General features: G+C 47.6%; 2 protein-coding genes across 2 annotated transcripts; both read right to left on the reverse strand.

Moving 5' to 3' along the window:
* Positions 1-25,469: 25,469 nt before the first annotated feature.
* HCF106 (Bacterial sec-independent translocation protein mttA/Hcf106) lies at positions 25,470-28,002 on the reverse strand. Its single transcript, XM_087536487.1, has 6 exons — positions 27,752-28,002; positions 27,406-27,527; positions 27,005-27,064; positions 26,809-26,932; positions 26,173-26,298; positions 25,470-25,922 (listed from the first exon to the last, which is right to left on the reverse strand). Exons 1-6 carry the CDS (start codon positions 27,939-27,941, stop codon positions 25,789-25,791), a joined length of 756 nt encoding a protein of 251 aa, XP_087392613.1. The 5' UTR covers positions 27,942-28,002; the 3' UTR covers positions 25,470-25,788.
* A 1,642-nt stretch (positions 28,003-29,644) lies between these two features.
* On the reverse strand, positions 29,645-33,075 carry CAK1AT (CDK-activating kinase 1AT). Its single transcript, XM_048683864.2, has 2 exons — positions 32,467-33,075; positions 29,645-30,646 (listed from the first exon to the last, which is right to left on the reverse strand). The coding sequence occupies exons 1-2, from the start codon at positions 32,965-32,967 to the stop codon at positions 29,807-29,809; spliced, it is 1,341 nt and encodes a 446-aa protein (XP_048539821.2). The 5' UTR covers positions 32,968-33,075; the 3' UTR covers positions 29,645-29,806.
* Between the last annotated feature and the right edge of the window lie 39,014 nt (positions 33,076-72,089).

A 72,089-nucleotide genomic window follows, 5' to 3' on the forward strand; every position in this document is an offset into this window, starting at 1 on the left:
AGAAAATGCATAGTGCTAAGTCGACACTCAGGCTTGATCTTCAGGTGGTGGTGGAGTCCGAAGCACTCCAAGGACGAAGCCTTCTGTAGACATGGTCGGAGTCGAAGCTGAAGTGGATGCTAGAGCTGGTGGAACTGAGGCTGTAGCTGGTGCAGACGTGGTGGCTCTGGGGTCAGCAACTGGCACTGCAGACGACCTCGGACCTTGTGGCACTCTGGCAAAGGCATCAGTTGTAGTCTTGCCTCTCCTCTCCTGCATGTCATCCTGGAGCTGCTCCACTGCAGTCTGAATCTCTGTCACTTTGACATCCAAGTCATAGAACTTTTGTTCCATGATCCTCTCTAAGCTTGCCTGGTTCTGGGTTAGGGTGGCTAGTCCTTGCTCAATCCGCAGGGTGGATGCAATCAAGTAACCAAGCTGCTCTTGTTTGGTTTTCAGGAAATATTCAGATGCCTCCTCTTGAGTAGGCATCTTGGCAGCTTTCTCCTTCCTCGCCTTCTCCTTCTTGGCTTGTGCTTGGGCAGATGATGGTTCATTCTCATTCATGACAACTTGATTGTCCTCAAAGTCTGGATGGATGGGCAGGTGTTCCTTGTCCAATAAGTATATGCATGTGCCCATCTTTGAGTTTATCAACTCCTGAATCTGAGGGGCATAACCACAGCTCCTCTTCTGATCTGCTGCAGTCCTCTTGATAGTCTCTACTATGAGGCTCATGACCTTGAATTTCTGAGGTACATCAAATACATGAAGCAAATTGATTGCATGGCCTCTGATCATCTTGTGATCACCTGACTTGGGCAAGAGAGTGTGCCTCAAAATCCAATTAATAGTTGGCAGCCCTGACAGAAGATAATGCACTGAGCCAAATTTGAAAGTTTCAAGAGCTTCATTTGGAATTTCCTTGTACATATTGGACATAGAGTTGTGGTCCATCTTCTTCTTGGCATAGATATCCAAGTCATCCTCATGCTCCTCTGGGGCATTGATGAGCTGTGCCCACTCAGCAACAGTAGATTGGTACCTCGTACCTTCAGACATCCATGTGATCCTTCCATCTGGGTAGAAGTGTGTTATGGAGTAGAATTGCATAATGAGTTCCTCATTCCACTTTGTGAGCTTCTGCCCAAGAAAGTCTGCAACTCCACAAGCACCAAAACTGTCAATCACACCAGGATAGTGTTCCTCATTGTCCTTGATGTACTCCCAATCAACCCATCTCATGTCACAAACTATGGGCTTCTTATCAAGCAGCACTGTCTCATAGAAATCTTGTTGTTCCTTGGTGTGAAACCTGTAATCAACAGCAGTTCTTCTCCTTGAAGCATACGGGTCTGCTTCTCTCCACTTCCGGAGCCCTGAATCTCTCCTGAGTTTCATATCCTCAGCCACAGGATGAGCATCGTTGTGGTCTGGGATCTTGGGCTTGAGCTTTCTAAGAACATTCTCTTCTTCTTCTGCAGCTTCAGGCACTGGGGCCTTGTTCTTCTCAGTAGCTGGGATGCTTCTTGTGTTCCTCTTTGGCTTTGGCTTTGGAACTGGCTTGGCCTTGGAAGCAGCTGCCCCTGTTCTTATGGCATCACCCATCAGCTTGGGTGCCTTAGGTGCTGGTGCAGCTACCTCTTCTTCTTCCTCCTCATCTTCCATGATGGAAGCCTTGCCAAGCACTCTGGCTACAGTTTTCTTCACCCTTTCCTTCCTTTTCTTTCCTTCAGCAGCAACTGGCTCTATGGTTGCAGGCTTTTCAGGAATCTGAGTTGAGGCTCTGGCCTTTGGCATAGGCTGCCTACCTGCTGGCCTTTTGATTTTCAATCCTGGCTTTGTGCCTTGAGCTGAGCCATGTTCCTTCTCGAGCACTACTCTCTTTGAAGTTGCTTCCTCTTCTGCCACATAGTCCTCATCCTCTGATTCTAAGGTTCTCTTCTTCCTTTGTCCTGTGGCAGCTTTTGGCAGATTGCTAGGGGTGCTCCTGTTGCCTTCATCTGAAGAACTTGAGGGACTAGTGCCCTCACTCATCTGCACTTGCTGCTTTGACAAGTTCTGGCTATCACTTTGGTCTGACATGATGCAAACTCTGACTACTGACCCTGTGAATAGGTTATAGATGAGATAGAGTGGATAAGCATCACAAAATGCAGAGATTTTTGCAAAAGAATAATTCAAAAACTTAGTTTTAGTTTCCCACTGAAAGCATCTCGGATCTACTGATTTTTAAACTCGGTGATACCGAAGCAGTTTTGGAACCTAAACTAGTGAACTCGGTCAGACCGAGTCACAGTTCGGTGGCACCGAGACTGCTAGGGTTTCACAAAGTTCCAAAATCGGTCACACCGATAAGTAATTCTCGGTCAGACCGAGTCTCACTTGTGCAATGGCATGTGCCAAATCGGTGGGACCGATTTTTTCAACTCGGTGGGTCCGAGATGGTTTCGGCGGAAACCTACCCTAAAATTTTCGAATTAAACCTAATCTACAAGTTCATTGACTGGATAGAAGTTTAACAAACGTGGCAAGAATCATGATGATCACAATGTGCTAAGAATCGGATTGGGGAATAGCACAAAGATCGAGTCCATACCCTAGTTCGGCGGAGACTCGCTACGGCGGCAACAGTGGGGTTGAATTTCCGTTGACGGCGACGGAGACCAGCGACTGGAGGCGGCTGGCGGCGAGGAGACGATCCGGAGACCAAGTTGGCAGAGCAGGCTATCACGCGGGCGAAGGGGTTCGGAGAAATTTCCAAAATTTTGCCCGTGACTATATATAGCCCGACCCTGTCGGTGTGACCGAGTGGAACAACTCGGTGGCACCGAGATGCAAAACTGTATACAATTGTTGCAACTCGGTGTGGCCGAATGGTTCAAATCGGTTGCACCGAGATCGAAAACCTAGATCAACTTAATAATCTCGGTAGGACCGAAAGTAGGATATCGGTCAGACCGAGAATCATAAAGAGGTTTTGGAAGTTTAAGTCTATGACGAATCGGGGACTCCGAGCGCTCCTCACACAGAGTGGTTCGAATCTGACTTGATCAAATTTTGTGATGTAGCATGAATAGAGTTTGAGACGAGAAAAGCATAGATAGCTAGAGGAGGTTCTTAGGCATTCTTGTCCATCCACTTGGCAAAAGGAAATGAAACCAAACAATCAAAACAACAAGTGGATGTCCTCGAATGAGTAAAATATGCAACCAGCATGCTCACACAATAAGATGGCAAGTGAAATATGTGACAAGGCATGCACAACCAATTCTAGCATCTATCAAGCAATTTGCGATGACAAGGTCATCTATATATGAGTATATTGACTTAGGAGTCAAGTGAGAACACTTGATCATAGGTCATACTCATCGTTTAAGCTCAAGTGGGGTTACCACTTTTACATAAAGCATTGTTGTGTTCACATCTTTAGAGTTGCTTTAGCTCAAGTCTTAGAGTAAAGCTCCCCCTAGATGTGATATCCCCCCTTAGAGGGATGAACTAACCTCGGGTTTTGTCGATGATGACTTCATGTAGATGTTGAAGATGTGGATGCTCAATGTTGATGTAGATCACTTGGAGCTATCCATTTGAGTGAATTGCACTTTCAATACCTACATGGGTTAGTCCCACAAGGAACAAACAAGGATATCCATAGACATAGAGTGATGCACACACAAGATGATGTCCATGAAAACTTTTAGGTTACCTTGTCCCTTGTCTTACCAACAAGAGGGTTTGTGACTCCTTGAACTAGTGCAAGATGTGGAAGTTGATTGCACTTGTTCTTGCCAAAATGATAAGAGTGAAGTATGTTGGCGGAGTCACCCTCAAGAACTCTCTAGTTCTTCTTCTTTTGGATCCACACCATCTTGATGGGAATCCTTGGAGTTGTAGTCGTACTTGATGAAGTGGAACTTGAAGTAGTCTTGGGAATCCACTTGACTAAGGTCTTAGGGGCTTCTTCAAATGCATCAATTTCCTCTTGAAGCTTGTCCTTGCCCTTTTGCTTGTAGTCTTGTGGTGGAAGATCATCTTGAACTTGTGTCCCCTTGAAAGAAGTATCATACTTCTCTTGTTGAGGAACAAACTTTGTCTTGGGGTATTGATCTTCTTCCCACTCAACTCCATTAGCATTGAACTTTCGTTCAAAACCAACACCTTGATTCTTCCGGTGCATTCCTTGCTTGCGCACAATTTCCTCGAATTGCTTACTCCCGGCAAGGCTTTTGTACACTCCTTTCTCTATAATTCCCTTCAATAAGCTATTTTCTTGCTCAAGTGTAACTTGGCCAAGAGAATCATTAGTGGAATCAAGAGAACTACTAGAAGCAACAATATTGGATTTAGCATTATCATTGTTACTGCTAGAGGAAGAATCTTTCTTGTTCTTGTTACTAGACTTGACTTAAGGCATGTAAGTGGATAAGAGTAAACGCTTGGCAATGTAAGAAGAACTTTTCTTGCGGAGATCATCATTGATTGCTTTTAAGAACTCATGCTCTTGCTCAAGATTGAGCTTTTCAAAGCGTAATTTCTCATGAGCTCTTAAAAGTTCTCGATGATCTTCGAAGATAGTTTCATGAGCTAACTTAAGAGTGTTTAGTTCTTTAGTTAGAGCCTCAATCTTCTCCTTATCATTGTCATTCGTTTTATCTTGATTAGCATGATTAATTGACGTTTCATCATAGTATTCATCACTAGAGTTGTCAACAAGCAAATCATCACCTAACAAGTCATCTTCATCACTATTGAAATCAACATACTCGGGGTGTGTTACCTTAGGACCTTTGGCCATGAAGCATCTTCCAATTCCTTCATTTGGTGAGTCAAATATGTCGTAGGAGTTGGTTGACACAAGTGCTAGACCGGCAACACCTTCATCTTGAGTATCTTCGGAGTCGGAGTGATAACTTCTCTCGGAGTGGCTGTCGGAGTCGGAGCCGGATACCCATTCACAAACATGAGCTTGATGTCTTTGTTTTGTGTAGCTCCTTGATGATTTTTCCTTCCTTTCCGAATCCTTGCTTCTCCATGAGTATCTTCGTTCATAACGATCATCTCTACTCCTTCTCTCTCTTGGTGGTGATTCTTTGCTTCTTCTTTTTGGAGAGTCTTCTCTTCTCTTGTAGGGAGCCGTACACTCATTGGAATAGTGTCCGGGTCTTCCACAACTGTAGCAGTTTCGCTCTCGACTAGAAGATCTTTTGTCATTGTAGGACCTTGACTTGAAGCTTCTATCTTTGCTTCTACTCTTGTAGAACTTGTTGAAGTTCTTCACCATTAAGCTCAATTCTTCATTGAAGTTTTTTTTCTCACTTGATGATGTAGGGGCTTCACATGAGGCTTTGTAGGCACCACTTGATTTGTTGTGAAGTTCCTCTTTATCCTTAAGTGACATCTCATGAGCAACAATTCTTCCAATCACCTTCGTTGGCTTGAGATCTTTGTAATTGGGCATCATTTGGATCAATGTGCACACGGTATCATATTTTCCATCCAAGGCTCTTAGAATCTTCTTGATGATGAATCTATCGGTCATCTCTTCACTTCCTAAGACGGCAATCTCATTTGTGATGAGAGCAAGCCTAGAGTACATTTCAGCGACACCTTCACCATCCTTCATTTTGAACTTGTCAAGTTGACTTTGAAGCACATCCAACTTGGATTCCTTGACGGAGTCGGTACCTTCGTGCATATCAATCAAAGTGTCCCAAATTTCCTTTGCATTCTCAAGACGGCTGATTTTGTTGAATTCTTCGGGGCACAATCCGTTGAAGAGAATATCACAAGCTTGAGCATTGTATTGCAACATCTTCAACTCATCCGCGGTAGCTTCACGGTTTGGTTCTTTCCCATCAAAGAAGTCACCTTGCAAACCAATACACACAATAGCCCAAACGGCAGGGTTATGTCCAAGAATATGCATTTTCATTTTATGCTTCCAACTAGCAAAATTAGTACCATCAAAGTAAGGACCTCTACGGTGATAATTTCCCTCGCTAGACGCCATACTCTCCTAGGTTGTGAAACCAAGGCTATGACCACCAAAAGCTATGGAGATCAAAGCAAATGGAGACCAAAGCTCTGATACCACTTGTAGGATCGAAAGTATGTCTAGAGGGGGGGTGATTAGACTACTTGACCAAATAAAAACTTAACCTTTTCCCAATTTTAGTTCTTGGCAGATTTTAGCTATTGTAGGACAAGTCAAGCAATCATCACACAATTCAAGCAAGCATGCAAAGAGTATATTGGCAGCGGAAAGTAAAGCATGCAACTTGCAAGAATGTAAAGGGAAGGGTTTGGAGAATTCAAACGCAATTGGAGACACGGATGTTTTTCCCGTGGTTCGGATAGGTGGTGCTATCCTACATCCACGTTGATGGAGACTTCAACCCACGAAGGGTAACGGTTGCGCGAGTCCACGGAGGGCTCCACCCACGAAGGGTAATGGTTGCGCGAGTCCACGGAGGGCTCCACCCACAAAGGGTCCACGAAGAAGCAACCACACATGAAGGGTCCACGAAGAAGCAACCTTGTCTATCCCACCATGGCCATCGCCCACGAAGGACTTGCCTCACTAGCGGTAGATCTTCACGAAGTAGGCGATCTCCTTGCCCTTACAAACTCCTTGGTTCAACTCCACAATCTTGTCGGAGGCTCCCAAGTAACACCTAGCCAATCTAGGAGACACCACTCTCCAAGAAGTAACAAATGGTGTGTTGATGATGAACTCCTTGCTCTTGTGCTTCAAATGATAGTCTCCCCAACACTCAACTCTCTCTCATAGGATTTGGATTTTGTGGAAACAAGATTTGAGTGGAAAGCAACTTGGGGAAGGCTAGAGATCAAGATTCATATGGTAGGAATGGAATATCTTGGTCTCAACACATGAGTAGGTGGTTCTCTCTCAGAACATATGAGTTGGAATTGTGTATGTGTTCTGATGGCTCTCTCCACGAATGAAGAGGAGGTGGAGGGGTATATATAGACTCCACACAAAATCCAACCGTTACACACAGTTTTCCAATCTCGGTGGGACCGAATCAACAAACTCGGTCGGACCGAAAAGGTAAACCTAGTGACTGTTAGAGATTTTCGGTGGGACTGACATGCAACTCGGTAGGACCGATATGGTTAGGGTTTGGGCATAACGTAATCTCGGTGAGACCGATTACACAAACTCGGTGAGACCGAGTTTGGTAATAAGCTAACCAGAGAGTTGGTCAGGCAAACTCGGTGGGACCGATTTGCTCTTTCGGTGAGACCGAAAAGTTACAAAAGGGAAACAAAGAGTTTACATTGCAATCTCGGTGGGACCGATTCGCTCTTTCGGTGAGACCAAAAAGTTACGAAAGGGAAACAGAGAGTTTGCAATCCCATCTCGGTGAGACCGAGATCCTGATCGGTAGAACCGAATTGCTAGGGTTTGGCAGTGGCTTATGACAAGTGAAACTCGGTGGCACCGGATAGAAAGAATCGGTAGGACCGAGTTTGGCTTAGGGTTTAGGTCATATGTGGATATGGGAAAGTAGTTGAGGGTTTTGGAGCATATCACTAAGCACATGAAGCAAGAGGCTCATTAAGCAACACCTCATCCCTCCTTGATAGTATTGGCTTTTCCTAAAGACTCAATGTGATCTTGGATCACTAAAATATAAAATGAAGAGTCTTGAGCTTTTGAGCTTGAGCCAATCCTTTGTCCTTAGCATTTTGAGGGTTCCACTTTCACATCCATGCCATGCCAATCATTGAGCTTTCCTGAAATAGTCATCTTGGAATAGCATTAGCTCAATGAGCTATATGTTGTTATGAATTACCAAAACCACCTAGGGATAGTTGCACTTTCAAATGGCTTTTTCCGCTGACCGTGTTTAGAGCCTTTGAATCTAGCATTGACTGTCGTATCCTCGGTATTGTCGCTGTTAATGCGGCGCTTATGTTTGTTGCGACCTGACCTGCCATTGCCATCCTTGGTATCTGAAGTACCATGGTTCTTTGATATGTTATTGCTGCGAGCCAGCCAGCTGTCTTCTCCCGCACAAAAGCGGGTCATGAGTGTCGTGAGGGCTGCCATAGATTTAGGCTTTTCCTAGCCAAGGTGCCGGGCGAGCCATTCGTCGTGGATGTTGTGCTTGAAAGCTGCTAGGGCCTCTGCATCCGGACAGTCGACGATTTTATTTTTCTTTGTTAGGAACCGTGTCCAGAATTGCCTGGCCGATTCCTCTGGCTGCTGAATTATGTGGCTCAAGTCATCGGCATCTGGTGGTCGCACATAAGTGCCCTGAAAGTTGTCAAGGAATGCAGCTTCCGGATCTTCCCAACAGCGAATGGACTCTACTGGCAAGCTAATGAGCCAATGCCCGAGCTGATCCTTTGAGTTTGAGTGGTAGGTATTTGATGGCGTGTAGGTCATCACCGCGGGCCATGTGGATGTGCAGGAGGAAATCCTCGATCCATACCGCATGATCTGTTGTGCCGTCGTATGATTCTATATTTATGGGTTTGAAACCCTCTGGGATTTGATGATCCATTACTTCGTCTATGAAGCATAAGGGGTGTGCGGTGCCTCTGTACTGGGCTATATCGCGACACAGCTCAAATGAGTCTTGCCCGCTGTGTTCGGCCCGGCCGGACTTACTTTTACTGTATCCGGCGTGACGATTATCGTCTCGCATAGTGGCGCGCCCTCGTGATCCGTAGATCGATCTTGCGTGTTTTGCTTTGTCCTCCAATACATCTCGCAGGCCTGGCGTATTTCCCCATGCCTTTTTATTTGAATGGCGTCGGGGTGCGGGCTGAGCTTTTGGCTGGAATGTCTCTCTGTCGCAGCCACGAGGTGGCCAATCAGCCGCGTCATACACCGGGGATGTAGGTTTCGGTGCTTCCTCCTCCAGTCGGGGTAGCAACCTGCACTTTGGGTAACTCTTGGAGGGACGTTCGAGTTTATATTCCTCGGTCGCCAGGACTTCGGTCCATCTATCAGCTAGCAAATCTTGATCAGCTTGAAGTTGCTGCTGCTTTTTCCTAAGGCTATTTGCCGTGGCTATAAGCCGGCGCTTGAAGCGCTCTTGTTCGACGGGATCCTCAGGCATGAGGAATTCGTCATCGTCGAGACTTGCCTCGTCTTCAGAGGGAGGCATGTAATTATCATCCTCCGCCTCTCCATCTGCCGCTCTCTCTGGAGGGCTGGCTTCTACATCCTCCTGCCCTAAATCTTGCTGGAGGGGATTGTTGTCATCTTCGGCGCTATCCGGAGTGCTATTATCTCCTGTGCCGGTATCACCACTTTTGCCTTGGCGGGACTTAGAGCGGCGCCGCTGACGCCGACGCTTGGGTTGCTTCTTGGAGGGGTCATCCTCCGTTGTCTCGTCGCCATTGCCTTCTTTGGGTGTGTCCACCATGTATATATCGTATGAGGAGGTGGCTGTCCAGTGCCCTGTGGGCAGTGGTTCCTCTTCGTCTCCCGCATCGTCGTCCATACCGTCGATGTCTTCAGAGTCGAAGTCGAGCATGTCAGTTAAGTCATCGATAGTGGCTACTAAGTGGGTGGTGGGTGGGCGGCGAATTTCTTCGTCATCCGCATCCCAATCCTGCCGGACATAGTTCGACGAGGATCCTCCTGACAAGGAGAGAGACCTTAATCAGTATGTTGCCGAAGGGCGAGTGCTGAAAAATATCCGCGGAGGTAAACTCCATGATCGGCGCCCAATCGGATTCGATAGGAACGGGCGCAGGCGGTTCGGAGTCCGTGGCCGGAGAAGGATCCGGCAATTTGGCCATACGGCTCTCGTGAAGGGTAAGGTCGATATTCGGCTCGATCGCCGCTGAGGATATGGCCTCCGTGACGGGGTCTATCCACCCGTCCATGGATGGCGCAACTGGCTCTGGATTGAGGCTCGGAGCGGCTGCCGGTGCGATCTCCTGAATACGGTCCGATGGTAGAGCTAAATCGTACTCATCGTGACCGCGTGGCGCACAAGGCAGGGGCTTGAATCCGTCGAAGATCAAGTCTCCGTGGATATCGACCGTGTAATTTAAGCTTCCAAACCTGACCTGGTGGCTAGGGGCATAACTTTCGATCTTCTCCAGATGGCCAAGCGAGTTGGCCCGCAGTGCGAAGCCACCGAACACAAAGATCTGTCTGGGGAGAAAAGTCTCACCCTGGACTGCATCGCTATTGATGATAGTAGGAGCCATCAAGCCTAACGTCAAGGACACATAGGAACTCTCAATGAAAGCACCAATATCGGTGTCAAAACCGGCAGATCTCGGGTAGGGGGTCCCGAACTGTGCTTCTAAGGCGGATGGTAACAGGAGGCAGGGGACACGATGTTTTACCCAGGTTTGGGCCCTCTTGATGGAGGTAAAACCCTACATCATGCTTGATTTATTCTTGATGATATGAGTAGTACAAGAGTTGATCTACCATGAGATCGGAGAGGCTAAACCCTAGAAGCTAGCCTATGGTATGATTGTATGTTGTCCTATGGACTAAAACCCTCCGGTTTATATAGATACCAGAGGGGGCTAGGGTTACACAAGGTCGGTTACAAAGGAGTAGATATACATATCCGTATTGCCTAGCTTGCCTTCCACGCCAAGTAGAGTCCCATTCGGACACGAGATGAAGTCTTCAATCTTGTATCTTCATAGTCCAACAGTCCGGCCAAAGGATATAGTCCGGCTGTCCGGAGACCCCCTAATCCAGGACTCCCTCAGTGGCCTCAGGAGGGCGCTCGTCCTGACTGTTGGGGTCATCGATTGCTGCAGCTTGGAAGGCACGCTCGAGGGAGCACACCGCGTCTCTTTGCTCGCACGGGACTGTGATGATTCCGCCGCTTCCCGGCATCTTGAGGACATTGTAGCCGTGATGGGTCACCGCCATGAACTTGGCCAGGGCTAGATACCCGAGGATGGCATTGTATGGCAGGTGGATGTAGGCGACGTCGAAGTCGATGAGTTCGGTGCGGTAGTTGTTGCGTTCTCCGAAGGTAACGGTGAGGCGGACCTACCCGATCGGGGTAGTAGAGCCGTCGGTCACTCCTAAGAAATGCTTGGTAGGCTGAAGCTGGTCATATGGCACTTGGAGGTTGTCGAACGTGTCGACGGACAGGACATTGAGCCCTGCGCCACCGTCGATGAGGGTCTTGGTAACTTGCACGTTGCTGATGACTGGTGAACAAAGCATTGGGAGGACGCCTGCAGTAGCCACGCACTTGAGCTGATCTGCCAAACTGGACGTGATGGGGCACCTGGACCATCTGAGCGGGCGTGTGGCCTCGAGCTTGGGAAGGACTGCATTCACTTCACGGGCAAACTGTTTGAAGATACACTACGAGGCTGGGGCTTGAGCTCCGCCCAAGATGTAGGCGATAGTGTGTGGCTCCTGGAAGCCCCCATCCCCTTCATCTTGATGGTGGTCGTCATTCCCTCTGGGTGGTGGCGGTAGTGGAGGAAGGCCGGCGTTGCCTTGAGGACGAGCCTCACGAGGCTGGTCCCTCTAGGCGCCCTCGCGAGAGTGATCCTGCCAGTGGTCCTCACAAGGCCGGTCGTGCCACTCCTGGCGCGAGCCACGGTTGTCCCAGCATCCGTCGCCATGTCCTCCTCCTCGGCCGTAGCCCCGATCGCTGCGCTCGGGGCATCGACCGAAGCATCCTTTTCGAATGGCTCTGAGCTCTTGACAGCCGCCGGTGTTGTGGGTATGCAGGTTGTGGAAGGTGCAGAACAGTCGGCTGCCCTTCGATGACTCGGGCTAGTCTCTGCCGCGCTTGGTGTCTGGTTCTGCCGCGAGCACGGTAGCTCCCTTGCGCTTCACGTCCTTGGCCTTGGCTTTCTTTTCCTCTGGGTCCGCAGCAGGGAGCTCAAGGAGGGAGAGGCGCCCCTCCTCAGCTCTTGCACACTTGGTCGCGATGTTGAACAGCTCCAAGGTCGTGCACAGCGCCTCATGGATGGCGAGCTCCTCCTTCATCTTGACGTCGCGGACGCCGTCGGAGAAAGCTGAGATGATGGCCTCATCGATCACCTTGGGGATTTTGATTCGCGCGTTGTTGAAGCGCTGGATGTACTTCTGCAGGGTCTCTCCTGGTTGTTGCTTGATGCGGTGTAGGTCACCCGCGACCGGGGGGCGGTCGCGAGTGCCCTGAAAGTTGGCGATGAGGCGGTTGCGCATCTCGTCCCAGGAGGAAATCGAGCCTGGAGGCAGGTTCAGGAGCCAGGAGCGGGGGCCATCCTTGAGAACCATGGGAAACCAGTTCGCCATGACTTTCTCGTCGCCGTTGGCTGCCTCGATGCTCAGCTCATAGAGCTGCACGAACTCTGCTGGTTCGGGGGTGCTGTCGTAGCGAGGAGGCAGATCTGGCTTGAACTCGCCCGGCCAGGCGACGCTACGCAGCTCAGAGGTGAAGGCGCGGCAGCCGGCCGTGGTCACCGGGGCCCGCCTTGGAGGTGGAGCTTGGTCTTGGCGCCCGCGCGCCGCTACGGCAAGCGGCGCGGGGCCTTGCCACAGCAAATGATCCTGGCGCGGTGGTGCGAGGAGTGGCGGAGCGTTCGCTTGCGGTCGAGGGACTTCTTGACAGCTTCTTTCTTCACACGCGGGCGCCGGACGTGGTGGGTTGCGCCATGGAGCTGCGTGCCTTGGCGCTAGGGTGCCGTCTTGGTGCAGAGGTGGTGGAGGCGCTTCATGAGCTACGTCGCCCGTGGCTGGCGGAGGGCGAGGCAGAGAGTGGGACGGCGCAGGGGAGCCCCCTGCGGCCTGGACAAGCTCGGCGATGCGTTCAAGCCAGTTCTCGTAGAGGTCGTCGATTGGGCGGTAGCGCAGGAGCTCGTGCGCCATGAGGAGCACGTCCCGTGCATCCGCAGGAATGCGACGAGCGTGAGACGACGAACCAGCAGGAGTCAGCGATGGAGTGGCGGTGCAGCCGTCCTGTCGCACTGAGGGGAGCAGCGAGGATGCTTGTTGCTTGTTCCACGCCGGGCCGGTGGCAGCATTGACGGCAGGAGACGGAGAGCGACGGGGTGGCCTGCCGGAAGGGTTCATCTCAGCAACGCGGGTGGCGAGGGCAGCCCGGCGCTCCGCGCGGGTGCGGTGTGCGTCCGCCATGGAGACGATGAAGCGAAGTGACGCGGAGCGACTGAAGGGAAGCTTCGGCGCACCCCTACCTGGCGCGCCAAATGTCGGATCACGGGTTCCGGCAAAACCCTTAAGGTTTGAACACTGGGGTGCACGCGAAGATTTCCCCCTACCGATCCACGTCCTAGCTCGGCTAAGATCTTACGAACTAACTCGACGAACTCGCAACACAAAGGACACAAGATTTATACTAGTTCGGGCCACCGTTGTGGTGTAATACCCTACTCCAGTGTGGTGGTGGTGGATTGCCTCTTGGGCTAATGATGAACAGTACAAGGGGAAGAAATGCCTCCTGAGGTTGAGGTGTTCTTGTGCTCGGTGGATGTGTGGCCAAGGATGTGGTGGCTCCGATCTCAAATTCGGTCCCCTAGCTATGGTGGTGGCTAGTCCTATTTATAGTGTCCTTGGTCCTCTTCCCAAATATTGAGCGGGAAGGGAGCCAACAACGACCAATTCGAAGGGGGACAGCTAGTACAAGCTATCCTGACAAAAGCAATCTTCGCCTGCCAAAGGCTCTAGTGGTGACGTCGTCTTGGGCTCCACGGTGACCTCCGTCTTGCCGTCCTTCTGGTCTTGGTCTCGTTGCACCAATATGGAAACCTTTGCTCGATGCCTCGGTACTCCGCGCCTACACTTTCCCTCTTAGCACCAAAGAGGAAACAAGGACGCTGCGCGCGCTGGCGCCCGCCTGGTCTCGATCGTCATGGCTCGCGTCACGAGAACCTCGCGGGTTTGCCTGGCCTTGAACTCTCCGTCCCTCACGAGCCAGCCTAGTGAGGCTGCTCCTGAGGAGATCTTGTGTCGTCCGCCTCGCGAGGGTCTTGATTCCTTGTTGGTGAAGATGGACCGTACAGGCCTGCTAGCAAAGCCACGCCATGGGCCGCAGGCAGGAAAGTCTGGGGACCCTGTTCCTAGAACGGCGACAATTAGCCTTCCAAACTTTTCACTAAAATGAGGGTTAGTCGAACCAAATATGATATCATCCACATAAATTTGGCACACAAATAATTCACCATTAACCCTTTGAAAAGTGCAGAATCGATTTTTTTTCAATTTTAAAGCCTTTTTCAATAAGGAACTTGGTCAAGCATTTATACCACGCTCTAGGAGCTTATTTAAGACCATAAAGAGCTTTGTGAGGTTTGTAAACATGATCGGGTTTCTTGAGATTAACAAAGCCGGGGGTTGTTTAACATAAACTTCCTCCTCAATTTCACCATTTAGAAAAAGCACTTTTGATGTCCATTTGGTACAAAGTAATATCATGGTGATTGGCATAAGCAAGTAAGATGCGTATGGACTTAAGTCTAGCAATGGGGGCATATATGTCTCAGCATAGTCCATACCTTCGACTTGAGTGTAGCCTTGGGTGACGAGACGGGCCTTGTTGCGTACAACTTGTCCATCTTCATCTTTCATATTCTGAAACACCCATTTGGTTCCAATGCCATTTTTGTTGTTGTCCGGCTTTTCTACCCATGTCCACACTTGGTTCCTCTCGGAGTTGCGTAGCTCTTCGTGCATGGCGTTCACCCAATCTGGATCATCAAGAGCTTCTTCAACCTTCATAGGTTCAATGCTAGAGATGAATGAGTAATGTTCACAAAAATTAGCCAAACGAGTTTTAGAGCGAGTAATTCTCCCGGTTTGAATATCATCGAAGATTTGTTCAATGGGATGATCTCTTGAAACTCTTGCTCTAACTCATGAGAGCTTTTGTTTGGGTCGGGGTGGAACATCCTCTTCATCATATTTTTCTTCCTCTTGGCCTTCTTCATTGTTGGTGTTGTTGTTCTCTTGTGGAGGTGGAGAGGGAGGTTGATGAGGTTCATCTTGGTGTACTTCCTCGTTTTCTTCATCTTGGCATGTCCCACTCGTAGATGCCTCCGAGTCAACTCGTGGTTCACCTTGTCATGAAGTAGAGGCTTCCACTTGAACGGATGAGGTACTCTCCTTAACCTCCGTTGGACGAATCTTGACAATAGACAAGTCTTGAATTGATTCCGAAGGGTCTTTGTCTCCTACATCAATTGGCAACTGCTCTACTTATGAGCTATTAGATTCATGAAACTTCACATCTACTGTCTCTTCAACCTTTAGGGTGAAATTGTTGTAGACACGGTAAGTGTGAGAGTTTGAGACATAACCGAGTAAGAAACCTTCATGAGATTTAATAGCAAATTTCAAATGACGATACTTATCAAGAATATATCACTTTGAGCCGAATACTCGAAAGTATCCAACTTGGGGTTTGTTACCGGTTAGAAGCTCATATGTCGTCTTGCCGAGTAGCTTGTGAAGATATAGACGATTTGTTGCATGACAAGCTGTCTCAACTACTTCCACCCAAAAAAATTGGTGTCTTGTATTCATCAAGCATCGTTCTCGCCATCTCAATAAGTGTCCGATTCTTCCTCTCAACAACTCCATTTTGTTGAGGTGTGTACGTAGCCGAGAACTCATGTGAAATCCCTTCTTCATCAAGAAAGGTGTCCACATTGGCGTTCTTGAACTGCGTTCCGTTGTCGCTGCGAACCTTCTTGATCTTCACTTCAAATTGATTTTGGGCCTTCCTAGCGAAGTTCTTGAAGATCTTTTGGACCTGCGATTTATCATCAAGAAAGAACACCCACATAAATCTTCAAAAGTCATCGACAATGACTACACCAAACAAGTTACCACCGAGACTCTTGTAGGTGTTCGGACCAAAAAGATCCATATGAAGTAGCTCGAGCAGTCTTCTCCTAGTTATAATGTTCTTCATGGGGTGGCTTCCTCCAACTTGTTTTCCTGCTTGACAAGCACTGGAAAGTCTATCCTTGTCAAATATAACGTCTTTAACTCCAAGGATATGATCACCTTTAATAAGCTTATCAAGATTTTGCATGCCCACGTGACCTAACCTTCTATGCCACAACCAACCTTTAGACGATTTAGCAATCAAGCAAGTTCTAGGTTGAGCCTTTTTAGTGAAATCAACAATGTATAGATCACCTCTACGTATACTAGTAAAAACCATATTATGATTATCTCTTCGAAACACTTGGCAATCTACTTTAGTAAATAGGACATTGAAACCAAAGTCATCTAGTGTAGATATGGAAAGCAAATTATAGCCAAGAGATTCAACGAGCATAACATTTTGGATGGAGCTGTCATGTGAGTTGGCCACCTTACCAAGGCCAACCACCTTACCCTTAGAGTTATCACCAAAAGTGACATACTTTCGAGGGGCGTCATTTTCAGCAAGCTCACTAAAGATATCCTTGTCTCCGGTCATGTGATCGGTACATCCATTATCAAAAACCCATTCCTTTCCTCCAACCATATAGCCGCGAAGGATAGCCATAAGACCAAAGTGTCTCATAGACTCATCGAGATCAAAGTCACTATCATCATCCTCATCATAGTATCCATGTTCAACATCGTCTTGTGATTGATCATCACCTAGGGAGAGTGATTCATTAGATGTATGACCATGGAAATGTGCATCTTTATGAATTCTAATGACTTGAGAGATAATGCCTCTAATGACTCCAACATCTCCTTTGGCACGCGTAAGGTCACGAAACTCAAATAGACAATCATCAAATTTAGGATCACTAGGTTTCATTTTATGAAAAGCTATGGACTTTTGAAGAATCACATCTAGATTTTTCAAGGAATAGTTTGGAAACCGTTCCTCGAGAAATCTCCATATGGTGTAAGCACATTCAAGAGTAGGCAAGCATACAATCAAATTTCTAGGCAATCCTCTAATGATAAGATTGGTAGTTCTAAGATTGCGGATCATGTCAAGAGAATCGTCAGGGGTAGGATGCAAGGGATCAATAAGGGTCGCACAAGGGCTAGTAATGTACTTGTTCAAGTGATATTCATTCAAATTCTCAAGCATCTCATTTTTCCAAGCATTAAAGAACTCTCCATAAAGCATAGGCACTCTAAGTCTAAAACTCCCCATCGTAGACTAATCCATCTTCCTCTAATGGTGATTAAACCAAAGCAATGGAGACAAATTCTCTGATACCAATTGAAAGGATTGAGAAGAGGTGTCTAGAGGGGGGTGATTAGACCCTCAACAAGCAAAAGTAGCAGTTTTTAAGTTTTTCAAGTTGAGGTGGAGTTTTAGCACAAGTTTGAGCATTCACAATACATTTCAAGCAAGCATGGCAAGATTATGAGCAGTGAAAAGTAAATTATGCAAGTTGCAAGAAAGTAAAGGGATGGGTTGGAGTGTGCAAATGCAATTGAGGACACGGAGATTTTTGGCGTGGTTTTGATAGGTGGTGCTATCGTACATCCACGTTGGTGGAGACTTCAACCCACGAAGGGTAACGGTTGTGCGAGTCCACGAAGGGCTCCACCCATGAAGGGTCCACGAAGAAGCAACCTTGTCTAACCCACCATGGCCATCGCCCACGGAGGACTTGCCTCACTTGGGTAGATCTTCACGAAGTAGGCGATCTCCTTGCCCTTACAAACTCCTTGGTTTAACTCCACAATCTTGACGGAGGCTCCCAAGTGACACCTAACCAATCTAGGAGGCAACACTCTACAAAAGGTAATAGATGGTGTGTCGATGATGAACTCCTTGCTCTTGTACTTCAAATGATAGTCTCCCCAACACTCAACTCTCTCTCACAGATTTGGCTATGGTGGAAAGATGATTTAAGTGGAAAGCAACTTGGGGAAGGCCAGAGATCAAGATTCTTGTTGTTGGATTAGAACGTATTGGTCTCAACACATGACTAGGTGGTTCTCTCTCAGAAAATTAGTAGTGGAAGTGTAGGCATGTTCTGATGGCTCTCTCTTTAATAGAAAAGGGGGTGAAGGGGTATATATAGCCTCCACACAAAATCTAATCGTTACACACATTTGACCCAACTCGGTCAGACCGAATAAGTGAACTCAGTGAGACCGATTCAGTTCAAAATGTGAATGTTAGGATTCTTGGTGGGACCGACATGATCAACTCGGTGGGACCAATGTGCTAGGGTTAGGGCAAAACCTTATCTCGATTTGACCGATTACATAAACCCGGTGAGACCGATTTCAGTAATAGGCAAACAGAGAGTTGGTCAGGGAAACTCGGTGGGACCAATTGCATATTTCAATGAGACCGAAATAATTGCAATGGGCAACAGAGAGTTTGCGAGGCCATCTCGGTGAGACCGAGATCCCATCAGTGAGACCGAACTGATTAGGTTTCTGGCAGTGGCTATGCCAAGTGAACTAGATGGCGCCGAATGAATCAAATCGGTGGGGCCGAGTTTGACTTCAGGTTTAGGACATATTTGGATTTGACAAAGTGGTTGAGGTCTTTGGAGCATATCACTAAGCAGTTTGAGCAAGTAGATCATTAAGCAGCACCTCATCCCCCTTTAATAGTACTGGCTTTCCTATGGACTCAATGTGATCTTGGATCACAATAATAGAAATGAAGAGTCTTGAGTTTTTGCCAATCTTTGTCCTTAGCATCTTCAAGGGGTTCCACGTCCTCTTGTCCATGCCATGCCGTTGTTGAACTCTCTGAAATATACTAGATGAAAATATTATTCCAACAAGAGATATGTTGGCATTAATTACCAAAATCACCCAGGGAGCACTTGTGCTGTCACCTGCTACTGACTGGTGTTGCACAGTGGCTCTAGCATAGGTGTCATGTTTAGCGTGTTGCTGCTGGATCAAAGGTGGTGCGACAGTACCGGGAGGCAGGCGGTATGGGACGTCTTTGTCTTCCCGTGTCTTCTCCAGAGGTATCTGGCTATCGATGCATCGGTAGCCGGATAAGGGATGATGGTGCAGACGACTTCAATGACAAGTTTATGCACTCGGGTGGGAACACAAGATCTCTGACCAAAGCTATGTCGACGCGCGCCTGCGTCGTGACCTGGCTGATGGTGGTGGATTGAAGCCTGGCTTCGGGGATGAGAATCTGGAATTCAACCTGGTGTTGGACTCGCCATTACCGGTGCACGTGCGGCGATTTATTCTTGAAGGCATAGCCTGGGATTGTGTATTTTTAATTTCTCATGGCGTCTTGTAACATAGGGTTAGTGGCTATCTGTTGAAGTTACTCCCACGAGGCATGCGGCCTCAGGTTTTCTTTTCGCTTTCATGTTGATGTTGTTTGGGTGCTGGATTTTTTATTATTAATAATATATGGTTGTATGCATCGTCCTGATGCAGAGGCCAGGGATAATTCCTTTTTTGAAAAAAATGAATTTCAGGGTTGTAACATGAATTTATCGCAAGATTTTTAGATACAACCACTGCAACACGTTGTCTCTTAGGTGTTTTATCTAAATAATGTTTCATTTTTTCAGGGAACATATTTGCATCTCAACTTTGTGGTCTAACTGTGGAGGGAGGGAAAGGAGAGAAAAATAGGTAAATAAGTCACACCAAATTATAGGATTGATTTTACTGCATACTGATAAACACCAGGCCTATCCCGAGATCAATACATATTTGGAAAATCAAAGTGTTGTTAAAAATTAAGGTTTTTATGTGGTTTGTCCATAAAGGGGTAATATTGACAAAAGATAATTTGGCAAAGCGCGGTTGGGAGGGTAGTAAGCGATGTTGTTTTTGTGATGAGGATGAAACAATTCAACATATGTTTATCCAATGCCCACTTGCTAAGTTATTGTGGCGGACCATTCATGCGTCATTTAACGTAGCTCTGTCTGCCACAATTTCACACTTATTTGGGACCTGGTTAACTGGGGTACAACCTAAGATCGTGGTACATATTCGAGTGAGAGCATGTGCATTACTGTGGGCTATGTGGAATTGTGGGAATGATGTTGCCTTTAATAGAGAAACCATGACAAATTTCTTGCAGGTTATCTTCAGGGCGTCAGCTTGGGTTCGTACGTGGTCGTTACTCAGCCATACGGATCACAGGGAGCTTATGAATATTGGGTGCACCACCGGGAGACGGTCACACGGGATACGTACAACCGGTTTGGATAGCGGTCCAATAATAGAATAGGTGTCTAGTCATCTTTACCTATTTTCGCCGGTTGTGGCAACTTTTTTATGATCTTTGCCAGTTTATTTGAGACTTTGTTCTGGACATGAACCTATTTTAATAATATGACTATGTGCATTAAGAGATGCAGAGGCCGGGGGCTTTCCTCCTTTTCGTAAAAAATAAATAAATTTCATTGTGGTCGGCAATGCCGATGAATTAACAAAAATGGAAAGAGAGGGATTTGAACCCCGACAAAGAAAAGCCTACATGGCAATTCCAAGGGAAACATGGTAAGATTCGTCTCTCCACTAATATAGAACCCCCCCTCCTGATGCGGAGCATCCGACAGTCATCCCCATGGACAGAACCTCAACTATCCAAGCTCCAAGTGGACCCATGACAAGAGCAAGAGCTCGTGCTATTCAATCCGAGGTGACATCACTCCTACTTGAGCTTCCTTTGCATTCGAGTGAGACATGGCTACTGCCTAAGTCAGAAACACTATGTGTGATCAGGTACAACATACAAGCTACGGAGCCGAGAGCTGAAGAAGAAGAATCGGGCGTCAACTCTCTGGATAGCCCAGAACCTCTGGCCGCCATGGAACTTCCGGCCTCCAACGACCCAGACGAGCCCGGGCGTGCCAACTGTCTGGTTAGCCCGAAACCAGCCCGGACCTTCCGGCCCCCGGACGCCAGCCCAGCTCCTCCCGTGCCAACTCTCTGGTTAGGCTGGACCCTTCCCGGAACCTGGCCTGGAACCTCCGGCGCCCGGAACTTCCAGCCTCTCCCGAAACTTCCAGCCCTGCCTGCGCGCAGTGACTTGGGCCGAGACCCGTGTACCCTTTCACCCCCGAGACTATATATACTTTTCTCCTACGTACGTTTTAGGGTTAGCAAAGTAGTAGCTCATTGAGAAGCTTTGCTTTCCACTTGATCCCCTTCTCCTTAGAAGTTCACGGCCTCTACGAAGAAGATCCCCCAAGTGGATTCAAGACCCTTCACAGGAAGACCCCTCAAGACCTCCTCACGGAAAAGAACGTGCTACTTGTATCGTCCCTTGTTGTTTGTGGATCTTTTATCTCTTTGTGTTTCGAGGATCTAGCACATGTGTAACCGGATCTTGTTGGTTTGAGTGATTTCTCCCATGTTTTCCCCGTGTTTCTCTTGTGATTTCCCCTTGTGTTCCTCGTGTTCTTTGCAGGGTCCGCTCCTTTCGTGAAAGATCGAGCATCTAGGGTTCTACCCTACATCACCTCCCCCGCGTGCGCCCCCTCCTCTCTCTTTTTTAACCGAAGTAGCAACATTTTGCTTATGAAACCACACTAAGAGCGAAGCACTTGGAGTGCACTTAGCTCAATTGGTCAGAACAAATGCATTACTTACCCATTTACTCATATTTGAGGACAACATATCAAGAAGGTTTCTTCCAAACCATTTGTCAAAATGAGATGAAATTATACTAGTGCTCTTTGAAATATGAGTGATTTACTACAAGTATTTCAAATGCTCTATGCCTTGGAAATTTTGAAGCAAAAGATGACGCTAAAACTAAACAAGCAAAGTTCTCTAAAACAATTTGTCAAAAAGAGCTACAAATTTACCAAAATGCTCACTAAATTATTTATAATTTATTAGAAAATTTAATATTTTCTATGTAGTTTGAATTTGAACCCAAATATTTGTGGTTGAAACTAAAAATCATGTTTCTCCCAAACTCTCTGTCAACAAGACAATACTTTTACTAGAATGATCACTGAGTATGTATGTTTTGCAATGACTCTTTTTAAAAAAATCCATGTAGTTTGAATTTTTTTTCACTCAAATTTGAGATAGAGACTAAACAAAACAAGTTTCTCCCAAATCATATATAAAAGCTAAATTTTTAACAAAATGCTCGATGGATTTATGCATGATTTACTTGATTTTTTTTCAAATTTATATGTGCGTGTTTTTTGTATTTTTGTCAAGAGATAATATTTGGTTGAGATGTTTGGTGTACTGAGTTGACGTGTATAGATGTTGTGGTGCCATGTTAGCAAAAGCCAGGTATGGAACCAATCAATCTAGGTAATGGTTTTTAAAATGATTTTCATAGTTTGAGAGGGCATTTTAAACCAAAGTAAAGTTCAAGGTTGTAATTTCAACTCAACTATAAAGTGGTGTGGTGGGAGCATTGGTAAGGTGGGTGGGATGGTGATAAAATTAGACATATGCAACCTGGGGAAAAGTTCAGTGACACGTCACACCCGTGAGGGTGCCTGTTGTTGATTAGGTTATGATTTATACCGTTGTTGCTTTTGTTTCATATAAGAGTAGTAGACACGTACATGTGTGTGCATTGCATGTTTGCATGTAGAGGGGAAAGGGTGATATATTGCATTACGGTAGTAGTTGATTGATACATGGATGCAAATGAGGAAAGGAAATGACGGGTACATGGTTGCTACGAATAGGTAAAAAAAAGTATGGTGAAAACTAAATATTTTCCACGAATAGGTAAAAATGGTTGCTACGTTGTACTATAAAGACAGGATATGATATGGATCTTGTGTAAGAATCTTTTGAAAAATCATACCAAATACCTTCCACACATATGTGAGAAAGAGCCAGTTGTTTCCACCTTTGTGTGCTGCAATACAAGTTAGACACAAAATCAAATTATCTGACTTTATGTCTGACCTTGTATCTGGCTTATACTTGCCCTCTTGGATCAGATTATCTGGCATGTCAAATAGTATGGCATATATATGTCCGACATTGTATCCGGATTTGTCCATAGCATTGGAAGATGTCGGATACTGACTTAGATAGTCTGACATTTCTATGCAGTACAATAACTAGCAAAAAATTGGTTGACCTGTAAAATCCACCCTTCTTCTTTAAAGGAAGGGGACGACTCATACTCTCTTTCCTCCATTGATCCATAGCTTAAAACTCTGATTCCTCCCTCTCTACCCACTCAATCCATCCCATATACTAGAAAGAGCCAGAGAAACACTTGATCTACAAATTCATCCAATCAAAACTCAAGTTCATTGACTCCCCCACGAAATCCTAGAAAATATTGTTACCCTTGGGTTTGTAGGGAACCCTAAAGGGTTGGTGTTTCACATGAGCTTCCAAGTCGTGTGGTTGTGCCATGGGGCTTGTTTGTGAGGGTTTGGAGCTCATCTCAAGATCTATCCCTAGTGGAAGAGAATCTAAGCATTCATTGCTTGAGGTTCTCCAAGAAGAAGGTGAGACATTCATTCTCATGGGAGCATTCGTTGTCCACCCCCCCCCCCCCCCCCCCGTCCCCAACGGAGATTAGCACACCTCAAGTGTGTGAACTTTGGATTGCATCATCTCCATCGTTTTTGGTTGTCTCTTTATCCTAGCTTTATTTGTTCTTTATACTTGCTCGAGTGTTGCTTGTTGTACCTTACTAGCTTGTTGTGACACGTCATATAGGGTTGTATCACCTAGTTGCATTTCTACAGAATTTATATTTCCACCTACCCACTAAAAGCAACTAAGAGAAGAATTTAATTTGGTAGTCACCTATCCCTCCTTCTAGCCATCATTTATGGAATCTTTGATCCTTCAATTGGTATCAAAGCAAGGTCTCTCTCTCGTTGTTGATCTTCACCGCTATACAGAGCGAAGATGTCAAACATGAAACCCTGACTACGAGTTGAAATTTTTGGAATTACAATGGAAGCTTGCCATATTTGAGAAAACGATGTCGATCAACCGTTGCATTTGAACGTTGCTGGCATAGTAAGTAATGAGGTTGATAACGAAGACTACACTCAAGTAAGGCATCACTACCCTATACTTCCATAAGGCACTCATGTTACTAATATAGGCCCTCCACCTACTCTTGCTCCTAAGGATTATGAACATTGGAAAGCCTTGATGAGTCTCATGTTTGTGGTGCCAACTTCGGCCTTTGAGAAATTATCGTGGATGGTTACTCCTTCGATCCTAAAAATCTACCCCCTCAGAAACGAGGGCTAGAAAATTTAACTTTGTGGCTTTGTCTATGATTACAATGGCTGATGATCATATCATTTTCAATTGCATTCGCCTCTATCCTATCATCTCCAAAACTCAGACCTACCCTGGTTCGCTCGCTCCACAAACAATACTCCCTCAACTTTAATACCAACCCCACCTCTCCTTCCTTTGGAAAATTGTGACCGACCAGCAACCGTCCCTACAAAAAATCCTCTTCGTCCCCAGAAATAGTGGCACTTTCACCTTCCTCTGGCTTGACTCTTGGCTGATCTCCAAACCCCTACCCTCGACCTTCCCTCATATTTTTTCCACTCCACCTCCCGCGCATTACTAGTGTCCCTAGTCAAAATGGAGTACTCGCTAACCTGCGAGATCAACTAACCTATGTTGCTTTTGTCGAACTTTGCTATTTTGTCTTTGTTGTAGGATGTTACCTCAAATGACGCTTCAGGCAACAGGTTCCTCATCCATGCGACTTCGTTCTCTAGGTTACTTACTCATAGCTAGCCCTCAGCTCCGAGGTTGGCATTAACCATGGCTACATTTGGAGCTCATGACCCCCATCAAAGTCAAAAAAATAATTAGTTGCCTTCTATTTCATAACAGGTTGAATACCAAGGCGAACTTTCTCCACAAGACCATCTCCTCCGACTCATCTTGCCCATGGTGTGATCACCACCGCGAGGACGCACTCCACCTGTGTGGCTACTTCTTGACCTCGCCGTCCCCACCTCCCTCGACCACATTTGGACGCCCTCACCCTGGTCGGCCTCGACATCAACATCTAGCATACCGCCGCCCTCGCCATTTTGTGGAAAATTTGGGACTCCCACAGTGGTTGTGTTTTCGGCAATGAGTACCTCTTGGCTTCCGATACTCTTAGGAATATCATCTTAGACTATATTCTTTGGATCTTCAGGTAAAGGATCATGTTAGTAGGCTGCCATGTCATTGCACCACTACCTCCTCTCATTGTGTAAACTAACATAACAATAGCCCCGCGCGCTCGGTGATTGTTAAAAAAAATTAGGAGCCAACGATCGCTGCCATGGCAGAGAAGACAGCAGAAGCTATCAGAAGCAGCAACTGAAATTACCCAACCTTACAAGATTACCTCAACATAAGAGCAAACATGAGACGGTATTCTTAACCTATCTTTCAGGAAGAAAACCTTGTCAGCTTCTCATGAATTCTCCTGCATTCTGAATTCCTGTAAGAATTGAGAGGCAATTATATGTAATGTATTTTAGTTCCCTGTGTTCCAGCCTTCCAGGAGAAACCATAGCCAGAAACAATCAAGACTAGATGCACACATTCAACAATCACCTAACAATGGAAAGAAAGAGAGAAAGAGAGAAAGAAAAAAGATATCTCATCCCTTCAAAAATCTATCTGCTTACCTTGCATAATCACAAAAATATGGTACAAGCATGTAACAACAGCCGTGGCAAAAACAAGACATTGGAGGAGGACCAAGATATGCACAGCTCGGTTTCGCATCACCTACCTATCTCTCCATGCTACAGACCACAACAGACCAAGCCGCTACTAGTCGAAGCCTCGAATCACCCATCACTTGGCCAACCCAGCTCATCAAGTGGAAACCAAAACTATTTCATTCTTTCTACAACCAATTGACGCCAAAGCTTTTGCCTTGCTCTACTCCGCATACAACATACTTTCTGTTTTTAGTATTATGCCTCATCTCTCGGCTTTGCATTCTCAGCATTACCTGAGGTGGACTCCTCCGGCACGGCACCAGGACCATCACTCCCTACTGATAATGCTGAGTCAGTACTTTCAGAAGGTGTTGTTGCTGCTGCTGCTTCTGAAATATGATGTAGCATAACGAGGTTAGTATGAAAAGAAAATGTACACCACGATTATTATTATTTTGCAGGGTTTACAGCCCAAATAATCATAAGGTAATTATAGCCTAGAAATACACACTTAAAAGTTTCCCTGAGTTTGGATATTGTGTTAAACCGGCCCACAAAAGTATCTGGCTTTGAGAACAATTTACGATATTGAAACATACATCTAACTAGTTCAATAAACTACAAAATTAAATCACAGACCTTGCTGTTCAGATGAGGGAGGTTGCTGTGCATTCCAAGCAGCAATTGCGGATGCAGCCAGCTGTTCTTCGGTTACTTTCATGAGTTCCTCGCTGGTGTAAGGCACGGTTGTTTCAGGCTTGACATCTAAAAGCAGAAGCAATAAAAGGCAGTGGCACGGATTCTTAAATTCAGCAGGCTGTAGCAAATCCATCTTTTAAGCCAAGTAATTGATTTAAGAAAAATATGGTACCATTTTCTGACAAAATTTAGAGCAACCAGCCTAGGTGAGACAACTTTGAAAAGTATGGGCCTTAAGCTCGAGTCATGGCAAAATGTATACTTGATGAAGAGCAAGGAGAATGCTAGATACTTCATTAAAACATTAATGGCCGCTGGTTATGTGTTACGAGTATTTAACAAAAATAATAATGACAAAAGAAGAACTGACTAAAAAATGGTAATGAACAAACATAACTTGGCATCAACAACTGCAAGGGATCACTGTATCAGAAACACATATGGTGGTATTTCTGTTGCTTGACTGACATGCATAATTTTGAATTTTCAAACATAATATAGGTTCGAAGAAGAGTGCTTTAAACAAATTGGGCAGCATTTCGTTGAAAGAACTTCAGAAGGATTGAAATAACTGACCTTGGTCAACAGCAGGCTGTTGGCTATTATTCATAGGCGGAGGAGGCCTGTAACTCATGGATGGGGGATCCTCATCAAGTCCAATTTCTCGTTCAAGAGTGTTCTTGAAATCCCTTGATACATCCTAAGCGCAGAGAATTAGATTATACATCAAGGAATCCTCAGTCATCTCGCAGCAAGTAAATCTCAAGCCAACCTGTAGCTCTCTGATAGTCGGTTGGAACGCACGCAGAGTCTTCCCCAAACTCCTGGCTGCCTGCAAACAAGTTAGCGAGTGTGAAATACTGGACTGTATTCCCATTTTATTTCTGATTGGACAAGTATGATTCCCACTGGTCGCAAAAAGGAAAACTTGTTTTAAAACATATTGGCTGACAGAGCTATGGTTACATAGTTTTTCTTGAAGAAAGCTATAAATGCAGATATATCACCAAATCCTCTGTATAAACTATAATAGATAATATGCTCATTTGATGAGGGCAGTGCATCCTGGAGGTTGAGATAATGTATGCGCTCAAAAGATGATGCCATTGCTTACAATTTAGTGGACAACAACTACAATAAAATGAAGGCCAGCCCTAGGCTGAGCAAGGTTACCTCTGCCAGACCCTTGGGGCCAAAAACCAGCAAAGCAACCACTCCAATGACCAGAGCCTCAGGAGCTCCAACGCCAAACAAAGAAGCGTAGATGCCATTTCTGCGTCTTCTTCTTTTGACCACTGCATTTAATCACAAAGCAAGATCAGGGACAAACCTAATCGAACGCGCTGAGGAAGAAGAACAACTGAATCGATTTGAGCTCCGAATAGATACAGAGCAAATATATCTGCAACTAACTGGACGGAAAGGCATCATGGTTCAGGATCGACAGCATAAAAAATGTTTCTAAGAGCTGAAGAACAAACCCATCCAAGGAGCAAGCAAAGGCAAAGGGGCTACGCACCGAAGCAAGAAGAAATCATCCGAACCCCCGAGCCGGTCCAGTGGAGGGGAGGAGCGCGGTGACGGGTAAGAGATACGAAGGCGGCAGCCGCCGGGGGCAGCCGGGCGGCGTGGCGGCCCGGCTGCCGGAGCGGTGCCGGGAGGCTGGCATAGCGCACCTGGGAAGAGCAGAGGAAGAGGCTGCTCGACATCAGGGGCACGGGGGGAGAGTTTGAGATAGGGTTGCAGGTGCAGCCACATGATTATTTAGGCTCCGTGGCCTTCCGGGCGCGTGTCCGTCCGTTTGGGCATCGGACGGCTGGCAATTTTGTTTGCTCTTTTTATTAACTGAAATGAAATACCACAGTGTGTTCTCGACTAGGCTTGCGAGTTTGCTAATATTGCATGTCCTTACAAACACGCACATTAAAAAGGATCATGACTGTGGGAGTGTCGAGGTCTTCTTCCTCCTGCATCCGTTAGTGACTCACCGTGCGCATAGCACGATGTCGCCTCAGGACCTCCGCCTTCACGGAGCAAATTAATTTAAACCGAAGAGGTTGTAGAAGTAGCGGCCAAAAAGTCGTTGATGCAGACCAGGAGACGTCGATGCCTGCGACCTGCGAAGCAAATCACTGCCTAGAGAAGAAAACGCCGATTAGAGAATGTAGAAACCCTGAAGACCACGAAAGCTAGCCGGATCTAGAGTCGCAAACCTAAACCGACCGGACCCCAGAAGACCTGGCGGAGATAAAGCTACACATGCCCTCTGTCGGTGATACTCGCAAAATGGGGATAGGGTGGGAGAACATTATTCTTACATTGGGGCGCCGTGCTGCCTGACCATCCTAACCAAACACATAACACATACTCTCTGAAAAACATCAGAAACAAAATGCCCATGCCACTACACACCGGATCAGGATATGAGGTTGAGCTCGTCGTTGTCCACGAGGATGCACCAACAGTGGCGGATCTAGGCCCCGGGTCAGGGGGGGGGGGGGAGGGGGCAGGCCAGGGCATGAGGCCCAAATCCTTTGTATATTGTATCAAAACACTGTAGCAACTGCTACAGATACAAAGAGGGCCTGCTGGGCTGGATCCGCCCCTGTGCCCCACCATCCTCTTTTCCTATGACCTAGCTAGGCCAGGGCCGCCATTGAAGAGTACTACACTGGATCCTTCTGGCTACCATCAACTTCACCAACTTCACCGTCGAGCACCACTTGATGAAGACCTCCACTTGAGCCCTCATCTCCTTCGTCGTCCACAACAACCCTCCAACAACTCTTCAATAGTCACCCCCCCCCTCCCCCTTCATCAGGACCTCCAGCAGCCGACGATGCTCCCTAGCGGCGGTGAGAGGGGTAGGCGACGGTGGGGGCTAGGCTTCTCCCAGTCCCCTGCCTTCGCCTCTCTCACGAAGGGTTACCACCTAGCGATGCAATATAATTACCTCAAACTGCATTTCATCATGCAACAAGTCTGGTAAACCTATGGGTTCTATTTCAAATTCCTCTACTTATTCTAAATTATTTGAAGTTCTCACTTTATCCCAAATAAAACTTCTTCCCATTTTTTATTGTTGATTGTTGGTTTAAGATAGCTTATCGCTCATGGCGAACATAAATTTGACCAAGTCCCAAAAAATATCAATGTATACAACATCAGCTTTTTTTGAACTTATATACAACATCAAATTAGTTGCATAAGATTCATCACAAAATTTATTTCTGTATTTTGTATATCTTATATTGTGGATATTTACACTTTTTATATAAAACTTACAAACAATCCGCTTGTAGACGAACCCATCTGTGTCAGCAGGCGAATGAAGGTTATTCAGAAATGGCGACTTGCAAATGTTTCACGTTCCATAAATGGCAGACCTACACAAACACATGGACATACAATATGAACTACAATAGCTAGTACAACTTTATTTTCCACCAGGAGAATGCTGGTTGCAGTGCATAATCTCACAGTCTATGAGATACAACTTACTAAAACTCCCCACAAAACATGTTCCGAACAGAGAATACAAAGATATTGTTCCCGTGGGCATCTTTCTTCATCGCTAAAAGCGTATGCTGAAACCTTTGTCGGTTTTGGTCACATCCATGCTGCCGAATTCGTCAATGTCCGAATCCGAATTGCCGTCCCTGTAATTACCCCATTCTTCCGCAGAGCTGTCGTCATCCTCGCCCTTTGATGCTGGGACTTGTAGCGCCTCGGTAGGTACGGGTAAGGGTTCTTCAGTGAAGTACGGATCATTCAGCAAGTCGGAAGCACTAGCCCTCTTTGCTGGGTCATAGCAAAGTAGCCGCTTTACTATGCTAACCTCAGAGGCAGATCTGTTAGGAAGTGATGCTTTGAGGCCCGTAGGCTTCTCAACCTTGCTGAAGAAGATCTTGTTGTAATCCGGTAAATTTGAACAGCCAGGAAAGGACTCTTCTGTGATATTGCCCAGGACTCCGATGATTCTACCAATCTGGTCAATATCAGATTGGCCTGGGAATATGGGCTCTAAACTGAGAAGCTCAGCCAAAATGCATCCTAGTGACCACAGGTCGATCTCTTGGCCGTAGCTGGTTGACCCATATAGGAGCTCAGGAGCTCTAAACCACCGTGTTCCAACACAAGAAGTGAAGGCACCAGACTCTTCATCCCCGATGTCTTCTTCAGCATCATACGAATATGAGGCTCTAAAAGGATCATCGTCGATGTCAGCTGTGCTGCAGGTGGCAAGACAGGAGGTGTTTCCATCCTGAAGGCTCATTCTGTCCACATCTCCATAAGTGGACTTGGCCCGGAGTTGGTCAATCTCATGTAGGTAGTCGGCTGCAGTGAGTGTCTCTGGCTCCTGAGCAGCAGGAATTTCCGTTTCATCAGATGCCTGTTCTTGAAGAATCCTGGCCTGCCAAAGAACAAAGAGCAAAATAATTTGTGAAAAGCAACACAACTGATACAAACAACTGAAAGCAGTACAGAGTATATAGCGTACAGGTATACGACAAGCACAAGAGACAAAGTTGATCAACTATATGATAGACCACATATATGCTTCATGTGTTCCTTCGCAAGAAATGACTGTCCTTGGCAAGAGGATCGCTACTGCTATGATAAAATAATTTATTTGTCGTAAAGCTTGTAGTTAAAATTGTGAATATAAATCAGTATAAAATTTCAGAACATTATATTATATGAAGAACTTAACTTAATTAGCACAGAAAGACTAAACCCTATGAACATGGAAATGGTAAAAGAAGAACCTTTTGCAATGATCTTTGCATATAGCACGGGTACATTTCATAGAGTTATTGGCTACTTCAAGGAAAATTCCTTAACAGTGTTTACAATGCTCTCGTTTAACTGATGCAAGTTATGTTGATCATGTATCAGCTGAGATGCTGAAATCGAAGATGGTAACCCATAAAGAACATATTGCATTCCAAAACTACAAACCACAGCAACAGTCACTCATAGTACCATATCCATATTAGCACTCCTAATGAAATACGGAAATTTCAACAATATGCTACACCTAATGGTAGGAGCCACGCTGATGCAAAATAATTTACTATCCCAGAAGGAAGCAAGGTAGTGTGCATTAAAGCATAGTTAATAGTCATAATGTATGGCTTCGTCGCAACTCTCACAAACTGAAAGGGTCGTTACAGTATACAGATATGCCTCAGCATAACATCAACATATAAAGCTACACCATAAGAATGTAGAAGAAAAGATGACTTCAGGTTATGTCCAAAATTTACAGCAGAACATAATACTGGTATGCTGCAGCACACTGCCAAAAAATTTCCTCATTGACATGATGAACGTCACCAGCTTTTGAGCTAACTCTAGCATTTGAAGAATCTCTAAATTCTGACAAGAAAATTTATTGCACAAACACAAATGACATTTCTGATTCAACTAGATTTCCTTGAACAGCAAAATTGTAGAGTATTTGAATAATAAAACTGCATGCATGTAAAACCAAGGAAGATCAATGAAAGAAATTGTAGGCATAAGATGCCCAACCCATGCTCTATATCTATGGTTTCAATTCCAAGTTTCCTACACAGAGCAAAGTATGTCTGATAGTGTAAAGATGTAATTTAGGCAAATTCACCAACTACATCTCCCCTACTACCTTAAAGTCGACAGCTCACCATACATTAACCCATCATATAGAATTCTAGATATTTAACCTTACTGCCGACCAACAACTGTTTATAACTTGTCAATTTCGCCATTATAAGGCTGATTTTAATTCCAAGATATTTAACCTCCATGTTGGAGCACAGCAGCTGCAAAGTCCAGAAAAGGCATGCAGTTTGGGGTCCATTTAGCACCAACAGTATCTGAAACTTCAAGAACAACAGCTCTATGCTCTACATGTACATTATCCTTCTATAATCAAATCCTTCGTCATGTCTACAGGCAGCAACTAAAATGGTTCCTCACCAGTTATATTCCCAGAGAGTTGGAGACCATTAGAACTGCCATGTTGCAGCAGGAGCTCCCATAGTATAACCACCGAGCACAAAAAAGAAATCAACATTTACCACTATTCCTGTGCCGATTTGAGGAAAGACTATCGGCCGACGTCCATGACTAATCATTCAACCTAACAGTTTTGACATGCTACTACAGAAAGAGAACCGATTCTCTACTCCTGAATCCATAAAAGAAAGTCATTCGTCGAACTGAGAAAAGCGTTATCAGGATTTCAACCTGACCAAAGTCGGCGACCTTGAGGACTCCGTCCTCGGAGATGAGCAGGTTTCCGGGCTTGAGGTCGCGGTGCACGAGGACGGCGCGGTGGCAGGCGGCGACGCCTTCGATGACCTGCAGCATCCATCGCTTGAGCTGGCCGGCAGGGAGGCCGCCCGCGCGCCTCCCTTCGCGCACGACGGCGGCGAGGTCGAGCGGGAGCCACTCGAGGACGAGGACGTCGTCGTCGTGGTCGCCGCCGGGGAAGTGGTCGAGGAGCGTGATGACATGAGGGGAGGACTCAGAGGCGGCGGCGAGGAGGGCGTCGGCCTCGCGCTGGGCGCTGACAGCGTCGTGGACCTCCTTGAGGGCAACCGGTGCGCCGTCGGAGCGGCGACGGCCGCGGTAGACGTCGGCGTAGGCGCCAGAGCCAGCGCGTCCGAGGACATCGTAGCGGGAGGTGACGTCCGGGCGGCCGTGGATGCTCCAGCTCCCGCCTCCGCCGCCGCCGCCGATCGCCATCGGGATAGGGGTACGGCGAGGGGAGGAGTTTATTTTTTCTCTACTTTTGACAGGAAAACTGGAAGAGGAGTGTGCAGGCCGACTGGGCTTTGGTATCTGGGGCCACACGGTGGGAGTATTATCATGCATTGACAGTAGTATTATTTTTATAGTCGCCTAGTTCGTGTGGGAGTGGGGGCTGAGATAGGATCAACGTGTGATGCCTATCTAGCGCTTTGTAATCTCTTATAAATATTTTCTTCTTTTTATAAAGCTAAGGCTCGAAAAAAAATTATTGTTATGCATGACACAAATAGCATAGCACTTAACATGATATGGTATCTACCTATATTACTCTAACTCTCTCTCTTATTTAATTCTCTGTCACATCAGCATTTTTATTATTCCCGAGTGTATGATACCGGTTAAGATACCATCAGTATGGCCAGCCCAAAAGCATCTGCACGACGTTTTGGAGTTTTAAAATCAGTATGGCCAGCCCAAAAGCATCAGTATGGTGAAAATCGATAAAAACCACGAGACAAAGATGTTTTGGAGTTTTAAAAAAAATATAAGAGATGTTAAGAGGATGATGTTTTATTGCCACGCAAAATTTCAAGTTGAAATACATTACAAGATGTGAGATATGAAAAAGTCAAAATCAGCGTTGAATAGTGCCAAACAACAACGTCATTATTCAGGGTTGAATTTGTCTTTTTCATAACTCACATCTCGTAATGTGTTTCAACTTGAAACTTCGCATGGCAATACAACATCACCTTCTTAACATCCAATATTTTTTAGATTTTTTATAACTTTAAAATATGGTTTCCATGAAATTTTCATTGAATATTGGTTTTTGTATGATATTCTCCCTACAGGACTTGTCAAATCCAACCACTACCCGGCACGCCCAGCTCACTGACGCAGACGGACCGCTCCTCATATGTCTTGTCCGGCATTCATATATCTTAAATTCAGACTTTCAAATATATATAAATCCATGCATCTCCATCATACACATCAATGTCGCACGTACATAACAAATGTTGATAGTGAAAACACATAGTTCTTATATAAAATTTTGTGAATACACAAAATTTGCGTATCATTTCATTGCTAGAAGGAAGCGGAATGGGTACATAAGAATGTACAACATATGCACGAAGGCAAGGAGGCGTGAGCATGGCACCCAAAGCAGGGACAAGGAAAGCTCGGCCCAAACAAAAAAAGGAAAAAAAAACACTGCTAAAACCACGAAACCTACACTAGGGAGGCAAACTAAACGAGTGTCACATCCAACAACTTGAAAGCCAACCATCGGGGACGCCTTGAGCAAGCAAGATAGCGCCTTCAAGAAGGGGAATGACATCAATACGACGCTGCCATCCAGTCCGAAGAGTCGGACCTAGGGTTTTCCTTAGTGCTTGAAGAGGGGAACAGATAAAGACCATGGCAGCACCTCCAAGAACGGGAACGACACTCGTGAGTGACGTCGCTGTCAGCATCGGAAGGCCGAGCAGGGATTTCGCCCTAGCCTAAGTTTTAGCAATCCCAATGTCGCCAAAGCAGTGTCCAGAGTTGATGAAGTCGAGCCACTGGTCAAGATCGCCACCTTGGGAGGGGTGGGCTGCATCTGCCGTCGGAGGGTGGCATTGGGCACCGTCGAAAAAACACGAGCTTTGGATCTGGCTAAAGGACGAGGCGCCATGGTGGACGGGGGCAGGGACAACCAAGCAGGGGGCGATGTGGAGGACGGCTGCCGGCGACACCGGCAAGCTAGGAACCGGAGAATGATCACAGTTCCGTGCAACCGGGGACGGAGCGGCCGACACCGACGGGCCAAAGGAGCTGGGGAGGACGCAGCTACCACGACGTCGGGGCCGGAATTATGCCCGTAGAGGACGGTGACGTTGGAGGACGCAGGTCCAGGGCCGTCGTGGACCGGACTAACGCCGAAGAGGATTCCGCCACGAGGGGTAGCACCGCCAAGAGAACCACCATGATGCTGGAAAACGTAGTAGAAAAAAATCGCCCTATGATCACCCAAGAACAATATGAAGATGCATATAGGGTTTGGATCAACGACCGTTACTAACTCCGAAGTGCAACGGAAGTAGACGGGTCAGTGTAGATCGTACTTGGAGTCCCTCGAACCGTTGATGACTGTCACATCCCTAGTTCTAGTATGCTCTGAGCTAGCTAGTCATGTGTTGCATCATATTTAAAATCTTATGAATTTGAATTGGGGACTGTTGAAACCCTAGCACAGATGAATCCAACTAGATTCAAATAAAAAAAATATCATTTTTCAATGATCCCAAAATTCCTTTGGAAAAGTTCATCATTTTTGAATTGGTCTAGAACCTCTGCCAAAAATGGTGCACATTTTCCTAGGTCACTTTGGATTTTTGAATGAATTCATAAGGTATTTGAATTTGGGCATTTAATTTCTATAAATAATTAAAATGCCCAAATAATTCTGAAAGTGGTTGAGGGCTATTGGAAATATTTTCAAAAGTGCCCACAATTATTTTCGGGGTTTTTGAAAATGCCTTAGCATTTTATTTAAGTCAAAAACAATTACAGAAAAATAGAAAAGAGAACAGAAAAATAAAACAGAACACAAACTTACCTGGCCTTACCTAAGAGGCCTAGCAGTAGCCAGCCCACCAGAGCCCAGCTGCCAGTCATCGTCCTCCTTGTGCCAGAAGGACGAGGGCGCGAGCCCGCCGCGCGTGGCCACACGCCGGCCACCTCCAGGCTGCCTGCCTGTGCGACGACCTCCCTGGAGACGCCACACCCCCCCAGGCCCTCTCACTCCTCCCCCCGTGCTCATCCCCTCCCCTGTCCCTCTCGCGCGCACCCACCCGAGCGCAGTCGTCGCCGCCGCTTGTTGCTGCCGTGCCCTGAGCTCCCCTCACCTCTCCGACATGCCCAGGGGCTCCGCCACCGTCGCCTACGCCCCCCTGTTGACTCACGTGACTCCAAACGCCGCCAAATGCCGTCCTCGCCTTCGTCTTCAACCTCGGGCACCCGAGCCTGTCTTCGGTCGATTCGGCGTCGCCATGACCTCCCCGAGCTCGCCGACCCCCTCTTCGGCACCGCTGTGAGCTCCTACGCCCCTCGCCCCTCTCCCCATTGATGCGTTCGTCCTCTAGTCGTGTTTTCCACCTCGGCCGAAGCTCGCTGCCGCCGTCCGAGCTCATCAGCGCGCTCAGCGCACCCATAGGAGCACGATGCACTCACCATCTCCTCTCCTAGTGCTCCGTAGCCCTGTTTCCATCGATGGCCGAACCACGGCCGCCGCAAACCTCGTCGCCGGCGTCGATTCTGGTGACCATCTGGTCCAGCTCCACCACCCACACATGCGGCTCAGCCCCAGCTCTTCATAGAACCCAACCACGCCCCAAACCGTGGTCTGTAGCGCAATCCCGACGCGGACGCCGCCGCGATCTGAGGTCGCCGGCGGTTAAACGCCGGTGGCTGACGTGGCACCATTAGTTTAGGTGCTAATCGTGTTTAGTTTTGCCTGTGTCAATGACATGTGGGTCCCCGAGCATAATTAGGTTAGTCTAATTTTCTGTTAAGATTAGTACTAATACGTGTGGACCCCACGTGTCAGCTTTGACTTTGGTCAAGTCAATGTTGACCGGTCCCACCTGTCATCCACCCAAACCAGCCTGAGCCACTGACGTATGGGTCCCACAGGTCAGGTTTGACCTGGCCGACCCAGTTGACCTGCTGATGTCACACCTATGTCATGCTGATGTAGTAAAGCATTTTCTGGATTTAAGTTTATTCAGGAAATTCCAGAAAATGCCCAAAACTTCTAAAAATCATAGAAATTAAACCATAACTCCAAATGAAATAAATTATATATGAAAAATTATCAGAAAAAATCCAATCTATCCATCTGTACCATTTTCATGCATGCTAGAACAACTTAAGGCCACTTTTTAGGACAAATCAAATGAATGGTATTTAAATAACCACATGTGGAGTTTGAATTTGAACTTTGGGTTCAAACCAACTTCATTTAATTGTGTTGCTAGTTGCATTAGCTCAATCAACAACATATTGCCATGTCATTATCATGCATCATGTTGTGCATTGCATTGATTGTGTTCCTTCTCTGTTGCCGGTGGTTGTCCCCTCTCGATAGACGTTGTACCGACGCTGTGATCGTTGACACTGATGAAGACCCAATGATATCTTCAGAAGTGCCAGGCAAGAAAAACCCCCTTGTTCATTCCGATACAATTCCACTCTCTCACTCTTGCTCTCTTTTACTGCATTAGGACAACAACAATTCAACTGTTACATGTTGCGGTAGTTAAACCCCTTTCCTCTGCATGACCTGTCATTGCCACAGTAAATAGATGAAACCCACTAGCATGAGTAGGAGTTGTTTGAGCCCTGATGTGCCTACTCATTCATGCTTGTTTGTCATGCCTGCTATTGCATAGAGTTGTGTCGGGTCTGATTCATCGGGAATGAATTGGAATGGTGATGAACATGTCCTACTGTGTGTGAGCTAAGTGTGTGAACACGATTTGGTAAAGGTAGTGGTGAGAGGCTATGTAGGAGTACATGGTGGGTTGTCTCATTGAAACCATTCTTAGGAACTGAGTTCTGTGTCTGTGATCCATGAACAACTACTACCACTCATTGGGATCCTTAATTGACCCTCTCGGCTTCTTAATCACCCTAGTACTTTGTCCATGAGTTGCAACTAGTTTCTGGTGTTTGTAGGTTATGTGTTGGCGGCCGTGCGTAGCGCTGACCCTAGGGGTGGGCTATGATGCGGTAGATACACCGTGGCACGGTGTACCGGGCGCCCGTTTGGTGTCTTGGGAACCCTGTTCACATCGGGGCCGTATGTGGAAACCTCGGCCGGACTCCCTGCGGATGGAACCTGGATAGGCGATAAACCTGGACTAGAGACTTGAGTGTTTAGGTAGGCCCTGGCCGACACCCTCGTTGGGCTTCCACTTGAAGGTTGTCGAGTACATGTCGTGTAAACGACGGTAAGTGGTGGGAGCGTGTGTGAAGAAGTACACCCCTGCAGGGTTTTCATTATCTATTCGAATAGCCAGATTCCTCGGATATGGAAACTTGGACCCCTTGCATAATTCATAGACAAGTGAAAGTGGATACTCTAAAATGCGCAAGATAAGCGTGAGTGCTATTGATGGCGTTCTCGTAGGGAGACGGGAGCGGATCCATAGTGGTGTATTGATATGGTGAATATGTGGACTCGTGTGCGCCACCTCAAAAGAGTTACTTGCAGTCATAGTTTAGGATAGCCACCGAGTCAAAGCTGGCTTGCTGCAGTTAAACTCCACTACCCCCTTTGTTGATACCGATGCATATGTAGCTAGTTCTGATGTAAGTCTTGTTGGGTACATTTGTACTCGCGTTTGCCTATTTTATGTTTTTGCAGAGAGACTTCAGTCTCGCTAGTAGTTCCGTGTGGACTTCGACGTTTAGCTTGGTACCTCAGCTACGATCTTGTGCCCTCGGCAGGATCTGGTAGATAGTCAGGCTTCTCAGCCTTTTCATTTGTAGATGTCTGTACCCAGACATGATAAGCTTCCGCATGTGCTTTGACTTGTATGCTCTGAATGTTGGGTCATAAGACCCATGTTCGTTTTATCTGGCTCTTCGAAGCCTAATGAATTAATACTTGAGTCGTAGAGTTATGTTGTAATGCCATGTTGTATTTACACATATCGAGCATATTGTGTGTATGATTGAAATGCTTGGTATGTGTGGGATCCGACAATCTAGTTGTTTATCCTTGGCAGCCTCTTTTATGGGGAAATGTAGTCTAGTGCTTCCATGAGCCATAGTAGTCCGCTACAGCCTGGGTTCCCGGAGTCCTGTTAGCCCAGTGCTACAGCCTGGATTCACACGCTGCTGACCGACATGCTCGATGTGATTCATGTATGCCTGTCCCCATATGTTGGTGCCGCTTTGGGTTCACGACTAGCCATGTCGGCCCGGGTTCTCTGTCATATGGATGCTAGCGACACTATCATATACGTGACCCAAAAGGCGCAAACGGTCCCGGGCCATGGTAAGGCGACACCCGTGGGAATACCGTGCGTGAGGCCGCAAAGTGATATGAGGTGTTACTGGCTAGACCGATGTGACTTGGAATCGGGGTCCTGACAGCTTTGGTATCAGAGCCTGACTGCCTGTAGGATTACCAAGCCAAGCTGGTGGAAGTTGAGTCTAGAAATGCTTTAGTTATATAAGGGAATTGAGTGTGGAAGGGAACGTAAGGCTCTTTTTACTCCTTTACCTTATGCCCTTCTGCTCTGAGTCAACCTCTTCTTTTCTACGGTGGTTAAGAACTAGGTTTCTCTTCTATCTCTCAGGATGACGTGTTACTAAACCATAGTTGCCTAGGATTGTTGAGTTCAAGCCTCAGTTCAGTTCCTACTACTTCCATATGTTCATAGCTGGCCTCCGAACTTTGATATTGTGATGTTGAGTGGTTATGCCACCATTTTGCAGGATGTCTCAAATCATTTTGAGCATTTACAGCCGTTATGCTGTCTGAGTCATCCTAGGTTTCTAAATAGTCTAATGCACTTGCAAATCTTTCCTCCATGTTCCCGTTGTATTTTTGGGCCAGATTAAGCACACTAATCGGTGTGTTGAGGTACTTTGTTGCCTTGACGTGTATGTTGGAGTTAGTATCATGACCCTAGGTGTCCTCGAGAATTTAGCAATGCCTCTGTATCCCCAGTGTGATGATTCTGGCCATCATTCTTGAAAGCATCCCGTGGTGCCATTTAGTAGTAGGTATTTTACTCCTGGATTTTGGACCCGAGATTCACCCTACTTCATGTTGTTAGTATTGCTAGTTCCCTGAAGATATTAGTAACCTTGTGATATTCCTCGAGGTCCATGGTATTTCTTTCTTCCAAATACCATGAACCATTAAGGCAGAAGTTCTTTGAACCAAAAGATCACCATTAGAGTACTCCTGGGGAGTTCTCCATTCATAATTGTGATTCTGCCAGTTCTACCTTTCTGCATGGGTTATCCGGAAGAAATATGTTGAACTCGTTCGACATACTAATCTATGCATCCACGACTCAGAAAGTTATATGTTCCTTTGAGTTGTCCCCCTTCAGTTATATTCCGACCTTCATCTATCAGTTGATAGTCAAGAGTATGCGTGTATTCGTTCATCGGTGCCTATCATTCTCGTGGTCTGTCAAGCCATTCTAGTTTAGAATGACTAGGAGAAACAAAATCCAGTACCTCGTCCATCTCTGGGATTGGGTCAAAGCAGTTGTATTCCGCAGATCAAAATGCCAATCCAGCTTTTGTTCTGTTCTGTCTTGGAGTGTTGCCCCCTTTATGTCAGGATTGCCATGAGAATTGCAGCATCTCTCATGAATTCTTGACGCAGTGATACTTCTTGCCATCATTTTTCATTCCTCGGTCCTGTGTTGTCACAACCGGAATGCCGACAAGTGAACCATGATGTGTGAAATCAATACTCCTAGCAACCGTGTTGCTTGGTAGTTAATGGACAATATTCTAATTCTTAGCGTGTTGGTTATTAAATCATCATCCTAAGATTGAACGTGCTACCTAGTCCTTATTTCTGGTGCACTCTTCGATCAATGAGTTAGGATTGTGTCAATCCCTCACTCTTCTGATCATATCATCTTGCCCTGAAAAGCAAGGTTGATCTCGAGCTTAGTAACATATCGGTGGTTTGTGATTTTCCGAATATCCTCTTGGAAGTATTACCAGGTTGTCACCTGACCGCTATGTTGAGTTTGTGATCATGTTGGTTTTCCTCCAAACCACCTGTTCTCCAAGAATCTGTGTTAGATACCCCTGAGCTAGTTGGTTAAGCTAAACGACAACTTGGAGAGTTGGAAGATGAAAGCTTGTCCAACTTAGTTCATCACTAAGTGATATCCTTGTGTGTGTGTGTATTGAAGAAAGATGATATCTCCGTCGATTGGTCCTCGTGATCAGTTGTTGGATCTACTGCCATGTCAAAACTTTGACTTGAGTATGGGCTATCGTCAAGTCAAATCAGAACCAACGATGTTCGTAATGTTGTCTTACTCGTGGTTGATCCCTCGAGCATACACCATTACATCTTTTGGTTGACCAATGCTATCACCATGTTCACATGATGGTGGAAGTCCAGTGATATGGAAATTCCGATGAGTTGCTGTTGAGCCCATCAGCAGCATTTTGTCTCCCCCATGATTCATGTTGAACATCAACCTAGTGTTGAAAACTTTGTAAGCAATGCCTTCGTGTTCCGTTTATGAAGCTTATGCTTGGATGAAAGTAGTGACTTCCTCTAAGTTCACGTGCATTAGGTGTAAGTTGCCGCCGTGAATTCGAGAAAGTTTGTTTTGCTTCCTCTGGAATCATCCCAAGTCAGTCATGCATGTGCGAAGTATTCTATGGTCTGATAGACTAATCATCTTCATTCTATACGTATCCCTAGCACACCAAGCCATTGATTGATTTGTTCAAGGAGAAGAAGTCTCTTCTTAAGAGCAAGACTTATGCAAGGACTTCGATATCCTTGATGATGGCTCCCCACCTGGACTCGGTAGTGTTTTACTGTAAGACTACTGAGTGATCATGCTTGTCTTGGACAGTGTGTTCACACGTATGTAGCAGAACCAACTCATGTTTTGGAGCTTGCTATCGTAGTTCATTTCCCGAGAATCTCGCAACTCCGTCTCGTCGGTTTGTCTTGCAAACTTTCTTTCCAGACATGCTGTCTGAAATATCCTGTTTCCAACCAGATCTGAATCTCAGGCAGATATGATGGTTGGAACATTCCCAACATTTGCATTTTGTTCCCAGTTTGCACCCCATTGTGCCAATTTCCTATGGGTTGTCCTTCTCAGCAGTTGCTGTCAAGGATCATCTTCAAAAGTGGTCCTACCACGGGTCCCATCCATTTTCGATGATAAGCAAAAATCATCCATTGCGTTGTCTTCAACAAGGTAGTCCATATCATCCATCCTAGTCTGAGTATGCCACTCCTTCGAACTCTTCCAGACGATCGATTGAGAATTGCCTTAGGCTGGTATAGAGAGTTTCAATGATCTATGGATCAAAAGTAATTCTTTTTGCCACTTAAGGGAATAGTTCTTCGAGTCACCTTCCTCGAGGTGCCCCGTTTCGGAATCATGGCAATTTCCCTCGCTACTTTGAAACCCTCGTCAAATTTTTTCTTCTGTCGCTCCTGATGCAAGTTTTGCCTCTCAGCTCCAGAGATGTTTCTATGTCTCATCCCGTGAGTTGATCTTGTGATCATCAAGATGATCCTAAGTTGCTCGAACCTCAAGAAGATCGATTCTTCTAAATTTTCCCTTTCTTCTCGTTGTCATGTTGGATGTAGTTCTCAAAGCAAGACGTCAAGATCAATGTGATGCAATATATCGGTATCTTCGAGAAGGTAGTTGGATCGAGAAGACTGTGATAGTTTTGTGACCCCTCTGTCTTCTTACTTCACTTCTTGAATCTCGGGACGAGATTCTTGTTTTAGTGGGGGTGAGTTGTCACATCCCTAGTTCTAGTATGCTCTGAGCTAGCTAGTCATGTGTTGCATCATGTTTAAATTCTTATGAATTTGAATTGGGGACTGTTGAAACCCTAGCACAGATGAATCCAACTAGGTTCAAATAAAAAAAATATCATTTTCAATGATCCCAAAATTCATTTGGAAAAGTTCATCATTTTTGAATTGGTCTAGAACCTCTGCCAAAATTGGTGCACATTTTCCTAGGTCACTTTGGATTTTTGAATGAATTCATAAAGTATTTGAATTTGGGCATTTAATTGCTATAAATAATTAAAATGCCCAAATAATTCTGAAAGTGGTTGAGGGCTATTGGAAATATTTTCAAAAGTGCCCACAATTATTTTCAGGGTTTTTGAAAATGCCGTAGCATTTTATTTAAGTCAAAAACAATTATAGAAAAATAGAAAAGAGAACAGAAAAATAAAACAGAACACAAACTTACCTGGACTTACCTGAGAGGCCCACCAACAGCCAGCCCACTAGAGCCCAGCTGCCAGTCGTCGTTCTCCTTGCGCCAGAAGGACGCGGGCGCGTGCCCGCCGCGCGTGGCCACACGCTGGCCACCTCCAGGCTGCCTGCCTGTGCGATGACCCCCTGGAGACGCCACGCACCCCCAGGCCCTCTCACTCCTCCCCCCGTGCTCATCCCCTCCCCTGTCCCTCTCGCGCGCACCCACCCGAGTGCAGCCGTCGCCGCCGCTCGTTGCTGTCGTGCCCTGAGCCTCTCCCTCACCTCTCCGACATGCCCAGGGGCTCCGCCACCGTCGCCTACGCCCCCTGTTGACTCACGCGACTCCAAACGCCGCCAAACACCATCCTCGCCTTCGTCTTCAACCTCGGGCACCCGAGCCTGTCTCCAGTCGATTCGGCGCCGCCAGGACCTCCCCGAGCTCGTTGATCCCCTCTTCGGCACCGCTATGAGCTCCTACACCCCTCGACCCTCTCCCCGTTGATGCGTCCGTCCTCTAGTCATGTTTTCCACCTCGGCCGAAGCTCGCTACCGCCGTCCATGGCGCCGCCGCGGCCACAGCTGCTGCCACCCACGTCCGAGCTCATCAGCGCGCTCAGCGCACCCATAGGAGCACGATGCACTCACCATCTCCTCTCCTAGTGCTCCGTAGCCCGGTTTCCATCGATGGCCGAACCACGACTGCCGCAAACCTCGTCGCCAGCGTCGATTCCGGCGACCATCTGGTCCAGCTCCACCACCCACACACGCGGCTCAACCCCATCTCTTCATAGAACCCAACCACGCCCCAAACCGTGGTCTGTAGCGCAATCCCGACGCGGACGCCGCCGCGATCTGAGGTCGCCGGTGGCTGACGTGGCACCATTAGTTTAGGTGCTAATCATGTTTAGTTTTGCCTGTGTCGATGACATGTGGGTCCCCGAGCATAATTAGGTTAGTCTAATTTTCTGTTAAGATTAGTAATAATACGTGTGGACCCCACGTGTCGGCTTTGAATTTGGTCAAGTCAACGTTGACCGATCCCACCTGTCATCCACCCAAACCAGCCTGAGCCACTGACGTATGGGTCCCACAGGTCAGGTTTGACCTGGCCGACCCAGTTGACCTGCTGACGTCACACCTATGTCATGCTGACGCAGTAAAGCATTTTCTGGATTTAAGTTTATTCAGGAAATTCTAGAAAATGCCCAAAACTTCTGAAAATCATAGAAATTAAACCGCAACTCCAAAAGAAATAAATTATATATGAAAAATTATCAGAAAAATCCAATCTATCCATATGTACCATTTTCATGCATGTTATAACAACTTAAGGCCACTGTTTAGGACAAATCAAATGAATGGTATTTAAATAACCACATGTGGAGTTTGAATTTGAACTTTGGGTTCAAACCAACTTCATTTAATTGTGTTGCTAGTTGCATTAGCTCAATCAACAACATATTGCCATGTCATTATCATGCATCATGTTGTGCATTGCATTGATTGTGTTCCTTCTCTGTTGCCGGTGGTTGTCCCCTCTCGATAGACGTTGTACCGACGCTGTGATCGTTGACACTAATGAAGACCCAATGATATCTTCAGAAGTGCCAGGCAAGCAAAACCCCCTTGTTCATTCCGATACAATCCCACTCTCTCGCTCCTGCTCTCTTTTACTGCATTAGGACAACAACGATTCAACTGTTACATGTTGCGGTAGTTAAACCCCTTTCCTCTGCATGACCTGTCATTGCCACAGTAAATAGATGAAACCCACTAGCATGAGTAGGAGTTGTTTGAGCCCTGATGTGCCTACTCATTCATGCTTGTTTGTCATGCCTGCTATTGCATAGAGTTGTGTCGGGTCTGATTCATCGGGAATGAATTGGAATGGTGATGAACATGTCCTACTGTGTGTGAGCTAAGTGTGTGAACATGATTTGGTAAAGGTAGTGGTGAGAGGCCATGTAGGCGTACATGGTGGGTTGTCTCATTGAAACCGTTCTTAAGAACTGAGTTCTGTGTCTGTGATCCATGAACAGCTACTACCACTCATTGGGATTCTTAATTGACCCTCTCGGCTTCTTAATCACCCTAGTACTCTGTCCAGGAGTTGCAACTAGTTTCTGGTGTTTGTAGGTTATGTGTTGGCGGCCGTGCGTAGTGCTGACCCTAGGGGTGGGCTATGATGCGGTAGATACACCGTGGCACGGTGTACCGGGCGCCCGTTTGGTGTCTCGGGAACCCTGTTCACATCGTTCGGGGCCGTATGTGGAAACCTCGGCCGGACTCCCTGCGGATGGAACCTGGATAGGCGATAAACCTGGACTAGAGACTTGAGTGTTTAGGTAGGCCCTGGCCGACACCCTCGTTGGGCTTCCGCTTGAAGGTTGCCGAGTACATGTCGTGTAAATGACTGTAAGTGGTGGGAGCGTGTGTGAAGAAGTACACCCCTGCAGGGTTTTCATTATCTATTCGAATAGCCGGATTCCTCAGATATGGAAACTTGGACCACTTGCATAGTTCATAGACAAGTGAAAGTGGATACTCTAAAATGCGCAAGATAAGCGTGAGTGCTATGGATGGCGTTCTCGTAGGGAGACGGGAGCGGATCCATAGTGGTGTATTGATACGGTGAATATGTGGACTCGTGTGCGCCACCTCAAAAGAGTTACTTGTAGTCATAGTTTAGGATAGCCACCGAGTCAAAGCTGGCTTGCTGCAGTTAAACTCCACTACCCCCTTTGTTGATACCGATGCATATGTAGCTAGTTCTGATGTAAGTCTTGCTGGGTACATTTGTACTCACGTTTGCCTATTTTATGTTTTTGCAGAGAGACTTCAGTCTCGCTAGTAGTTCCGTGTGGACTTCAACGTTTAGCTTGATACCTCAGCTACGATCTTGTGCCCTCGGCAGGATCTGGTAGATAGTCAGGCTTCTTAGCCTTTTCATTTGTAGATGTCTGTACCCAGACATGATAAGCTTCCACATGTGCTTTGACTTGTATGCTCTGAATGTTGGGTCATAAGACCCATGTTCGTTTTATCTGGCTCTTCGAAGCCTAATGAATAAATACTTGAGTCATAGAGTTATGTTGTGATTCCATGTTGTATTTACACATATCGAGCATATTGTGTGTACGATTGAAATGCTTGGTATGTGTGGGATCTGACAATCTAGTTGTTTATCCTTGGCAACCTCTTTTATGGGGAAATGTAGTCTAGTGCTTCCATGAGCCATAGTAGTCCGCTACAGCCCGGTTCACCAGAGTCCTACTAGCCCAGCACTACTGCTCTGGACACTTGACTGGCCGGCATGTGTTTCACTTCGTTCCTGTGTCTGTCCCTTCGGGGAAATGTCATGCGGTAACATCCGGAGTCCTGCCTAGCCTGCTACAGCCCGGGTTCCCGGAGTCCTGTTAGCCCAGTGCTACAGCCCGGATTCACACGCTGCTGACCGACATGCTCGATGTGATTCATGTATTCCTGTCCCCATATGTTGGTGCCGCTTTGGGTTCACGACTAGCCATGTCGGCCCGGGTTCTCTGTCATATGGATGCTAGCGACACTATCATATACGTGAGCCAAAAGGCGCAAACGGTCCCGGGCCATGGTAAGGCGACACCCGTGGGAATACCGTGGGTGAGGCCGCAAAGTGATATGAGGTGTTACCGGCTAGACCGATATGACTTGGAATCGGGGTCCTGACAATGACGGTCACGTGAATTGCCCTCGAACAATCACTACTGCAGGATGCTGCTAACGCGACACTACGATTAGAGACGCTTCGACGAAACTGTGTGCGATGCAATAATCGCAAACGATGGTGTAAAAACCCTCAAAAAAGGTGCAAAATGTTTGCGATGGAGGATGCATCAAAGACGACTCAAATTTTAGTTGTGTATGCGATGCAGGGCATACAGTTCAGTTCAATTAACTGTTTGTGATAAGGAGGAACAAAAGAAACAGGCAGTCAGATGAAGGTGTGTACGATATACAACATATGTTTCACTCGGATGAACTGTTTGTGATTAGGCAACACAAAAGAAACGGTCAGCCAGATCAATATGTGTGCAATATACGGCATGTGATTCACTCGGATGAACTGTTTGTGTTGAGACAAGAGAACAAAAATAGTTCAATGTCACAAGATGTGTGTGATACGCGGCAAACGGGTATGTAATCAGAAATATGTGCGAAGACCGATAATAATACAGACGGTTGCTGCTAATAAGACGTGTGTGTTGTGCGATGGGATTGCATACAAAACAACAACATTATATACACATTTATAAGGACATGGTTGCATAATCAAATTAAACATCCACTTACATAGTTGGCTACTACAACCATGGCATTTGCACACACCAAAGTAAACTATTACATGCATAATTACATAGGTGGCTACTACACACATGACATTTTCACACACCAATAAAGTAAAACTATATATTACATGCATGATTAACTAGCATAAATGATCATCTGATCATCATCTACTTCTTCTGACGCTTGCTCTACTTGTGGCTCGATCCGGGCTTGTCGATTTGGGTAACGAGGCACTTCCTCATGTCAACGATTTGCCTGTGCATCTCGTAGTATGTGTACACGCTCTTGGCCGCGAACCTAAGGCGAGGTTCATCCAGGCCGTGTGCCAGGATAGGGGACTTGTTCTTTGGGCATCCTGCTTCATCTTTTCGTAGTAGGGGTCGATGATGGCCGAGGCGAGTTCGACCAGGGAGTCCTTCTTCGTGCTGCCCCAAACCCTATAGTGGTCACGAATTTCGACAAGGTTCTTGCAGGCCAAGCCTGTAACACTAAGCGCTTTTACATCATTGGTGGTTTCCACCGTGGCGAACTTGTAGTCGGTGCTGTTGACAAACATGTTGAAACGGTCGCAAGGCTATGTGGCCATGCAGTAGTGGTAGATGAGGACATGATGGCGCACGCACAACTGGGCGACGACAACCTTCTGATCTATGCCGGGACGACCGGCAGTGTACTGGAGGTCGATGCCGACCACCTTGTACTTGTCTCGAGCAAGCAACTGCTCAACGTTGTTGATGTAGTCGTCCACCACGGCCGGGTCGATGGTGTACACCACCGAGAGATCCGTCTCCCTCGCGTGGGTCTCCACTCTATGCTCGTCGAACTCCATTGGAGCGCTGCTAGACATCCCCTTTCTATGTGTCGTCGTGGGTGTGCTTGTTGTGTTGTGGGGCACGATCGAAAGATTGAAGAGACTAAGGTTATAATGGCTGCGGGAATTAAAGGGGAAGCCAGACGACCAGGAATATCGGCAGGCCCTGATGACAGTTCTAATTTGCAGCGCGTAACTCCATCGTGCCGCACGTAACTGCATCGCGTGGCAACGCGCGCGGCACAACCGCATGCATATGGGTCCTCGACGTGATCGTGCGCACGCCCAACCGCTGGCAGAGCGCGCACGGAGGGACGCGAGCAGAGCGCTCCGCGGTCCCGTCAATGGCGAGCAACCATATATACATACATACATACATACATACATACATACATATATATGCATATAGCAGTTGAACACGCAAGGAAATGGTGTCCACAAGCCCAGCGCGCCGACGGATGTGAGCAGAGCGCGCCGACGGATGTGAGCAGAGTGCGCCAACGGACGCGAGCAGAGCGCGCCGCGGCGCCTAACGGCGAGCAGAGCTTGCTGAGGGACACGAGCAGAGGCCGTCACAGTGATAGGTGGCAAATAAGACGAACTACGCGAGCGATGTCGGAGACATCAAGCACGAATCAGATTAGAGTTGCGTGTGCGATACGTGGCATACAGTTGATCCATTCGAGCTGTTTGTGATGGAATAAGCCGTATGTGTTGCGGGCAAACGATTGCTGGTATATAACCTTAAATTTAACCAAAAAAGTGTTAATGCGTGTTACAAAAATTGTATAGTTGGAAACTATGTTCAAATACGACTCCAACGATATAATCTTTGGCGACATGCATTCGTATTTTATTAGTTAAATTCTACTTATAAACCAGGACGAGGGTATATTAGGTAACTAAATCGTAAATGTTTTTTTGTATTAACCGTATGTGTATGTGTCTTTTCGTCCTCCTCTCGCACGTCTTGTCACCCTGCCGCCGCAGACGGCTTACAGTGCAAGCTAGCACAGCGCACGGGGGGCGTTCTTTTGGCCAAACGATGGCTCGAAGTGGCACCAATGAATCGTCGGTGAGCCTGTTCCCGCGCAACCTCGCAGGTTCCCGCACAAGCTTCCCGCCCGACTCGGTGAAATCCCTCAAAATCCCAATGCTTACTGGCCTGCTATATAAACCCTCATGGCCGGCGAGTCCCGCATCGCATTTTCCCCTCCCTCCTTGTAGCTTATCTCGTCTGCTTCTCCCACAATCGTCAATGGCACCGGTCCGTCGTTGTCGCTCAGTCACTCCGCCGTCATCAGAAGACAGCTCTAGTTGGGAGGCTACACCGCGGCGGTGGTGTAGCGTAGTGTGCATGGCGTCCCTGTTGGGTGTGCGCGGACACCCACCACACGCTCCGCCCCCGCTACCCGTCGGCAGCTGTTGCCGGCTGCCGTTGCCGCCACACCACCATCGAATGCCAGGGCCATCTCCCACTCCGTCGCTGCGGCTCGAAGGCGGGAGGTGGCCGTCGTGGCCGCCACCCCACTGTCGGCCACTGTGGCCATCACCCGCTCCGCCACCGCGGCCCGAAGGCGGGAGGTGGTGGTCATGGCCGCCACCCCATCGTCGGTCGCCGTGGCCGCCAGCCCACCGTCGACCGCCGGGATCATCACCCGCTCGGCCATCGCCATGCGAAGGAGGGAGGCGGAGGTGGAGGCCCGCATGTGCGTCAGCGACCTTGCACGCTACATCGAGTTCCTGCGAGAGGAGGAGGAGCGCCTCGTCGAGCACGCAAAGAGCCTTACCGTAGATGTGCCCACAGCACACGCCGACGCAGAGACGAGGAATCAGGAGATCTACGAGCAGTCCGGCCGCTTCGAGAGGGATCGTCAGGAGCGGCAGTGGGCATTCGAGCTAGCGAGCATCGCTGAACGTGCATCAGCGGCAGGCAGCGTATTGCATTTGTCCAGCTCGTCGGTAGGCTCCTCCTCCTCCTCCTCCTCTGCCTCTTAGTGAGCGTGCTCGGCAGAGGAGAGGCTGCCGGAAGTAGCACAAAGCCCCTCTGTAGTAGTAGTATCTAGGGGCTATTTTGTTCAATTCATCTGACTATAGGTGTGTGGTGGAACTGTACAACATACTTAAAATTAGCTACTATATATAGTTGAACTAGCTATTGCAGTACGTGGTTGGCAACAACTGGGGAAAAGTTTGGTCGGTTCAGCTTTCGAGTTGAACTGTTTGTATAAATTAAGAATGACTGCTTAATCTATGAAGGAAATCTATGCTTAATTACTGAATTTTAGATGCAAAAATTAGATACTGCTAGTGATTTTTAGCTTCATATTTTGACAAATCGCAGTGTTACAAGGTTAACAAATCGCAATGTTATTAGATCAACAAATGTCAATCTTTCTGTTTGACAAATGGCAACATACCCAATATGACAGATGCTAATCTTACCAAATTGTTTGTACGTGGTTGCACACGGGTCATCCAAAACAACCGTTTTCGTTGAAGGGATTCACAAATCCTGCACTGCGAATTTTCCCTTGACTTTAGGGGGAAGACCATAGCTCTCACTTTGCATATGGGTGTTTTATTTAAAACGTTTGCGATCAAGAGCTGCAGAAATCCTGCTCGGTACATTTTCTCTTGGCTTCCTGGGGAAAGCTGTCGGTTTGCATACGGGTGTCCTAACTAAAACGTTTGTGATCAAGAGCTGCACAAATCCTACTAGGCACATTTTCCCTTGGCTTCCTGGGGAAGCTGTCGGTTTTGCATATGGGTGTTCTAACTAAAACGTTTGCGATGACTATTTTATATTTAAAAATCGAATTAAACTGCGGCTTGGGCGCCATTAATGGAGAGGATGCAAGCAAAGCGGGTGGCCATGGAAGTCAAAGGGCTCGCTTTCCGGTGAGCCTGTGCGGCTTACAGCTCGCACGCTTCCCGGTGAGCCTCCGCATTGGAGTAGAGCTCGCACGCCTCCCATTTAGTCAAACACTCAAGCCCCTGTCCGCACGACACCTCCTAGCCATTAAAAGAGTGAGGCATGGCGTCATGTGAATGGTTAATAGAACGCACACAATTTATATGCACTAGAGCATGTGCATGTAGTTCAAATTTGAATTATGCACATAAAATGCTTAGAAAACCCAGTTAATGTATAAAAATGTCCAAACGAACCCCAAAAAATTCCAAAATTAAACAAAACACTCCTGTTGTTGTATGTTTACATTAGAAATTTTTTGAAGGCAACAAGAGACAACGGATATAGTTTTGTCCCCAAAGGTGGCACGTTCCCTATCGAAACCATCACGCTTGTTGTGAGAAGCTCTGGTTTGTGAGACGCTTATACCCAAGCCTGCCCCAAATGGGACAAAATTTTTACCACAGCATGTTGATGCCGCTCCATGATAGCATGCCAAGTTTCATGAATTTCAGATGAGTTTTGGATTTACTAGAATTTAAAAACCAAGTATCTCAATGTTTGCGGCCGAGTGACGGTGGCAGGGTGTTTGAAATTAATTCATATTTCTTGCATGGGATCTAAGCATGCAACCAATGACACAGATTTGATTTTTCAACCAGTTTATATGCACTGGAGCATGTGCATGTAGTTCAAATTTGAATTATGCACCTGAAATGCCTACAAAACCAAGTTAATGTATAAAAATGTCCAAACGAACCCCGACAAATTCCAAAATTAAACACAACACTCCTGTTATTCTATGTTGACACTAGAATTTTTAAGAGGCAACGGATATCATTTCATCTCTAAAGGTGGCACGTTCCCTACCGAAACCATCACGCTTGTTGTGAGAAGCTCTGGTTTGTGAGACGCTTATACCCAAACCTACCCCAAATGGGACAAAAACTTTACCACGGCATGTTGATGCCGCTCCATGATAGCATGCCAAGTTTCATGAATTTCAGACGAGTTTTGGATTTACTAGAATTTAAAAACCAGGTATCTCAATGTTTGCGGTCGAGTGACGGTGGCAGGGTGTTTGAAATTCATCCCCATTTCTTGCATGAGACCTAAGCATGGAACCAAGGACGCAAATTTGATTTTTCAACCAGTTTATATGCACTGGAGCATGTGCATGTAATTCAAATTTGAATTATGCACCTGAAATGCCTATAAAACCAAGTTAATGTATAAAAATGTCCAAACGAACCCCGAAACAATCAAAAACTAAACACAACACTCATGTTGTTCTATGTTGACACTAGAAATTTTTTGAAAGCAATAAGAGGCAACATATATCGTTTCGTCCCCAAATGTGGCACGTTCCCTACCGAAACCATCACACTTGTTCTGAGAAGCTCTGGTTTGTGAGACGCTTATACCCAAACCTGCCCCAAATGGGACAAAAAATTTACCACGTCATGTTGATGCCGCTCCATGATAGCATGCCAAGTTTCATGAATTTCAGATGAGTTTTGGATTTACTAGAATTTAAAAACTAGGTATCTCAATGTTTGCGGCCGAGTGACGATGGCAGGGTGTTCGATATTCATTCACATTTCTCGCATGGGACCAAAGCATGCTGTCGGATTTAGGGTTCCGGCAAAACCCTTAAGGTTCGAACACTGGGGTGCGCACGGAGATCTTCTTCCTCTTACTAACTAGCGCACTCTAAGATCCCACGGCCTAGCTCGACGAACTCAAAGAACATGAGACACAAGATTTATACTGGTTCGGGCCACCGTTGTGGTGTAATACCCTACTCCAGTGTGGTGTGGTGAATTGCCTCTTGGGCTGAGGATGAACAGTTATAGGGGGAAGAACCGCCTCGCGAGGAGATGTGTTCTTGTGCTTGGTGAGTTTGTGTGGCTGAGGTTGATCTGGGTGATCCCCCCTATGGTGGTGGCTAGTCCTATTTATAGAGGCCCTGGTCCTCTCCCTAAATATTGAGCGGGAAGGGAGCCAACAACGGCCAAATCCGAAGGGAGACAACTAGTACAAGTTATCCTGACAAAAGGTGATCTTTGCCTGCCAAAGGCTCTGGCGGTGATGCCGTCTTGGGCTCCACGGTGACCTCCGTCTCGCCATCCTGCTGGTCTTGGTCTTGTTGCACCGATATGGAAACCTTTGCCTGATGCCTCGGTACTCCTCGTCTGCGCTTGCCTCCTTAGCACCAAAGAGGAAATAAGGACACTATGCGTGCTGGCGCCCGCCTGGTCTCGATCGTCATGGCTCACGTCACTGGAACCTTGCGAGGTTTGCCTGGCCTTGATTTCTCCGCCCCTCGCAAGCCAGCCTGGTGAGGCTGCTCCTGAGGAGGTCTTGTGTCATCCGCCTCGCGAGGCTTGGCCCCTCACGAGGGTCTTGAATACTTGTTGGTGAAGATGGGCCGTACGGGCCCGCACGCAGAGCCACGCCCTGGGCCACAGGCAGGCAAGTCTGGGGACCCCCGTTCCCAGAACGCCTATAGTAGCCCCCGGGCCCAAGGCGCGCTCGGGCTTGGCTTCGAGGTGAAGCCAAAGGGCAAGTGCGGAGCGCCGCGGGGCCCAATAGCCTGCGGCCTTGGTCCATGCGTGGCGGTTGATTGGACGTGGGCGTCTCCGCTTCCTCACGCTGCCTCGGCAACCGCCCGATTTGACAAGTCCTTGCTGCATGCAAGGAGAAAATCATCATTACCTGTGATCGTGGGGGCGCTGGTTGGCCTTCTTCTGCTATAAATGGGGAGGGGGGAAGAGCCCCCGTCACCTATCTCTTCCCATTCCGCTCGGTTCTTCCCCTTTGCTCCATCGCCAGCTGCGACACCAATGGCGCCGTCGAAGAGGTTCTCCGCCGCGGATAAGGGGAAGGCCCCTCGCGAGGGGCCTGGCTCTCCGGTGCCCAAGCGTGGACGCGGCCGTCCCCACAAGCACACTACGACCCCCACCACGGCAGTGCCGCTTCACGTGGCAGGGGTCGCTCCGGTCGTGGCAGCCCTGTTGATGAAGGGAGACGTGACATGGTCGCGCGGCCTCCCCGTCCACGCTTCCACTCGGCAGAGGTGCTGCCGGAATTCATTGTCTGGTCGGAGAACCCGGCCGGCAACTTGAAGGAAATATGCCCTAGAGGCAATAATAAAGTTATTATTTATTTCCTTATATCATGATAAATGTTTATTATTCATGCTAGAATTATATTAACTGGAAACATAATACATGTGTGAATACATAGACAAACAGAGTGTCACTAGTATGCCTCTACTTGACTAGCTCGTTAATCGAATATGGTTATGTTTCCTAGCCATAGACATGAGTTGTCATTTGATTAACGGGATCACATCATTAGGAGAATGATGTGATTGACTTGACCCATTCCATTAGCTTAGCACTTGATCGTTTAGTTTGTTGCTATTGCTTTCTTCATAACTTATACATGTTCCTATGACTATGAGATTATGCAACTTCCGTTTACCGGAGGAACACTTTGCGTGCTACCAAATGTCACAATGTAACTGGGTGATTATAAAGGTGCTCTACAGGTGTCTCCGAAGGTACTTGTTGGGTTGGCGTATTTCGAGATTAGGATTTGTCACTTCGATTGTCGGAGAGGTATCTCTGGGCCCTCTCGGTAATGCACATCACTTAAGCCTTGCAAGCATTGCAACTAATGAGTTAGTTGCGGGATGATGTATTACGGAACGAGTAAAGAGACTTGCCGGTAACGAGATTGAACTAGGTATTGAGATACCGACGATCAAATCTCGGGCAAGTAACATACCGATGACAAAGGGAACAACGTATGTTGTTATGCGGTTTGACCGATAAAGATCTTCGTAGAATATGTGGGAGCCAATATGAGCATCCAGGTTCCACTATTGGTTATTGACCGGAGACGTGTCTCGGTCATGTCTACATTGTTCTCGAACCCGTAGGGTTCGCACGCTTAAGGTTTCGATGATAGTTATATTATGAGTTTTGATGTACCGAAGGATTTCGGAGTCCCAGATGAGATCGGGGACATGACGAGGAGTCTCAAAATGGTCGAGACACAAAGATCAATATATTGGACAACTATATTCGGACATCGGAAAGGTTCTGAGTGATTCGGGTATTTTCGGGGGTACCGGGGAGTTACGGGAATACGAGGAAGAAGTAATGGGCCTGATGGGCCAAGTGGTGGAAGAGAGGAGGTAGGGCACGCGGCCCCCCGAGCCCAAACTGAATTGGACTAGGGGGGCGGCCCCCCTTTCCTCTTTTTCCTCCTTCTCCTTCCTTCTCCTTCTCCTCCTTCCTTTCCTCCTCCTAGTAGGAGTAGGAAAGGGGAGTCCTACACCTACTAGGAGGACTCCTCCTCCTCCTGGCGCGCCCATAGAGGGCCGGCCGGCCTCCCCCTTGCTCCTTTATATACAGGGGCAGGGGGGCACCTCTAGACACACAAGTTGATCAGTTGATCTCTCCCAGCCATGTGCGGTGCCCCCCTCCACCATATTCCACCTCAGTCATATCGTAGCGGTGCTTAGGCGAAGCCCTGCGTCGGTAGCAACATCATCACTGTCACCACGCCGTCGTGCTGACGGAACTCTCCCATGAAGCTCTGCCGGATCGGAGTTCTCGGGACGTCATCAAGCTGAATGTGTGCTGAACTCGGAGGTGCCATGCGTTCGGTACTTGGATCGGTCGGGTCGTGAAGACGTACGACTACATCAACCGCATTGTGCTAACGCTTCCGCTTTCGGTCTACGAGGGTACGTGGACAACACTCTCCCCTCTCGTTGCTATGCATCACCATGATCTTGCGTGTGCGTAGGAAAATTTTGAAATTACTACGTTCCCGAACAGTGGCATCCGAGCCTAGGTTTTATGCGTTGATGTTGTGCACGAGTGGAAAACAAGTGAGTTGTGGACAATATAAGTCATACTGCTTACCAGCATGTCATACTTTGGTTCGGCGGTATTGTTGGATGAAAGCGGCCCGGACCGACATTACGCGTACGCTTACACGAGACTGGTTCTACCGACGTGCTATGCACACAGGTGGCTGGCGGGTGGCAGTTTCTCCAACTTTAGTTGAACCAAGTGTGGCTACGGCCGGTCCTTGCGAAGGTTAAAACAACACCAACTTGACAAACTATCGTTGTGGTTTTGATGCGTAGGTAAGAACGGTTCTTGCTCAGCCCGTAGCAGGCACGTAAAACTTGCAACAACAAAGTAGAGGACGTGTAACTTGTTTTTGCAGGGCATGTTGTGATGTGATATGGTCAAGACATGATGCTAAATTTTATTGTATGAGATGATCATGTTTTGTAACCGAGTTATCGGCAACTGGCAGGAGCCATATGGTTGCTTTATTGTATGCAATGCAATTGCGCTGTAATGCTTTACTTTATCACTAAGCGGTAGCGATAGTCGTGGAAGCATAAGATTGGCGAGACGACAACGATGCTACGATGGTGATCAAGGTGTCGCGCCGGTGACGATGGTGATCATGACGGTGCTTCAGAGATGGAGATCACAAGCACAAGATGATGATGGCCATATCATATCACTTATATTGATTGCATGTGATGTTTATCTTTTATGCATCTTATCTTGCTTTGATTGACGGTAGCATTATAAGATGATCTCTCACTAAATTTCAAGATAAAAGTGTTCTCCCTGAGTATGCACCGTTGCCAAAGTTCGTCGTGCCCAGACACCACGTGATGATCAGGTGTGATAAGCTCTACGTCCATCTACAACAGGTGCAAGCCAGTTTTGCACACGCAGAATACTCAGGTTAAACTTGACGAGCCTAGCATATGCAGATATGGCCTCGGAACACTGAGACCGAAAGGTCGAGCGTGAATCATATAGTATATATGATCAACATATTGATGTTCACCATTGAAAGCTACTCCATTTCACGTGATGATCGGTTATGGTTTAGTTGATTTGGATCACATGATCACTTAGAGGATTAGAGGGATGTCTTTTCTAAGTAGGAGTTCTTAAGTAATATGATTAATTGAACTTAAATTTATCATGAACTTAGTCCTGGCAGTATTAGCATATCTATGTTGTAGATCAATAGCTCGCGATGTTGCTCCCCGTTTAATTTTTATATGTTCCTAGAGTAAACTAAGTTGAAAGATGTTAGTAGCAATGATGCGGATTGGATCCGTGATCTGAGGTTTATCCTCATTGCTGCATAGAAGAATTATGTCCTTGATGCACCGCTAGGTGACAGAACTATTGCAGGAGCAGATACAGACGTTATGAATGTTTGGCTAGCTCAATATGATGACTACTTGATAGTTTAGTGCACCATGCTTAAACAGCTTAGAATCGGGACTTAAAAGACGTTTTGAACATCATGGACCATATGAGATGTTCCAGGAGTTGAAGTTAATATTTCAAGTAAATACCCGAGTTGAGAGATATGAAGTCTCCAACAAGTTCTATAGCTAAAAGATGGAGGAGAATAGCTCAAGCAGTGAGCATGTGCTCAGATTGTCTGGGTACTACAATCGCTTGAATCAAGTGGGAGTTAATCTTCCAGATAAGATAGTGATTGACAGAATTCTCTAGTCACCATCACCTAGTTAGTAGAACTTCGTGATGAACTATGATATGCAAGGGATAACGGAAACGATTCCCAAGCTCTTCGTAATGCTGAAATCAACGAAGGTAGAAATCAAGAAAAATATCAAGTGTTGATGGTAGACAAGACCACTGGTTTCAAAAAAAGGGCAAAGGGAAGAAGGGGAACTTCAAGAAGAACGGCAAACAAGTTGCTGCTCAAGTGAAGAAGCCCAAGTCTGGTCCTAAGCCTGAGACTAAGTGATTCTACTGCAAAGGGACTGGTCACTGGAAGCGGAACTGCCCCAAGTATTTGGCGGATAAGAAGGATGGCAAAGTGAACAAAGGTATATTTGATATACAGATTATTGATGTGTATTTTACTAGTGTTCGTAGCAACCCCTCGATATTTGATACTCGTTCAGTTGCTAAGAGTAGTAACTCGAAATGGGAGTTGCAAAATAAACAGAGACTAGTTAAGGGTGAAGTGACGATGTGTGTTGGAAGTGGTTCCAAGATTGATATGATCATCATCGCACACTCCCTATACTTTCGGGATTAGTGTTGAACCTAAATAAATGTTATTTGGTGTTTGCGTTGAGCATAAATATGATTGGATCATGTTTATTGCAATACTGTTATTCATGTAAGTTAGAGAATAATTGTTGTTCTGTTTACATGAATAAAACCTTCTATGGTCATACACCCAATGAAAATGGTTTGTCGGATCTCGATCGTGGTGATACACATTTTCATAATATTGAAGCCAAAAGATGCAAAGTTAATAATGATAGTGCAACTTATTTGTGGCACTGCCGTTTAGGTCATATTGGTGTAAAGCGCATGAAGAAATTCCATGCTGATGGGCTTTTGGAATCACTTGATTATGAATCAGTTGATGCTTGCGAACCATGCCTCATGGGCAAGATGACTAAGACTCCGTTCTCCGGAACAATGGAGCGAGCAACAGATTTGTTGGAAATCATACATACTGATGTATGTGGTCCGATGAATATTGAGTCTCACGGCAAGTATCATTATTTTCTGACCTTCACAGATGATTTGAGCAGATATGAGTATATCTACTTGATGAAACACAAGTCTGAAATATTTGAAAAGTTCAAAGAATTTCAGAGTGAAGTGGAGAATCATCGTAACAAAAATAAAAGTTTCTACGATATGATCGCAGAAGTAAAATATTTGAGTTACGGGTTTGGCCTTCAGTTAAAACAATGTGAAATAGTTTCACTACTCACACCACTTGGAACACCACAGTGTAATGGTGTGTCCAAACGTCATAACCATACTTTATTAGACATAGTGCAATCTATGATGTCTCTTACTGATCTACCACTATCGTTTTGGGGTTATGCATTAGAGACAGCTACATTCATGTTAAATAGGGCACCATCTAAATCCGTGGAGATGACACCGTATGAACTGTGGTTTGGCGAGAAACCTAAGGTGTCGTTTCTTAAAGTTTGGGACTGCGATGCTTATGTGAAAAAGTTTCAACATGATAAGCTCGAACCCAAATCGGAGAACTAATCTTCATAGGATACCCAAAAGAAACTGTTGGGTACACCTTCTATCACAGATCCGAAGGCAAGATATTCGTTGCTGAGAATGGATCATTTCTAGAGAAGGAGTTTCTCTCGAAAGAAGTGAGTGGGAGGAAAGTAGAACTTGATGAGGTAACTGTACCTACTCCCTTATTGGAAAGTAGTTCATCACAGAAATATGTTCCTGTGACTACTACACCAATTAGTGAGGAAGCTAATGATGATGATCATGTAACTTCAGATCAAGTTGCTACCGAACCTCGTAGGTAAACAAGAATGAGATCCGCACCAGAGTGGTATGGTAATCCTGTTCTGGAGGTCATGTTACTTGACCATGACGAACCTACGAACTATAAGGAAGCGATGATGAGCCCAGATTCCGCGAAATGGCTTGAGGCCATGAAATCTGAGATGAGATCCATGTATGAGAACAAAGTATGGACTTTGATTGACTTGCCCATTGATCGGCGAACCGTTGAGATTAAATGGATCTTCAAGAGAAAGACGGACGCTGATAGTAGTGTTACTATCTACAAAGCTAGAATTGTCGCAAAAAGGTTTTCGACAAGTTCAAGGTGTTGACTACGATGAGAGTTTCTCACTCGTATCTATGCTTAAGTCTGTCCGAATCATGTTAGCAATTGCCGCATTTTTGAAATCTGGCAAATGGATAAACAAAACTGCATTCTTTAATGGATTTATTAAAGAAGAGTTGTATATGATGCAACCAGAAGGTTTTGTCAATCCTAAAGGTACTAACAAAATATGCAAGCTCTAGCGATCCATCTATGGACTGGTGCAAGCATCTCGGAGTTGGAATATACGCTTTGATAAGTTGATCAAAGCATATAGTTTTATACAGACTTGCGGTGAAGCCTGTATTGACAAGAAAGTGAGTGGGAGCACTACAACATTTATGATAAGTATATGTGAATGACATATTGTTGATCGGAGATAATGTAGAATTATTCTGCAAAGCATAAAGGAATGTTTGAAAGAAGTTTTTCAAAGAAAGACCTCGGTGAAGCTGCTTACATATTGAGCATCAAGATCTATAGAGATAGATCAAGACGCTTGATAAGTTTTTCAATGAGTACATACCTTGACAATATTTTGAAGTAGTTCAAAATGGAAGAGTCAAAGAAAGAGTTCTTGCCCGTGTTACAAGGTGTGAAACTAAGTAAGACTCAAAACCCGACCACGGCAAAAGATAGAGAGAGAATGAAAGTCATTCCCTATGCCTCAGCCATAGGTTCTATAAAGTATGCCATGCTGTGTACCAGACCTATTGTATACCCTGCCATGTGTTTGGCAAGGGAGTACAATAGTGATCTAGGAGTAGATCACTGGACATTGGTCAAAATTATCCTTAGTGGAATAAGGATATGTTTCTCGATTATGAGGGTGACAAAAGGTTCGTCGTAAAGGGTTACGTCGATGCAAGTTTTGACACTGATCCAGATGACTCAAAATCACAATCTAGATACATATTGAAAATGGGAGCAATTAGCTAGAGTAGCTTAGTGCAGAGCATTGTTGACATAGAAATTTGCAAAATACTTACGGATCTGAATGTGGGAGACCCATTGACTAAACTTCTCCCACAAGCAAAACATGATCACACCTTAGTACTCTTTGGGCATTAATCAAATAGCGATGTGAACTAGATTATTGAATCTAGTAAACCCTTTGGGTGTTGGTCACATGAAAATGTGAACTATGGGTGTTAATCACATGGTGATGTGAACTATTGATGTTAAATCACATGGCGATGTGAACTAGATTATTGACTCTAGTGCAAGTGGGAGACTGAAGGAAATATGCCCTAGAGGCAATAATAAAGTTATTATTTATTTCCTTATATCATGATAAATGTTTATTATTCATGCTAGAATTGTATTAACTGGAAACATAATACATGTGTGAATACATAGACAAACAGAGTGTCACTAGTATGCCTCTACTTGACTAGCTCGTTAATCGAAGATGGTTATGTTTCCTAGCCATAGACATGAGTTGTCATTTGATTAACAGGATCACATCATTAGGAGAATTATGTGATTGACTTGACCCATTCCATTAGCTTAGCACTTGATCATTTAGTTTGTTGCTATTGCTTTCTTCATAACTTATACATGTTCCTATGACTATGAGATTATGCAACTCCCGTTTACCGGAGGCAACACTTTGTGTGCTACCAAACGTCACAATGTAACTGGGTGATTATAAAGGTGCTCTACAGGTGTCTCCGAAGGTACTTGTTGGGTTGGCGTATTTCGAGATTAAGATCTGTCACTCCGATTGTCGGAGAGGTATCTCTGGGCCCTCTTGGTAATGCACATCACTTAAGCCTTGCAAGCATTGCAACTAATGAGTTCGTTGCGGGATGATGTATTACGGAACGAGTAAAGATACTTGCCGGTAACGACATTGAACTAGGTATTGAGATACCGATGATCAAATCTCGGGCAAGTAACATACCGATGACAAAGGGAACAACGTATGTTGTTATGCGGTTTGACCGATAAAGATCTTCGTAGAATATGTGGGAGCCAATATGAGCATCCAGGTTCCGCTATTGGTTATTGACCGGAGACATGTCTCGGTCATGTCTACATTGTTCTCGAACCCGTAGGGTCCGCACGCTTAAGGTTTCGATGACAGTTATATTATGAGTTTATGAGTTTTGATGTACCGAAGGAGTTCGGAGTCCCAGATGAGATCGGGGACATGACGAGGAGTCGCAAAATGGTCGAGACGTAAAGATCGATATATTGGATGACTATATTCGGACATCGGAAAGGTTCCGAGTGATTCGGGTATTTTCGGGGGTACCGGGGAGTTACGGGAATACAAGGAAGAAGTAATGGGCCTCATGGGCCAAGTGGTGGAAGAGAGGAGGCAGGGCGTGCGCCCCCCTAGCTCAAACTGAAATGGACTAGGGGGCCGGCCCCCCTTTCCTCTTTTTCCTGCTTCTCCTTCCTTCTCCTTCTCCTCCTTCCTTTCCTCCTCCTAGTAGGAGTAGGAAAGGGGAGTCCTATTCCTACTAGGAGGAGGACTCCTCCTCCTGGCACGCCCATAGAGGGCCGGCCGGCCTCCCCCTTGCTCCTTTATATACAGGGGCAGGGGGGCACCTCTAGACACACAAGTTGATCAGTTGATCTCTCCCAGCCGTGTGCGGTGCCCCCTCCACCATATTCCACCTCGGTCATATCGTAGCGGTGCTTAGGCGAAGCCCTGCGTCAGTAGCAACATCATCACTGTCACCACGCCGTCGTGCTGACGGAACTCTCCCGTGAAGCTCTGCTGGATCGGAGTTCGCGGGACGTCATCGAGCTGAACGTGTGTTGAACTCGGAGGTGCCGTGCGTTCGGTACTTGGATCGGTCGGATCGTGAATACGTACGACTACATCAACCGCGTTGTGCTAACGCTTCCGCTTTCGGTCTACGAGGGTACATGGACAACACTCTCCCCCCTCGTTGCTATGCATCACCATGATCTTGCGTGTGCGTAGGAAAATTTTGAAATTACTATGTTCCCCAACACACCTGGCTTCAGCTCCCGCGCTTCTTCGCCGACGAGCTGCCGGCCTCAGGTCCAGGCGGGCTCTAGCTGCAGGCAGACGGCTGCTGCAGCAGGGCTTCCTGGGTCGCGGTTGAGGTCTCTGTCGAGGGCAACATAGCCCTGGCTCATGGCTAGCAGACGTTTGCCCGCGCACACGGCCTGGGCAGGCGGTGCACCCTCCATTTCAAGTATGATGGTGACGCGACCCTCTTCATGAGGGTGTTTGGGGAAGATGGTCGCCGCGCCGGGTGCTGCCCCGAGGTCAATGATGGTGAGGAGGTGCTCGGACATGGCGATGGTCGTGATGAGGATGAGGGTGAACCCGCCCTTGGTGCCGACCATGTCTCGTCCAGCTACGGTGGCTCTTCCCCCAGCGACAGCTCCACCAGCGGTGGTTACGACTAGCCGCCACGCCGCCATGCCTGCTTCGAAGGCAGCATTGGGTCGTATCGCCGCCGCGCCTCCGTGAAGCATGAGGAGGGGTCTGGCTGAGCTCGGGACGGCGCCAAGAGCCCGCCCTCGTGACCCATCGTGGGGGCACGCGCCGCTTTTGTTTCGTTCTTCCTTTCCTTCCTGTACTAGGAAAGAAGCCAGTATGGGGCCCCGTGGGGCGTGCAACGAACTGTGATTTCTCAAGCATTATGCTATGTTTATTGTTCATGTGCTGTGTTGCAACATCGTCCTTTCATGTAGAAATAACTTAGCTTGACTTGCTCGGAGTAGTCTCCTCCTCACAAGGCTCTTGCTTCCTGGTGCCTGTCGGGGCCCCCCTTGGACTGGTAGGCGCTTAGGAACTACAAAAAATTCGTTAAGAGGCTTATCGTTCACCCAAGCCTTGGTCATAGGCGCCGCTGGCCTTGACCCAGCACTTTGTATCGTGGTATTCGAGGGGCATGGATTAGGAGAGGTGCAACAGCATGTGGGCTCGAACGAGGGTACCTCACGAAAAGTAGACAGAAGGCAGAAAAAGAAAAACGCTCACGAGGGCACCCGTCCACCCCCCTCGCGAGGAATGCGAGAGAGAGAATAGGCTAAGCTGAAGACGGAAACAGAGATAGAAGGCGACGAAACCAAATCAGTGAAGAACACCAGAAGCAAACTTCGATTAAAAGAGGGCGAGCCAACTACGGAAAGCAAATGAAAAGCCGCGTCCAGCACCTAGTCTAGTCTTCGTGTCTTCTCACCAGCGCAGAGCTAAGTGCTGCCACTTGGACGTGGGAGGGTGCCCCCGAGGCCCGAGGGCGGCACTCCTGAGACTCCGGGGCGTGTATAGCCCCGCTCATTATTACGTGAGAGTGTCACGAGCGGAGACCTTCACAGGCACTGGGCCTTGCTTCACAGGCGCTGGGCCTTTCTTCATGGGTAGAACTTCTGAAGGTGCTGGATGTTCCAGGCGTTCTGGATGGGTACCCCATCCTGTGTCTCGAGGCGCGCGGCACCAGGCCTGGAGACATGGACGACCTTGAACGGGCCCTCCCACATGGGTGAGAGCTTATGCAGCCCTTCCCTGGAGAACACCCGCCTCAGGACGAGGTCACCCACCTCGAGCGTCCTGGAGCGGACGCTGCGATAGTGGTACCGCCGCAGCGCCTGCTGGTATCTTGCCGCCCGTAGTGCAGCTTTGCAGCGGCGTTCCTCCCCCAGCACGAGGTCCATCCTCCGCATGGAGTCCTGCTGCGTCTCATCAAACGCCAGGACCCATGCGGAGCGATGCTTGACCTCGTGAGGAAGGACCGCTTCTGCTCCGTTGACGAGGAAGAACGGGGTTTCACCCGTGGGCTTGGTGGCGGTGGTGCGGATGGACCACAACACGGACTGGAGCTTGTCGTGCCAGCCTCTGCCGTAGGCCTCAAGCTTCTTCTTGAAGGTCCTTGTCTTGAAACCCCTCAGGACCTCCGCATTGGCGTGTTCGGCCTGGCCATTGCTCCTGGGGTGCGCCACGGAGGCGTAGCAGATCTGCGTTCCAATGTTAGCACAATACGTTTTGAGGAGATTACTGGTGAACTGCGAACCAATATCGGTGATGATGCGGTTGGGGACCTTGGAACGGCTCACTAAGCCCTTGATGAACTTGACCGTAGAGCCAGCCGGGATGGTGCGGACGGCTTCCACCTCCGCCCACTTGGTGAACTTGTCGATGGCAACATAGAGGTATCGGTAGCCCCCAGGCGCTCGAGGGAACGGGCCCAGGATGTCCAGTCCCCAGACTGTGAACAGCCACAAGAGTGGAATGGTCTGGAGGCCCTGAGCTGGCTGATGGATTTGCTTGGCGTGGAATTGGCAGGCCTCACAGGACCTCACTAGCTCAGCTGCGTCGTTGAGCGCCGTAGGCCAGTAGAATCCGTTGCGGAATGCCTTGCGACGAGGGTTCGAGACGACCAGTGGTGCCTGCAGTCCCCGCCGTGTATGTCGGCTAGCAGCTCCTTCCCCTGTTCCCTAGAGATGCAAAGCGGTGAAACGTCATTTGGCTGCTTCTTGTATAACTCACCGTCCTGGATGCAGTATGCCGTGGCTTGCCAGGCCACGCGCTCCGCGTCCTCCTCCTTCTCTGGCGGCGTTCCTTGCACCAGGTATTCTTTGAATTCCTTGGTCCAGCATCCCTCCTGGGGCTCGAGCACCAAGAGTAGACGCGCTCCCGAAGTCGGGCCACAGGCTGGGGCTCCCGCGGCAGGTGGCTGCGGGAGCTCCTCCCGAGGCTGCGCTGTCCTTGAAAGCGGTGGTGTCGCCGATGGCTTGAAGAGCCGCTCCTCGAAGACGCCAGGCTCTTGGGGCTGTCGCTTGGAGGCCCTTCTGGCAATGTCATTGGCTTCCTTGTTGGTTCTCTAGGGCACGTGCTGCAACTCCAAGCCCAGGAACTGCTTCTCTATCTTGTGTTCTCTATCTTGTGTACCTCCGCGAGGTATGCCTCCATGTTTCGTCCTTCGGCTCGTATACCTTGTTGGAGAAGTTGACGAGGAGTTGCGAGTCGCCCCTGATGGTGAGACGCTACACCCCTAGTGCCGCCGCAGCCTTCAGGCCGGCTATGAGGCCTTCATACTCTGCAATGTTGTTGGAGACCTTCTCGCCCTGCTGGAAGCAGAGCTACACGACGTAGTAGAGCTTGTCTTGAGTGGGCGAGATGAGCATTGCTCCAGCCCCCGCGCCCTGGCGCACGAAGGCACCATTGAAATACATGACCCAGTCGTCGGGCGCCTCACTTCCTGGCGAGAGGGACCGGCCCTCGCCTATTTCAAGCATCGGGGCGTCCGTCCATTCTGCCACGAAATTAGCGAGCATGGCTCCCTTGATGACCCTGGTGGTGCTGAACTCCAACTGGAATGCCTACAGCTTGATGTTCCACTCGGCGACCCTCCCGGCGGAGTTGGGGCTCCTGAGCACCCTCTCCGGTGGGTAGGCCGAGACGACCTTGATGGGGTGGCCTTGAAAGTAGTGTCGTAGATTACTCGAGGCCACCAGGAGCGTGAGTAGAAGCTTTTGAGGCATGGGGTACCGTGCTCTTGCATCCCGCAACACCGTGCTGACGAAGTATACCGGGTGCTCGACGAGGGCAGGTGTGCTGACGAGGCTCGCGCCTTCCAGGAGTTGGGGTGCCTCCTGAGGTGGTGGAGCCCCCAATGCTCGATCGCTTGTCAGGGCCTTTGCGGGCTTGGGGGCGTCGTCCTGCCGAGCTTGATCCTCTGCTGTCACTGATGCGGCCCTTGCGGCGCCCTCCTAGTCTTGCATCGTCTCTGCTGGGGGCGTGGCTCGGCGCGATGCGCCCTTGGCTTGGCGTTCTTCCCAAACCGCCACTAGAGCCACGCTGGCGGAGTAGGGTGTGGCGGCAAGATAAAGCACCAGGGGTTCAAGAGGTCGTAGCGCCACCATCACCAGAGGGCTGGTCAGGTATCTCTTGAGGTCTTGAAATGCTTGGTCGGCCTCCGGGGTCCACTTGAACGGGCCCTTCTTTTTCATCAGCTTTAAGAAGGGTAGGGCGCTCTCTCCCAGCTTGGAAATGAAGCGTCCCAACGCAGTCACCCGTCCAGCAAGCTTCTGCATTTCCTTGAGGGTCTACGGTGGACTCATGTCTTCAATGGCCTTGACCTTCTCTGGGTTGGCTTCGATCCCCCTGTGGGACACAAGGAAGCCCAGCAGCTTGCCGGAAGGGACGCCAAACGCGCACTTCTCCGGGTTGAGCCGCAAGTCCACCTGGTGGAGGCTTTCAAAGGTCTCCTCCAGGTCTTGGATCAAGGTCCTCGCCTCCCGAGACTTCAGCACGATGTCGTCGACGTAGGCTTCAGTTTTTCTCCCGAGCTACCGACCCAAGGCGATGTGCATGAGCCGCTGGAAGCTTGCGCCTGCGTTGCGCAGCCCGAAAGGCATGCAAGTGTAGAAGTACACCCCATACGGGGTTAGGAAGGCTGTCTTCTCCACATCTTCTACCGCCATCTTGATCTGATGATATCCTGAGAACGCATCCAGGAAGCACAACAGGTCGCACTCGGCAGTGGAGTCGACGATCTGGTCGATGTGTGGAAGAGGAAACGGATCTTGGGGGCAGGCCTGGTTGAGGTTAGTGAAGTCGACGCACATTCGCTCCTTCCCGCCTTTCTGCATGACGACGGGGTTTGCTAGCCACTCGGGGTACCGAACCTCGCGAATGACACCCGCGGCCTCCAACTTGCGGGTCTCTTGGATGATGAAAGCTTGCTTTTCCGTGGACTGCCACCTCGCCTTCTACTTTACGGGGCATATGTTGGGGCACACCTTCAGGTGGTGCTCTATCACCCCTATCGGGACCCCACCAGCTGGTCGGGCTCCCAAGCGAACACTTCCTTGTTTGCGCGCAAGAACTTCACTAGCGCCTCCTCCTGATCAGGCTCGAGGTTGGCGCCTATGGTAAAGGTTACCCCAGAGGACCCGTCCTCCTCGACTGGCACTTGCTTGGTTTCTGCCTTGTCTTGAGTGAAAAACTGCTTCTTTTTGGCTGGTGCGTCACCCTTGGCCTTGGAGGTATCCGTGTCGGTGGGCCGCGCTGCTGCGACGGTCTTGAGGGCGAGCTTGAGCGTCATCAAGGCTTCCTTGGTGTCCCCAACTACTGTGAGGACACTCTTGCTCCCGGGCATCTTCATGAGGTTGTAGGTCGGATGGGTCACTGCCATGAACTGAGCCAGGGCTTGGTACCCGAGGATGGCATTGTACGGGAGGCCGATGTGGGCGATGTCGAAGTCGATGAGCTCGGTGCGGTAGTTGTCACGCATGCCAAAGGTCACAGGGAGGCGGATCTGCCCCAGGGAGCGGGCGGAGCCCCCACCGACCCCTGAGAAAGGCTTGCTAGGGCGGAGCCGCTCGAGCGGTACGTGGAGAAGGCTGAAGGCCTTGACGGAGAGCATGTTGAGGCCGGCGCCACCATCGATGAGCGTCTTGGTGATGGACACGTGGCAGATGGTGGGTGTGTAAAGCATTGGGAGCGCACCCCTACTTAGCGCACCGACGGTGGAGGCGGGATGATCCTCTGAGTCGAAGGTGAGGTCGGCCTTGGGCATGGCCCATCCCGGCGGAGCCCTCAGGCGCTTGGAAGTGGCGCCGTTCCGGCAAAAGAATGGCTTGACATGATGATCCGAGGGTGGCGCTTGTGAGCCGACGAGGAGGGCCGCAACCGCGTGGTGCGCCAACGCCGCGTAGCATGCAGCGAAGAGGCCGCGCAACTCCTCCTAGGATGCCACCATGGACCCGGGGAGGTTGAGCAGCCAGGCGTGTGGTGCGTCAGTGAGGGCCATGGGAAGCCAGTTGGCCATGACCTTGTCATCGCCCCCGGCCTTAAGGACGGCCTCCTCATACGCCAGCAGGAAAGCTGACGGGTCCGTCGTGCCGTCGTAGCGTGGCGGCATATCTGGCTTGAACTTGGGTGGCCACCGCACCTGCCGGAGGGTGGGGGCAAGGGCTCGGAGCGCCCGAGCGTCACCGTGGGTGCCCGCAGATCCAGCCGAAAGAGCGGCGCCAGCCATGGAGAGTGAGCGTGAAGATGGTGGAGCGTGGATCGATGGAAGGAAAACTCTGGCGCACCCCTACTTAGCGCGCCAAATGTCGGATTTAGGGTTCCGGCAAAACCCTTAAGGTTCGGACACTGGGGTGCATGTGAAGATCTTCTTCCTCTTACTAACTAGCGCACTCTAAGATCCCACGGCCAAGCTCGACGAACTCAAAGAACACGAGACACAAGATTTATACTGGTTCGGGCCACCGTTGTGGTGTAATACCCTACTCCAGTGTGGTGTGGTGGATTGCCTCTTGGGCTGAGGATGAACAGTTACAGGGGGAAGAACCGCCTCGCGAGGAGAGGTGTTCTTGTGCTTGGTGAGTTTGTGTGGCTGAGGTTGATCTGGGTGATCCCCCCTATGGCGGTGGCTAGTCCTATTTATAGAGGCCCTGGTCCTCTCCCCAAATAATGAGCGGGAAGGGAGCCAACAACGGCCAAATTCGAAGGGAGACAACTAGTACAAGCTATCCTGACAAAAGGTGGTCTTCGCCTGCCAAAGGTGAAGGAAATATGCCCTAGAGGCAATAATAAAGTTATTATTTATTTCCTTATATCATGATAAATGTTTATTATTCATGCTAGAATTGTATTAACCGGAAACATAATACATGTGTGAATACATAGACAAACAGAGTGTCACTAGTATGCCTCTACTTGACTAGCTCGTTGATCAAAGATGGTTATGTTTCCTAACCATAGACATGAGTTGTCATTTTACTAATGGGATCACATCATTAGGAGAATGATGTGATTGACTTGACCCATTCCATTAGCTTAGCACTTGATCGTTTAGTTTGTTGCTATTGCTTTCTTCATAACTTATACATGTTCCTATGAGTATGAGATTATGCAACTCCCGTTTACCGGAGGAACACTTTGTGTGCTACCAAACGTCACAACGTAACTGGGTGATTATAAAGGTGCTCTACAGGTGTCTCCAAAGGTACTTGTTGGGTTGGCATATTTCAAGATTAGGATTTGTCACTCCGATTGTCGGAGAGGTATCTCTGGGCCCTCTCGGTAATGCACATCAGTTAAGCCTTCCAAGCATTGCAACTAATAAGTTAGTTGCGGGATGATGTATTGCGGAATGAGTAAAGAGACTTGCCGGTAACGAGATTGAACTAGGTAGTGAGATACCGACGATCGAATCTCGGGCAAGTAAAATACCGATGACAAAGGGAATAACGTATGTTGTTATGCGGTCTGACCGATAAAGATCTTCATAGAATTTGTGGGAGCCAATATGAGCATCCAGGTTCCGCTATTGGTTATTTACGTGAGACATGTCTCGGTCATGTCTACATAGTTCTCGAACCCGTAGGGTCCGCACGCTTAAAGTTTCGGTGACGATTGTATTATGAGTTTATGTGATTTGATGTACCGAAGGTAGTTCGGAGTCCCGGATGAGATCGGGGGCATGACGAGGAGTCTCAAAATGGTCGAGACATTAAGATCGATATATTGGACGACTATATTCGGACATCGGAAAGGTTCCGAGTGATTCGGGTATTTTCGGGGGTACCGGGGAGTTACGGGAATACGAGGAAGAAGTAATGGGCCTCATGGGCCAAGTGGTGGAAAAGAGGAGGTAGGGCGCGCGGCCCCCCTAGCCCAAACCGAATTGGACTAGGGGGCCGGCCCCCTTTCCTCCTTTTCCTCCTTCTCCTTCCTTGTCCTTCTCCTCCTTCCTTTCCTCCTCCTAGTAGGAGTAGGAAAGGGGAGTCCTACTCCTACTAGGAGGAGGACTCCTCCTCCTGGCGCGCCCATAGAGGGCCGGCCGGCCTCCCCCTTGCTCCTTTATATACAGGGGCAGGGGGCACCTCTAGACACACAAGTTGATCAGTTGATCTCTCCCAGCCGTGTGCGATGCCCCCCTCCACCATATTCCACCTCGGTCATATCATAGCGGTGCTTAGGCGAAGCCCTGCGTCGGTAGGAACATCATCACCGTCACCACGCCGTCGTGCTGACGGAACTCTCCCGTGAAGCTCTGCTCGATCGGAGTTCGCGGGACGTCATCGAGCTGAACGTGTGCTGAACTCGGAGGTGCCGTGCGTTCGGTACTTGGATCGGTCGGATCGTGAAGATGTACGACTACATCAACCGCGTTGTGCTAACGCTTCCGCTTTCGGTCTACGAGGGTACGTGGACAACACTCTCCCCTCTTGTTGCTATGCATCACCATGATCTTGCGTGTGCGTAGGAATTTTTTTGAAATTACTACGTTCCCCAACAGTGGCATCCGAGCCTAGGTTTTATGCGTTGATGTTGTGCACGAGTAGAATACAAGTGAGTTGTGGTCGATATAAGTCATACTGCTTACCAGCATGTCATACTTTGGTTCGGCGGTATTGTTGGATGAAGCGGCCCGGACCGACATTACGCGTACGCTTACGCGAGACTGGTTCTACCGACGTGCTTTGCACACAGGTGGCTGGCGGGTGTTAGTTTCTCCAACTTTAGTTGAACCAAGTGTGGCTACGCCCAGTCCTTGCGAAGGTTAAAACAGCACCAACTTGACAAACTATCGTTGTGGTTTTGATGCGTAGGTAAGAACGGTTCTTGCTAAGCCCGTAGCAGCCACGTAAAACTTGCAACAACAAAGTAGAGGACGTCTAACTTGTTTTTGCAGGGCATGTTGTGATGTGATATGGTCAAGAAATGATGCTAAATTTTATTGTATGAGATGATCATGTTTTTTAACCGAGTTATCGGCAACTGGCAGGAGCCATATGGTTGTCGCTTTATTGTATGCAATGCAATTGCGCTGTAATGCTTTACTTTATCACTAAGCAGTAGCGATAGTCATGGAAGCATAAGATTGGCGAGACGACAACGATGCTACGATGGTGATCAAGGTGTCGCGCCGGTGACGATGGTGATCATGACGGTGCTTCGGAGATGGAGATCACAAGCACAAGATGATGATGGCCATATCATATCACTTATATTGATTGCATGTGATGTTTATCGTTTATGCATCTTATCTTGCTTTCATTGACGGTAGCATTATAAGATGAGCTCTCACTAAATTTCAAGATAAAAGTGTTCTCCATTAGTATGCACCGTTGCCAAAGTTCGTCGTGCCCAGACACCACGTGATGATCGGGTGTGATAAGCTCTACGTCCATCTACAACGGGTGCAAGCCAGTTTTGCACACGCAGAATACTCAGGTTAAACTTGACGAGCCTAGCATATGCAGATATGGCCTCGGAACACTGAGACCGAAAGGTCGACCATGAATCATATAGTAGATATGATCAACATATTGATGTTCACCATTGAAAGCTACTCCATTTCACGTGATGATCGGTTATGGTTTAGTTG

The sequence above is a fragment of the Triticum urartu genome, chromosome 7A (assembly GCF_056163025.1).
Source record: "Triticum urartu cultivar PI428250 chromosome 7A, HENAU_Tu73, whole genome shotgun sequence".
Lineage (NCBI taxonomy): Eukaryota > Viridiplantae > Streptophyta > Magnoliopsida > Poales > Poaceae > Triticum > Triticum urartu.

Coding starts and splice junctions, on each gene's coding strand:
- CAK1AT (XM_048683864.2), bottom strand. CDS start 32,967: ATGGCGATCGGCGGCGGCGGCGGAGGCGGGAGCTGGAGCATCCACGGC. Junction 30,647..32,466: donor AGGTCGCCGACTTTGGTCAG/GTTGAAATCCTG, acceptor GTTCTTTGGCAG/GCCAGGATTCTTCAAGAACA.
- HCF106 (XM_087536487.1), bottom strand. CDS start 27,941: ATGTCGAGCAGCCTCTTCCTCTGCTCTTCCCAGGTGCGCTATGCCAGC. Junction 27,065..27,405: donor GCCCCAAGGGTCTGGCAGAG/GTAACCTTGCTC, acceptor ACTTGTTTGCAG/GCAGCCAGGAGTTTGGGGAA. Junction 26,933..27,004: donor CGACTATCAGAGAGCTACAG/GTTGGCTTGAGA, acceptor CTCTGCGCTTAG/GATGTATCAAGGGATTTCAA.